This window comes from Uloborus diversus, chromosome 8 (genome assembly GCF_026930045.1).
Source record: "Uloborus diversus isolate 005 chromosome 8, Udiv.v.3.1, whole genome shotgun sequence".
Lineage (NCBI taxonomy): Eukaryota > Metazoa > Arthropoda > Arachnida > Araneae > Uloboridae > Uloborus > Uloborus diversus.
In genome coordinates, this window is record NC_072738.1 from 127,024,658 (window position 1) to 127,096,746 (window position 72,089).

The following is a 72,089-nucleotide window of genomic DNA, read 5'->3' on the forward strand; positions in this document are numbered from 1 at the left end:
CCTAGACACCATCTCCATTCTTACGCTACTGATAAAATGAAATAAGAGCAGTTTCAATTTTACCGAATGATCTCAAAAATTAATAATATTTAATAATTGATTTTTAGTTTGTTGATATATCAACACTCAATTAGTAAAAAAACAAAAATAAAGAAATAATGAAAATATCCCAAACGGTACTAATATTTATAGTCAAATATTAATTAATATCCGAAATATGAAACGTAACTAAGAGAGCGCTTACTTTACTTCAATGTGCAATTTTAAACTGCAATGGACTCGCGCTCCGACTTACGCGAAATAGCTAAATAGAGCTTTTCTCGAGTAACGAATTTTGGAGCTTACGCGAATTTCTCATCCCGCAACACGAAAGTTTTCGGAAGGGAATCACAAGACTTAGGTATCACCTTTTTTATTGGGTACTAAATATTAGTTTCGTAAATTCCCTTTCCCTTTACCATCACCGAAAGTAAAAGTCCCGGCACTGTACTAGTCGAAACACCCTTTTGTTAATTTGCAAATCGCCACTCCGCATCTTTTTCATTTTAAATGTGAAGTTGATGAAGCATAATTTCACATAAGCGGGCTGTTAATCTAAATTTTTAAAATGGAAGTAAAAATAGAAAGTTTCAGACAACAAAATGAATTTAGAAAGATTTTCGATATGCTTGAGCAACTAAAAAGTGCGTCGAATATAATTACTGTATCTACTGTACAGTATTATTGTAGCACTGCATTTTATTATTGCTACATAATATGTCTACCGTCTGTTTAATTTTATGCCATGCTCTTCCATTGATTTTGTGCACTCTAACCATATTACACTGGTGTGCAAAAATTAAGGACGTAGTCGAAAAATTAGCATATCAGCTTAACGAAGAGGCAGAGCGGACAGAAAGACCAATCAGGAGATTAAGTAAGGTGATGTACGGTAGCACATGCGCAGATATGCAGGCAGACGTAATGGGGGAGTGCCTGAGTAGTATAAAGCATGTTGTCGGTGTAAGATCAGTATTTCTGGCAAAGAGATTGCACGCCGTATAGCAGTTAAAATCACACCGAGTTGCTGCCTCAGCGAGAAATGGCGAATAATCAATCTGTTAGACGACATCTGGTTACCCGAGGTCGAATCATTGGGAAGTTGGAGGAAGGCCGCAGTGTGACAAGTGTGGCTGCAGAGTTCGGAATTGTGCTCACAGCATCGTTTCACGACTTTAGAGATAATTTCAAACTACAGGAACAGCTATCCGGGGGTTCAGTAGTGATCGTCCACGAGGAACCACACCCGCAGATGACCGGTATATTGTCTTACAGGCCAGAAGAAACAGGCGGTAGAAATCGCTAGACACAGGCGACTGGACGACCGATATCGCGTTTTACCGTGGCCAGAAGACTGCACGGTGGTGGTCTGTTTGCACGACGTCCTATACGGTGTGTACCTCTAACGCCTGCCCATCGGAGAAGGCGTTCTCTGTGGTGCCGGGAGCACCGGAATTGGAGAGACAATGAATGGGGACGATTACTCTTTACAGATGAGAGCAGATTCAGTCTGAGTAGCGATTCTTATCGCATACTCATCTGGAGAGAGCGGAGAAGCCGCAATCATCCCTCGAACATCATTGAAAGGGACGGGTATGGAGGTCGCGGTGTTCTCGATTGGGGAGGCATCATGCTTGGTAGTCGTACAGACCTTCACATCTTCGACGCAGGTTCAGTCAACGGGACCCGTTATTGTAACGAGATTCTTCTTCCATATGTGCGTCTTTTTAGAGGTGCTATGGGTCTGCAGTTCCTTTTCATGGACGACAATGCACCATGTCATCGCATAGTAGCTGCCGAAAAGCTCTTAGAGAGTGAGGATGTTGATGTATGGATTGGCCGGCACGATCTTCGGATCTCAAACTCATCGAGCATGTATGGGATTTTCTAGGCAGACGCTTGGCAGCTCGTACCTAACCACCAGTAACGATTCGGGAGCTTCGATTGGCGCTGCAAGACGAATGGGCAGCAATGCCTCAACAACTCATTGACACCCTCATTCTCAGCATGGGCAGACGCTGTGAAACCTGCCTAGCAGTCGGGGGAGATCATATCCCCTACTAAAGACCGGATGTTTCTTGCTGGACACCCATCACAGGGATGTTTCGGCCTTCAGTCGCATTGCGCTGCATGCTACTTTTTCAATAAAAGCTTCTTCTTATCCCTCTGATTTCTCTTTTAGTAAAAGTTGCTTACATTACACATGTCCTTACGTATTGGGGATCTTACGGTATTAAATGTGTTGATTTGGAAAGCTTTTGTACAAAGTTATACTGGAAAAACCGTCTCGTCCTTAATTTTCTCACACCAGTGTATTTATTCAATAACGGAGCTTTTATTTAAATACAGTAAAATTCCAGTTCTTTATGTTTAAATTCGGTAATAGGAAATGGGTTAAAACATTTTGAAGGATGTCTTCAAATGTCTAAAATAATTGGTATGGTGAAAAAAATCTAGATACCCTTTTCCACAAAGCGAAATTTCAACCTGCGCGAGAAGTTTTGGAACTCATCCCTAACGTTAGCTGAGATTGTAAGACGGCCAAAGCAGTTCAATAACATCCTCCTACATAACATTTACAGTAGTTCCATATTAGGAGGATATTGGTACAATAATCTCATTGACGTCTAAAATGTTCATCCACGCGACAATCTCTGCTGACAGAAAACACAAACGTGGCACCACTTAGCAGTTATCGCTTATTCTTTTTTTTTTTTTTTCTAAGCCATGCTCTACTCAAGGCAAATATTGGGGAAATGTGAACATTTCGATGCCAAACAAACTAATGGTGTTAAACAGATAGAACGTATGGCGTCAAAATATGTCTGATGTCAACTTCGTACTTTTCAGTCTTACGAGTCTGATTGATGCAAATTTTACTCGCGTAAGATTTAAACTAGTTAAATTGTTTGAAACCAAGTCTTTTTTTTTTTGAAACTTTATTTAAAAGTAGTTTCCAGAAATCGCTACAAACTACTTTTTTTAACTACTCGCTACACTACAAACTATTAAAAAATGTAGCTACTACAGTAGCGTCGCTGCTTGTAGCGCGCTACTTCCAACCACTGATTCAAGCAAGTCTTTTAAAAAAAACTTTCAATTTTCGCTCTTTGCTTTGATTTTGCGATAATTCAGACATTGAGATGTTCGTCCAGTTTTTGCATGTGTAATTTTGTTTTTGTTGGAAATATTGCTTCCTCGTCAAGCATGGGGAGGGATCAGAATTATAAGAAAGATATAGAAGAAAGTTTCGTGATGGCCACAACATACTAGTTAGACTTGAGGATAGTAATATACTTAGGGAATGTAATATCGGTATACCGAACACCGGTATTTCGAGCAAATTTGCAATTTCGAAATACAGGTATTTGCTGAAGTAAAATACCGGTATTTTCGGTATTAGCTAAAAATAATAAATAGTTTCAATTAAAGATTTTTCAATTTGACTTATTTCATTTCTTCTTATATTTTAAATGCATCTCTTTTTTCATGATTCAGAACCAAAATTTATCTATTGCTGTGAAAATTTAGCTTCAAAAGCACGAACTAATAGAATATCATTAAACAAAGGTAGCGGAAAGATTGCAAAATGATATTGTCATTACTAGATGGTAAAATGAATCTTATTTTCGTGCGCTTTTGTGCACCATGCTTTTATTTTTTCTATTTCCCTGATCGCTCAATTAGAGTGTGATTTTTACTATCTTCTATAGGGTCTGGTGAGGTAAAGTGGTCATAAAATCGTAGGTTTTCAACTTTGGTGGATAATAAATACAACAAATTATTTAAACACTTCAACTTTTTTTGTTGTTATTTTACATTGCATTATTAAAGAACACAGTACATTGAAGTTTAGAAAAAAATATTGATTTAATTAGTTTTATAACACTTTCTTTTCCCTTTGTATTTATGACCACTTTACCCCATGGGATGGGGGAAAGTGGTCATAGCATGGGGTAAAGTGGTCATAGTTAAAAATAAATGCAAAACCATATTAAATAACCCTAATATTTGTACATTTCAGTTATTTTTATGGTTACAGGTATATGCACTAATATATGTGTGTATTCACGAGTATATACGTGTCGTGTAAACATGAGTAATCACGTTCATATATGAGTAGATACCGTGCATACCTGAGTATATGCGTGTATAGTAGACGTATATACACATATATGTAAAAGTGTACATGTGGATACATACATAAGTGTACATAAATGTATATACGGGTATACACGAGTTAATTCGTGGATGCATCCAGTGCGTGTTTCTACGTGTCTACTCACGTATATACATGTATATATGGAAGCACGAGTATATACGTATGTATACGTGGAAACACAATTATATTCCTGAAATAACGTATATACGTACATTTATGTGTATACGCCAGTACATATATGTATTCACGAGTATGTACGCTTATATAAATGTATGCCTACAGAGTGAATCCAAGCTCTTGCGCAAAAATCTAAGGGGTGTGAGAGGTGAGGATAAAAAGGAAAGAATAATAAGGATCTTATGGTCGCTGACGAGCTACATGCACACAAAGCCAGAAACTGATGGAATCAAAACAGGTCACACTTTTTTTACACGAAGATGATTTTACTCAAAACTTTAGTTTTTAAGAAATATTTAGAGCACTTGTTAAAAATTACGGCCCGTAGTAGTTCTAATACACGCATCGGAACCAAGGCGCAGCGACGGATGAAAGTTTTTCAAAAGTCGCGTTATTAAAACAGAGAGTGCTTTGTGATTGCGACGCATGTATTACAGCTGCAGGCCGCAAATTTCTTCAATCACTTTAAAACTTTCTTACGACCTAAAATGTTGTGCAAAATTGTCTTAGTGTAACAAATTTGTGACATGTTTTGCATCCATCAGTCTTTGGCTTTGCGTGCCAATGTAGCGCGTCAGCATTGTATTTGTGACCATATGTTCCTTATGATTCTTGCTTCTTATACTAACCTCTTACACCTTTTAAAAATTTTCCCAAGAGTTTAAACTCACCCTGTATACTTGTATGTCATATGCTTGTATGTAAGTGTCTACTCGAGTACGTACGTGTATATACGTGTCTACTTGAGTATATAAGTGTTCGTATACATACGAGTAAAAGCAAGTATATACGTGTATAATCGAATGTATATCTGCATAGATAACAAATACCCATATCGCATATACATATTTATTGGTGCATTTATGTGAATACGTTTATATACTCGCCTATACGAGTATATGCGTATGCATAAGTATATACTCGTATATTTAACCCCATTTACTGTAAAAACAATACATATTAAGTGAAATTAATATTTAATTTATATCTGCCTTAGACATAACTATTAAGTGACATTAGAAGAACAATATTCGTTAAGCCTAATATTATGACCACTTTACCCCATCGTATTGAAATTGTTCTAAAAAATGATCTAAAATATATTTAGCTAACTGCTAATGAGTAAGCGATCTTAAGACATGTAGGAAGCTTCCTGTGCCCTCAATCTGTTCATAATTCTAACAAACAAAATTTCCCAAAAAAGTTAAGAGGTGTTTAGATTTTTAAAATTTTCATATTTACACAAAATATTTTTTTTACCAAATAAAATTTTTCCAGCTTTGAAATTTTGTGTTCAAAATGTAATTTCTAACTTAACGAACCAAAAATAAAATTTTTACATTCATTCGACTATTTATTTCCAATATATAGTCACTTATTTGACGTATGACCACTTTACCCCATTCACCACTTTCCCCCCACCAGACCCTATCTAATATACAGAAAAAAGTATTGGATACGTGCAAATTTTCGAATTTCGACGGATTCGAACGTTTTGAGGTGTGCTGAATCCATTTCGACCATTTTTGGAAAAGGTCTGCCTGTCTGTGTGTCAGTCACACCAGTTTTTTGGGTCTGCTCTACAGCAAAAACTACCGCATGAAATCGAACGAAATTTGGTACACATATGTGCCCCTATGTGACTTTGTGCCCATTGGTTTTTGGCCCTAATTCCTCCAAGGAGGGTGGAGCAATGGGACGTTTTTCGAGTTAAAGCGTGCTTGCTATTCCAAAAAAGTAATTGGTGGAATCAAACAAAATTTGGTCCATAAGTTACCCATAACAGGTACAGGTGCTGATTCAATTTCAGTGTCAATAGCTCAAACGGGGGTTGAGCTATAGAACGTTTTTTTTTTTTTTTGTCGTCAATTGTGATTGCTGTACCTCAAGAAATAATGAACGGAATCAAACAAAAATTTATCGACAAGTAGCCCTTAGAGGGTATAAGAGCCGATTCTATTTTGGTGTCAACAGCTGAAAAGGGGGGGGGTGCAATCGAACGTTCTTTTTTTCCATTGTGAGTGCCATATATCAAGAAGTAATGCTACGTTCTAGATGAATTTTGGAATAAATGTGAATCAATATGTAAACAGGCGTTGGTTCAATTTTGGCGCCAATCGGTCCAAGAGGTGCTGACTTTTTTTTTCTTTTTTGCGAATAAAAATAGATTTATTAATGCAACAATAAGATAGATAAATTGTATTAGACTGTCGTCTGCGTATTTCTCGTGATTTTAATTGTAAGGAAATGATCGGAAATATTATCTCAATGATTTAAAATTTTTAACAGTTACCATCTTATGTTTGTTAACAAATAAAATATTTGTAATTAATTCAAACAAGGTTTTTAAAATTACTTTCAATATTCGCTCTTTGCTTCGTTTTTGCAACAAATCAGACATCGGGATGGTCGTCAAGTTTTTGCAAGTGTAATTTTGTTTTGTTGGGAATATTGCTTCCTCGTCAAGCATGGGGTGGGATCAGAATTATAAAAAACATATAGAAGAAAGTTTTGTGATGGCCACAACATACTAGTTAAAATTGTTCGAAGTTTAACTTTTGTACTTCTTGACTCATTTTTATTTTTACTTCAAACTTTCAAAATCTTAAATCAGCATCTGGTTTTGAAAATTTTTGTAGTTGAAAGTATGCATCTAGGACTAATGGCTGAAAAAATAGAGGTCTTTGCACACACACATACAGGTTCAACTGGAACACCCTACATAGTGCCTAGAAAATTCGCATAGAAGTAAAGCATACTGAATTGAAACATTTTCAGATATGTTCATTATTATAATCGTAAAGAATTTTGAAAAGAAAGCGAAAATGAATAAGATAAACTTACAAGTTCAAATTTAGTCAAAATTATCGTAAATGTGAAACCAAAGGGCTAATCAAAAGCAAACACAAACCTCTCCTGATAAAGAGAAAATGATGTTAACATGAAAAAGTATCATCTCGAAGAGAAATTACAACTAGCTATAAATTTAAAAAATGAATAAATAAAATAACATTGTATGCAATACACAAGAAACACGCACACTCAAAAGGATTTATCCAAAAAATTTTGCAAGAGATTGAATCATTTGAAGGACTTCCTGACAATTGGAAGTGTATCGCTCATTAACAGTACCACAAACCTCCACGAATTCAGAGTATTTTCAACTGTAGGAAAGTTAAGCACTAAAATGAATTCCAGGCATAGGGACATTTCAATAGATGCACTGTTTTTTACTATTATTGATTTTTTTATTATGACATTTGTTCCTTCATTTCATATTTGTCCACAATACGTTTTCATAAATTGTACAATTTTTGTTCAAAATTATGAAATATGACAACAAAACAAGATGTTTTCAAGCATTTTTGGAGAAATTTTTGAAAAAAAAAAAAAAAAAAAACGGTGTTCTGGTATTAAGTTTTAAAAATACCAAATACGGGTATTGAATTTTTGGTCCAGTATTGCAATCCCTAAATAATATACTTAACTGAAAGAATTTAAGCTTCCTATTTCAACTGGAAGAGGGTGCTCATCCCCCTTCCCTTCAATGTATGAGACTGAAAAAACAATACTACATATTATAATTTACACTAGTAACACGTATATATATTACAATAAAATTATTTACAAAAAAAAAAAAAAAAAAACAGCTGGGGAAATTAAATGACTTAAAACTATGGCATTTACTATACTATGGAATATGGATAATGATAAATTAAGGGGTAATTGAGCAATCCCAAATTCAATTTTCCTTTCATACTCACCCTCTTAAAATATGATTAAGAAATGGAAGCTTTTACAGCATTATGCTATTAGTAAGTCTTTGTGCGAGCATTTTTTCATCCTAATAACAGGATTTATGTGAAAATACTGATTAAAATTTGAATCGACTAATAATTTGTTTGTAGACTATTGCTTTGTCATCCGGTCTGAGGTAGCATACCAAATTTCAAAGGACACCACAAGAAGTGAGTAAAATTGAGTAGCAAGATGCCTTTATATCGATATGTACAGGTGAAGCTAATAAAGGCAGATCAATATTATGTTGCTTGAAGTGTACATAAGTAATGAAATAAATAAAAGTTCTGGATGTTTCAATTATTTTATCTAAATGAATTATTATACACTGAATAATGAGGCTTTCTTGCATCATATATATGTACATATATTTATAAACTTGTTTGTACAAATATTCTACAAATGAAGAATGAACAAAATAATAAAATCTACAACTGTGGGCTATTGGGCTGCAGTCCCGAAGATGGAACCGGTATTCAACTGATTGGGATCCTCCATTTGTGGATTTACTGCAAAATAAAAGTTAAAATAAATAACCTATTAATTGGTTAAAGCAAACTTTATATTATGTTAAGCACAATTATTTACAATATGGGTCATTCTTCAAAAAGTGAAACTTTTCTGTCACACACCTTTTACAATAAAAACTTAAAGGAACAATTCATTTAACAATGCTTTTTAATTTCAGCAAAAATATATCTATGTAAACCTGCCAACAATTTTTTAATAATAATTTTTCTTTTCATATATTTTTAATTCACAACATGTGAATACTCACCTCTGTGGCATGTCACACCTTATGTGACAGTTTATGTTGCTTAATAACTTGTTTAATTAAATTATGTACTTATTTATTATTCCTTTCACAAGTGCCTCAAATACTAATTGTATAAGTATATTTAATTTTTTGTGTTTTAGTTCGTTTTAGTGGGCTAAGGAGTCATGTCACACAAATTCTCACCTCTCTTACCAAAACAAAAAATGCCATTCCTCATGGAAAATGTGGCAGAAATGACATTTATTTTCCATGATACTAGGGAGCCCCTTGTTATTTTCAGGCATAAAGAAGTTGTGAGATTTTTGTCAAAAAGCAAGAAGATAGACTTCAAGGGCGGATACAAGGGAGGGGCGATGGGGGCGATCGCCCCCTCCTTGAGCCGAAAAACTAGTACTTTCTTCAAGTATATTTTCGACATTAAAATTTCAAAAACGCATTTTTACATAATCTTCGATGGTGTTAGAAGAAAGGGAGCTATTCCCCGGAATTCTTCCGGAATCGAAGTTTTGAAAACGCAATCGTAGCCCATCTCTTATTACTCTGGGGATAGGGACTAGAACTTTCAATAGGATTTTTTTTGAAATTGAAGTTATAAAATCTCAATTTTAGACGATCTTAGATGGTAATTAGGGATAGGTTCAAAGGCTCACCCTGGATATGTTTTGAAAGAAACACAACTATAATACGCCTTTGTTTACATAAGGGTAAGCGATGGGGTTCAGTACACTCTTTTGAAAGTTTAAAGAGATTAAAGTTCCAAAAAAAAAAAACAGTAAAAAAAATCGCCCCCTCCTTGAACATTTTCTGGATCCGCCCTTGATAGACTTTCTTATAAAAACCATGTGTGGTTATTGTAACTTCCCACCTCCATGAGCTTGAATTTCAATGATGTAAATAAATGTAAAAAAAAAAGAAGTGAACATGTTTTCATATGCTAAACATATGCAGATTGTAGTAACTAAGAAAAAAAAAAATCCTTGCAAAATGTATCCACCAGGCCGTATTAACGGAAAATTCCTCACCTCCATGACAGACCTTATCAATGTCATTATTTTTGAGGTGAAAATAAATGATGGATAGGGAAATACGTCAATCTTAGGCATTCTACCAAAATTATAAATTGCCAGTAAGTTCTCAAATTTACTATATACTGTTTTCAACACACATTTGAACTGAAAGGATAACTAACAAAAAAGCCGTACTTTAATCAAGAGAGCCGAAAATTAGATTGCCACTAATCATGAAAATAGCTCGTTGTTTGCACAATTAACAAAATTACGACTTAGATAGTAAGGTGGCCTCTATTTTTAAGCATTAAAAGTTTTTTTTCTTCTTTTTTTATTTGATTTCCATGAACAAGGATTTTTTTTATTGATGAGTAAAATAGTTGGAACTTAGCAGGGCAATTGCTTATGGTTACTTCTAGTAGGAAACATTTTCATGTAAGAATGAAAAAAAAAAGAAAACAAGAGGTTTCGAAATTCAAAAGAATTTGCGTTCAAAAGTTATGTTTTCTGAAGAATGACCCATACACATTCTGTCCCCATGATGACCTAAATGCCAACAGAGTAAGTTAGTTTTGTTCACTGTTCCTCACATACCTAGCATCTCATAGGCAAGATTCATACTTGCTAACTTTTGGAAATGGGCATCAGTTTAACTTTATCGCACACACAACTATCTCAGCCCAGGGCCGTAACCAGAAAATAATTTTGGGGATGGTTTAAAAACTTGCATATGGAGCTTATGAGAAGTTATGCTAATGTTCATGACGTTGGGTTGTCTTTTAAGAAAGCGTTTTATGCAATTAATATACATATGAAAGAAATTTTGAGTTCTGGAACAATATTTTTTGGAAATTTTTTAATATAAACTAATATTTAAATGTTAAACCGAACTTTTTTTTGGGGGGGGGGGGTGAACCCCCTGTTTATGACCATGTCTCATTCTATTAAAAATTTGCTCAAATTTAACTAACGCACAAAATTAAAAATATGAGTGCAAATGAGTACTAGCTAATATGTGTCACTAAAATATTAAGAAATAATGAAACCTGAATAAAGTAACTCAACATTTCCAAACATCTCAGTTCCCCAATTTTGATACTCCATCGCCATCCACAAGATCTTTAATCAATATTTTGAAAAAATGAAGTTTAGCTTGATTCAACTTCATGCAATTGGATTGAAATTTCCGAGAGGGTGCAGCAAAATGGCAGTCGTGCAAATCCTCTACTATGGAATGTGAGAGGTAAGAAAAGGTTAAAATATTGGTAAGCACAAAATTGGAGATATTCATGCAGTAGAATCTAACAGCAAACCAAAATAAGAAAATTTTGCAGAGGCAAAAGCAATCGTATTTCAAAATGCGTAAAAAATGAGACTATTGCATAAAAAACAACTAAAATGTGCACATTTTACACCTTATCTGTATAACTTGACAAGTAGAAAGATTTACTCCATTGTGATATTACAAGCCAGAATCATTTATTAAAAAACAGAAAGAATAAAACGGATACCAATGCCTTTAAAGTGGTAGAAGACAAGTGCTAACATGCATTTGTCATAAATCATGTTACATGATACTCAAGAAAATTTCTTACCAAATAATGATTAGCTATTTTGACTCTAATCTTGATATTTAGCATTTATCTAATATCCCTTTATTTCTTGCTATTGCAGAAGCTTGCACAGCTTTCAATGCGCCCGAACTTTCCAAAGATATATGCTAAGATTTTCAACAATTTCTGGTATTATTAAACATAAGACTGTCTTCTTGTATTAATATGAACTTAATTTTTGCTAGCTTGGAAACGGTTCATTTATAAATTAACATGCTTTGTAGAGACAAGGCTGTCCTAAGAGATGACAATACCTGAATTGAAATTAGAAATAACAATCTTTATTAATCATGATAAATTGCATCCTTTCTAGGCAGAAAACATTAAAAAGTGTCTCCATTCTTTTCTGTTCAGGATACTTTCTGCCCTCTTCTAACTTAACCGAGTAGAACTTTGCAAAAGTTCTTAAGACAGAAATTTTTCAAATAACAAGAAGTTCCGTCTAGAACTAGACGAGCCTACTTTCCCGTATACCCATACTACTTTCTAGTACCTGATCAATATTCTCAAAAATAGCTAAAATCGCAAATTTTTTCAAACATATTTTTTTAAATATTTTAAGCTGATTTCTAGGAATAAAATATTCCTTACTTTTCTTCAAAAAAACGAACAAATAAAATAGCAGCACCTTTTAAACAAAGCAGCTAATACACTTCTTTCCATTAAAAAATTTTTTTAACAGCTTTCAAAACAAAAAAATAATAAGTTCATTAAAATAAATACATCATATAAAAAAAATCGTTTCTTTTTCCCCTGTTGCCGAAAATAATTTTTTAAACGAATTAATGCACTTACCAAAATAAAAAAAAAACAATAAAATGTCAACTTAAAGAAATAATTTTCATTGTCAAAAAAAAAAAAAAAAATCGTCTGCGGATATTTTTCGAGTTTATTCACCGAAAACTAAATACCTAAATTAAAACTTTAGCGCGAAAATAAAAACAAATCATATCAACAATAATTATTTCACAGTTAAAACCACAGCAGCGGAGTCGGAGTCATTCTCATTTTGGGATAAAAGAGTCGGAGTCGAATATCCAAGAATCGGAGACAGTCATTTTTCCTCCGTGTATAAATGTTTGCCAAAGCTACGAAGTCAGAGTCGAAGAGTCGGAGTCCGATTAATTGTCGGGAACAGGAGTCAGAGTCGGTGTCAGGTCCCCCTAAATTCTCGGAGTCGGGAGTAGGTCGTCAAGAGCTATTTCCAACAAAGTTTGTTTGAAGTAAATCCGCCTTCAAGTACGGAATCTACATTGACTTTCAGTTTCCCCGTAGGCGCTAATGTTAAGGGATTTAAACTGTTCAAAATTGAACGGAAAATTGTTCAAATCAAAAAGATATCTTATATACAAGTTTTTTATCAAAAGCTTTTTCCTACAAAGTTTGTTTGAAGCAAATTCGCCTTACAGTTCGGAATTGCTTTGAATTTCCCCGTAGGCACTAATGTTAAGTTTTTTTGAACTGTTCAAAATTGAACAAAAAATAGTTCAAATCAAAAAGTGAAATATGGGAATGAGGTGTCCTCGCCGAGATCTTTCGAACAAAAAAAAAGTTTGTTCGAATCGGACTATTCATTCAAAAGTTATTAGGGGGGGACAGACAGACAGACCGACATTTTTCCCCATCTCAATACCCTACTTTCCAATTTTTAATTTTTCAATATTTATTTAATTATTTTATTTATTTTTGACTTTTTTTTGTTTTTCACGATATTTTTAAGATGCATTAAGCCTTCTTTCATGCTTTTTTCTTCTTTTTCTGACTTTTACTGGGAAAGTAGGCTAAAAATGGGGTGTGTACCACATTTAGTTTTAAATTATCATAGGGTTTAAAAAATGAAAATAACAAAAAATAATTCAAAAAAAAATTGATAAGTTCTCTTTTTCTCATTTTAAGAATGACTCCTATTTCACCACTAGGGAATAAATAATAGTTCCCTCTTTAATGTTATTAGGATATAAATTAAATAAAAAGGCAATGATATCTTAACTTTTCCAAAATTTAACTCATTCACTAATTATTTATTACTTTTAAACTTTTATCATGATGTTTTACTCCGTGTCCACTTTCAAATGAAGGAAAATTTTTCTACATCTGGCACACAAAAAAGGAAACATTTTACTTGGTAGAAAAATGAATAATACGCTTCTTAGCACACAAAACAGTATGCAGCACACATATATACATCCAATTAAGTTATTATTGCTTTCTCAAAAGACAACAAAATATAGCATTGAAGGGAAAGGCATTTTTACACGTGACAGTATGAGAGGGGAAAGCATGTCAATTTAGACATGGATCCTTGAAAAAAAGGGTATCCCTTCTCGACAAGATGCATTAAGTGCCAGATTGCTTTCTATACAGGCGATTCACACTCACAGTGCAGCAGATGACAAAAAGGAATACTATATTTCTTAGCATGAAAAAAGGTAAACAACTCACATAATAGATTGCTTTCTTACTGGCATTTAAAAAACGAGAAATTTTTATACAAATCGATATAAGAGCGAGCGGGAGGGATAAAGCACCAATTTATTTTTTGATCCTAAAATAAATGTGTCCCTTCTCCACACAATGCGCGAGAAATTGTCAACATCATTTTCTAATCAAAACACTTTTTGTAATCATTTAAAATCTGGTACTCAAAAGTGAACATTACACTTCTAGTGTGGCAGAAGACAAAAATCAATAATACATTTCTTAGAAGGAGAAAAAAAAAAGAATAAACTCAGGTTATACATCCAATACATAGCTTTAGCTTTCTTACAAAAAAAAAGGAACAACATATGTTATTTAAAAGAAGGGGTTTTTCATACAAGTACACAGTATGGAGAGGGAGAGAGGGTAAGGGATCGATTTAGAAATTAATCCCTAGAATAAATGTGTCCCTTCTCGGCACAAAGCACAACAAATTGTCTGCATTGTTTTCTATTCAGGACATTTATTGTAGTCTTCTAAAATCTGGCACTCAAAAGTGAACATTACACTTCTAGTGTGGCAGAAGACAAAAATTAATAATACATTTCTTAGCAGGAGAAAAAAAAGTAATCAACTCATGTTATACGTCCAACACGTCTATAGCTTTCTTACAAGAAAACATATGGTATTTCAGAGAAAGGCTTTTTCTTACATTACAGTACAGTGAGGTAAGGGGGCGAAGGTTAATGGATCAATTTCAAGATTCATCCCAAGAATAAATGTGTCCCTTCTCGGCACAAAGCACGACAAATTGTCTGCATTGTTTTCTATTCAGGACATTTACTGTAGTCTTCTAAAATCTGGCACTCAAAAGTGAACATTACACTTCTAGTGTGGCAGAAGACAAAAATTGATAATACAGCTCTTACGATGAGAAAAAAAGGAATAAGCTCATGTTATACATCCAAAAAATAGCTTTAGCTTTCTTACAGAAAAAAACAACAACATATGTTATTTAAAAGAAGGGGTTTTTCATACAAGTACACAGCATGGAGAGAAGAGAGGGTAAGGGATCGATTTAGAGATTAATCCCTAGAATAAATGTGTCCCTTCTCGGCACAAAGCACGACAAATTGTCTGCATTGTTTTCTATTCAGGACATTTATTGTAGTCTTCTAAAATCTGGCACTCAAAAGTGAACATTACACTTCTAGTGTGGCAGAAGACAAAAATTGATAATACAGCTCTTACGATGAGAAAAAAAGGAATAAGCTCATGTTATACATCCAAAAAATAGCTTTAGCTTTCTTACAGAAAAAAACAACAACATATGTTATTTAAAAGAAGGGGTTTTTCATACAAGTACACAGCATGGAGAGAAGAGAGGGTAAGGGATCGATTTAGAGATTAATCCCTAGAATAAATGTGTCCCTTCTCGGCACAAAGCACAACAAATTGTCTGCATTGTTTTCTATTCAGGACATTTATTGTAGTCTTCTAAAATCTGGCACTCAAAAGTGAACATTACACTTCTAGTGTGGCAGAAGACAAAAATTGATAATACAGCTCTTACGATGAGAAAAAAAGGAATAAGCTCATGTTATACATCCAAAAAATAGCTTTAGCTTTCTTACAGAAAAAAACAACAACATATGTTATTTAAAAGAAGGGGTTTTTCATACAAGTACACAGCATGGAGAGAAGAGAGGGTAAGGGATCGATTTAGAGATTAATCCCTAGAATAAATGTGTCCCTTCTCGGCACAAAGCACAACAAATTGTCTGCATTGTTTTCTATTCAGGACATTTATTGTAGTCTTCTAAAATCTGGCACTCAAAAGTGAACATTACACTTCTAGTGTGGCAGAAGACAAAAATTAATAATACATTTCTTAGCAGAAGAAAAAAAAGTAATCAACTCATGTTATACGTCCAACATGTCTATAGCTTTCTTACAAGAAAACATATGGTATTTAAGAGAAAGGCTTTTTTTTACATTACAGTATAGTGAGGTAAGGGGATGAAGGTTAATGGATCAATTTAGAGATTGATCCCAAGAATAAATGTGTCCCTTCTCGGCACAAAGCACGACAAATTGTCTGCATTGTTTTCTATTCAGGACATTTACTGTAGTCTTCTAAAATCTGGCACTCAAAAGTGAACATTACACTTCTAGTGTGGCAGAAGACAAAAATTAATAATACATTTCTTAGCAGAAGAAAAAAAAGTAATCAACTCATGTTATACGTCCAACATGTCTATAGCTTTCTTACAAGAAAACATATGGTATTTAAGAGAAAGGCTTTTTTTTACATTACAGTATAGTGAGGTAAGGGGATGAAGGTTAATGGATCAATTTCAAGATTCATCCCAAGAATAAATGTGTCCCTTCTCGGCACAAAGCACGACAAATTGTCTGCATTGTTTTCTATTCAGGACATTTACTGTAGTCTTCTAAAATCTGGCACTCAAAAGTGAACATTACACTTCTAGTGTGGCAGAAGACAAAAATTAATAATACATTTCTTAGCAGAAGAAAAAAAAGTAATCAACTCATGTTATACGTCCAACATGTCTATAGCTTTCTTACAAGAAAACATATGGTATTTAAGAGAAAGGCTTTTTTTTACATTACAGTATAGTGAGGTAAGGGGATGAAGGTTAATGGATCAATTTAGAGATTGATCCCAAGAATAAATGTGTCCCTTCTCGGCACAAAGCACGACAAATTGTCTGCATTGTTTTCTATTCAGGACATTTACTGTAGTCTTCTAAAATCTGGCACTCAAAAGTGAACATTACACTTCTAGTGTGGCAGAAGACAAAAATTAATAATACATTTCTTAGCAGAAGAAAAAAAAGTAATCAACTCATGTTATACGTCCAACATGTCTATAGCTTTCTTACAAGGAAACATATGGTATTTAAGAGAAAGGCTTTTTTTTACATTACAGTATAGTGAGGTAAGGGGATGAAGGTTAATGGATCAATTTAGAGATTGATCCCAAGAATAAATGTGTCCCTTCTCGGCACAAAGCACGACAAATTGTCTGCATTGTTTTCTATTCAGGACATTTACTGTAGTCTTCTAAAATCTGGCACTCAAAAGTGAACATTACACTTCTAGTGTGGCAGAAGACAAAAATTAATAATACATTTCTTAGCAGAAGAAAAAAAAGTAATCAACTCATGTTATACGTCCAACATGTCTATAGCTTTCTTACAAGAAAACATATGGTATTTAAGAGAAAGGCTTTTTTTTACATTACAGTATAGTGAGGTAAGGGGATGAAGGTTAATGGATCAATTTCAAGATTCATCCCAAGAATAAATGTGTCCCTTCTCGGCACAAAGCACGACAAATTGTCTGCATTGTTTTCTATTCAGGACATTTACTGTAGTCTTCTAAAATCTGGCACTCAAAAGTGAACATTACACTTCTAGTGTGGCAGAAGACAAAAATTAATAATACATTTCTTAGCAGAAGAAAAAAAAGTAATCAACTCATGTTATACGTCCAACATGTCTATAGCTTTCTTACAAGGAAACATATGGTATTTAAGAGAAAGGCTTTTTTTTTACATTACAGTATAGTGAGGTAAGGGGATGAAGGTTAATGGATCAATTTCAAGATTCATCCCAAGAATAAATGTGTCCCTTCTCGGCACAAAGCACGACAAATTGTCTGCATTGTTTTCTATTCAGGACATTTACTGTAGTCTTCTAAAATCTGGCACTCAAAAGTGAACATTACACTTCTAGTGTGGCAGAAGACAAAAATTAATAATACATTTCTTAGCAGAAGAAAAAAAAGTAATCAACTCATGTTATACATCCAACATGTTGCTACAGCTTTCTTACAGGAAAACATATGGTCATACTTGCCAACTCTGTTTTTGACGGGAGACTACTGTTTTTTGCGCCCATCTCCCGGTTTCCCGTTTTTTATATTTTTCTCCCGTTTTTCTAAGTTTTTCGCAAAATTTTTGAAAAAAAAGCTTAATTTTCAAAAGTCATCAGAAAGTTTAACTTTTTCCTCAATAGGTGGCGCGCAGGATTAACGCAAGTCTCCAGCGGGAGTGTGAAAACTCCCTGGAGCAGTGAAGAACCAATTTTTCTCCTTTTCGCTTACTTCTGATGGTAAAACAGCGACAGCCAAACTTACTTGTATTATTTTCCCCACTCGTTTCTGAATCTGGCAACCAGTTGGATAGCGTTGCTCGCAGAATGATTTGCACGTGATTCGCGGTTGTTAACAAATTAGCAGTAGCTGTGTGCTGGCATTAATTATGACGCCAATTAAAAAGCAAAAATATCTACAGAAATATAAACCAGAATATTCAACTGAATTTCCCTTTTTGAAAAAGTCGACGAAAAGTGACTATTTTGTGTTTTGCTTGGAATGTGCGAAGGATATTAGCATATCACATGGAGGAAGAAGCGATATTATTCAACACATCGGAAGAAAGGTGCACATTGACAACGTCGCTGCAAAAGAGCAAAGTGATAAAATCAACAGTTTTTTTGCGAGAAATAATGAAGATATGTCGGTTATTCGCGCCGAGTGTCTTTTCACGGCGTTTATTATTGAGCATAACTTGCCGTTGAATTGTTCCAATCACGCTGGAAATCTCTTCAGGAAAATGTTTCCGGACAGTGCTGTTGCCAAAAAATACGGTTCGGCGAGGACGAAAACAAGTGCCATTGCCTCGGAGTTCGCGGTCCAGAGTTGAAGTGCTTTGATCACAACTTTGAAAGAGCGGGCGTTTTGTGTATCGACTGACGGTACCAACGACTCCGATTCCAAGATTTTCCCCATGGTGATAACGTATTTCGACAAGGACAAAAAAAAGAGTGGAAAATTCGTTGCTTGCATTGCCCATTCTTAAAGGAGATTGCACAGGACAGAACATCGCCATTCTGCTTTTGAAGAAATTTGAAGAGTATGACATACCTGCTTCAAACTGTATTGCATTTTCAGCAGATAATGCTAATGTTATGCTCGGAAAGAATATTGGTGTTGCCGCTTTCTTGAAAAAAGAACATGAAAGCATGATCGTTGTTGGATGTGTATGCCACCTATTGAACTTGGCTGCTGAGAAAGGAGCTGCTTGTTTGCCGTTGAAAGTTGATGAACTCTTAGTTGATGTTTTTTACTATTTGGATAAATCTTCTAAAAGGAAAGAAAAGCTGCAATCCTTTCAAGAATTTTACAATGGTGAAACTAAAAAAATTCTGAAACATGTGGCAACCCGGTGGTTGTCAACAACCAAGTGCTTGCAGAGACTTGTGTCTCAATGGGAGCCACTTGTGGCTTTTTTTAAGTCACAAATTGCCTCTGAAAAGAAGCCATCAAGCTTGGAATTTTACACAATTCCTAAAAAAAATGAGTTGGAAAAATCTTCAGTGGCAACCAATGTCAAGAATAAAAATTCTAAACGACCACTTAGTGTCAACTGTGCTCCAAGCAGTTCAAACAAAAAATTTAAGGCTGTTGACTTAAAAAAATCTGTTTTATCTCGCGAAGAACGAATATTTTATGTACTTTCATCAGATGTAAATAAGGCATATTGTTTATTTATATTATATATTAATCCCATTTTTGATAAGTTTAATTTGTTATTTCAATCCCAAGCTCCTCAAATTTATAAAGTAAGAGTTCTGCTCATTGAACTATTTAGGCAAATTGTATCAAAATTTGTTAAAGTCAGTGTTATTAAACAAAGTGCTGATATTTTAATTATAGATTATCACACTCCTGGTAATCAACTTAAAGATGCTGATATACATATTGGTGAGAGTACAGATAATATTGTTCAAAAGTTGGTTTGTGAAGAACAAAAGCAATTTTTTTCTTCAGTTAGAGAATTTTATATAAAAGTATGTGATTATATGGTGCTTAAATTCCCACTTAGGAATGAGGATTTAATTCATGCTGAAGTATGTAATGTTAATAATATTGAAAATTCTCATTTTTCTAGTATTAAGTATTTTATAGATAAATTCCCTATATTTTGTAAGGGTGAAAATAGCAGCTGTAGCATCGAAGCTCTTCAGACTGCTTTTACAAATCTTCAAATTGAGGATCTCCCGGAGGATATTAAAACAGAAGAAAGAATTGATACCAAGTGGGTTCGAATTAGTGAAATCAAAAATCCTTTAGGGGAGTATCCGTTTAAAGAACTTGCTCATGTAATATTAAATATTTTGTCTATTCCTCACAGCAATGCAGAGTGTGAAAGAATTTTCAGCATAGTCAAAAAGAATAGAACTCAATTTCGATCAATGTTGTCAAATGAAAGTCTGGAAAATTTACTTTTGGCTAAGTGCAACTTTTCCGGAAACTGCTTCGAGCATTCATTTGATGATAAATTTCTGAAAAAAGCCAAATCGGCTACTACTTCTATGGTAAATAAATGATAATATGTAAAAAGGATGAGTAATAAATGTTATTTAGTTTTTTTCTCGAACTTTTTTGTTTTCTTTTTTCTCCCTTTTTCCCGGGTAGAATCTCCTGTTTTTTTTTTCTAAAGGTTGGCAAGTATGTATGGTATTTAAGAGAAAGGCTTTTTCTTACATTACAGTATAGTGAGGTAAGGGGGCGAAGGTTAATGGATCAATTTCAAGATTCATCCCAAGAATAAATGTGTCCCTTCTCGGCACAAAGCACGACAAATTGTCTGCATTGTTTTCTATTCAGGACATTTATTGTAGTCTTCTAAAATCTGGCACTCAAAAGTGAACATTACACTTCTAGTGTGGCAGAAGACAAAAATTAATAATACATTTCTTAGCAGGAGAAAAAAAAGTAATCAACTCATGTTATACGTCCAACATGTCTATAGCTTTCTTACAAGAAAACATATGGTATTTAAGAGAAAGGCTTTTTCTTACATTACAGTACAGTGAGGTAAGGGGGCAAAGGTTAATGGATCAATTTCAAGATTCATCCCAAGAATAAATGTGTCCCTTCAGGCACGTAGCTAGAACTTTGTTAAGGGGGGGGTCCAAGGTTTCACGAACTTCAAAAGAGGAGGCATGCTAAAGCAAAATTAGTAGCTCATATTTACGTTAAAAAATAAATCCAATTAAAACTAATTATTAAAATATGATAATTAACTAAAATTAATTAAATAATTGAAATTGATAGATCATTTATTAAAAAAATATTTAACAAAAATTTTACATTAAGTGGCAAAAAAATTATTGTCAGTTTATAAAATTAACATTAAACTAAAAGTTTTCCCATACTAAGTTTTCATACATGGATAGAAAAATTCCATCACATAAGCTTCCTCTGTTCTGATGCTTTGAAAATGAGTGATATAATTCCTATTAATAAAAAGTTCACAATAAAAGAAAATCAGAAAACGAAAACTGTTCTTTTGATTACTTGGAAAACGCAGGTAATAGTTTAATAAAATATTAAAGCTTTGTAATATATTTAAACAAAATATGTACAAGTCATTTTATTTGAAAAAAATAAAGAAATCTATATCTATCGAGTCGAATGTATAACTATGAATGCAATATAACGTAATTCCGCCACCCTGTCCGATTTGAACAAGATTTCTGGCAAAATTCAACCACCCTCTCGACGAAAATATTAGCAAGGTTTCATTTAAAAAGCTTGAACTAGTTCTTTATTTATCTACTTTATAACATTCTTTTGATTATACGAAATTGAATGAAGTTTCTAATTTTATCCGTTTTCTAATTATCATTTCTAACCATCATTTAAAAACTTGAACAAACTATTAACTCTTTGATGGATGGAGACTTCCTTTGATGCAATCATTTAAAAAAAAAAATGCGTATTGCCGTTTTTTTTAAATCGTTATTATTATTTTTTTGCAAAACGAATTGGTAAAATAAGCTATCTTAGGATCCGTTACGGTATTTTTTTTTCTTTCTAATGGGGCTTCGTTAGAGGCTTTAGCCTTTTCGGATCTAGTGCGAACCACCGATATGGCATCTAGTCTTTCAAATGCTACCATTAAGGCGCGGATGTGACTGCACAGGAAATTTCGATGCCGAGTTTCCACCAGATGGAGACACTTGAGCTCTCTTTGGTGCGAAACTGCACTAGGGGTTTAATTTTGTCAAGCCAAACGAATACCTGAGAGATCTTTTACCTGTCGAGTAATGGAATGTATGGTGAATGAAATTAAGCATCTATGTATTTTTATTTTAACAACATTTTGGAAAAAATGCAAATGATTGCTTTTTATAAATGTTTTTTATAAGGTCATGAATGATTTAAACATTATTGGCGATTTTCCTCTGATGTTTTCAATTTGATGTTTCATTTAAAAGATCAAGAGGAGGCATCGCACCCACCTATCTCACCACCAAACACGAGTTAAGTTTATTCTGCCAATACAAAAAAACTTCTGTACAAATCAGTCTTTTTCAAATTAAAAATATAATTGTAAACAATTACAGGGTAAATGGCAATATACTCTATTACGAATTATCGTGTCAATATTTGATTATAACCTGGTTACTTTACTGTCTTTATTAGCAGTAAGCAAGTGTTCGACTCGAAAATTTCATGATTTGGAGTCAAACGTCAAATTTTGATCATTAAGGTAATCTTCGTCCCGTTTGCGATTGCGATAATACAGTAGCATTAAATTAGATACATTTTCAACAATATGTAATATGCATAAAGCTAGCCAATTTTTGAAATCAAAACTTATAGGTTTCTTATAGCCTCAGTTTATAAATTTTTTACTCAACAGTCATCTGATGTTCAAAAGCCTAAAGACAATCTTTTGTAAAAAAATCTTAGAATGATTGTGGTTAAAAATCCAGTAATGATTTAAATCTACCTTCTAAAATTCATCTAACAATAATAACACTTCTGATTCTTTCATTTTCAAATTGGTATAACTTCCATTCTAGGAGCGATTTTGTAATCATCATGTATTCTCGAAAGCATATCATATTTTATAACTTAGGTATTGACTTTTTTTTCTTTCTTTTATGTGATGTTAGTAAAAGATATTCTATTGCAAGAAATAGCAAATAATTTTAACTTCAAGAAATTAAGAGTTAAAAAAAAATCTAATATAGACGTGAAAAACACAAGAAAATGTACCTCGCATTGACCTTTTTTTAATTATATGCGCAGTAAATAGCAGAAACTTTCATCTAGTAATTTTATAGTTAAATGCACATGTCCGTTTTTTGTTACGTTTAATACTACCTTCGCAATTTACTAATGATGGATGCATAGACGCTTATTAAATAATTCCTCAGTAAAACGGCGGTAAATACTAATCAGAAAATTTATTCCAATGAAACAAATACAAATATGCTTTTCTTGAAAAACGGAACAACATCGAAGAAAGATTTTTTTCTTCAGTTAAAAATGACTAGCTGCTCTTCTCTTGGGACCATAGACTCACATTTCAGTAAGATTTAAAAGTACGAATTTCTAATAATTACTTTTAAATTACATGTGTTAATATGGCCGAACTTGCAATTTAATAAACTGATTACAGTAAAATATTCAAGTAATTTTCAATTTCATTCTTCGCTTCATAAAATTTTGATACAGCGAAAAGTAATTTCGTTGCATCAACTTCAAATTTATTTATTCACTTATGTTCAAAAAAAAAAAACGAACTTTTCAGGATTACAGTTTAAAAGTTGTAATCTTCCGGGGAGATAAGTAATCTATTATTGTTAAAAATAAACTAAAAGTTTAAATAAGATTATTAATCAAAATATAAAATGAATCTGAAATAAATCATACCAAAAATATAAAGTTCAAAAATAAATTAGTAATTAATATTTATTTTTTCTCAACCTCAATCACACGAAATGTGCAGAATTTTTTTTTTCGTTGCTGTCGGAACTTAGTTTTTAAATGGGAAAACATTAACACATAAATTGCTCGTATTGTTAAGAAAACTTTAAAAGGAAACACTACAACTTACCTAGTTTATGTACACTTAATTTTCTTCTGATTACAATTTTGTTCAAGATATGTTTCCTATAAGCGCGTGGTAGAAAAAAACTGTGTGTTAAAATAGAAAATAATAGGAATTTCAATTACTAATTCACCAGGGATGCACCTCACTCTGACTGTCCTTCAAGCAGCATGTGTCTAAGAAATCAAGTCCAAACGGGAAAAGAGTCAAAACGAAAAGAAAGAAAGAAAACCACCCCAAGGAGACTGGGGAATGTTTGTTTTCAATTACTTTGCCGATGGCAATGTGGTGGGCTGAGGGAGAGGGGCCGAACTTCAAGGTCACAACCCAGTTGGGTTGAATTGGAAATTCGTCGTTTTCCGACGGATTCTTCGCGACACAGGAAGAGACCGGCGGCAACTGGGAACCCGCAGTTATTTCACAAGGTTCTCGTGTTCTGAATTGACTCGGACGCGGGAAAATTGTCGATAAATGGGAATATTTAAGGGGAAAATACCGGGTTTCATAAAATTTCTCTTTGGAAAATTTTTGTTGTCGTGAGGTGCAACAACCGAGAAAAAGCAGACAGTGGTCTTTCGGGAAGAAGGGGGGGGGGGGGGTCCGGACCCCATGGACCTCCCCTGGCTACGTCCTTGGTCCCTTCTCGGCACAAAGCACGACAAATTGTCAGCATTGTTTTCTATTCAGGACATTTACTGTAGTCTTCTAAAATCTGGCACTCAAAAGTGAACATTACACTTCTAGTGTGGCAGAAGACAAAAATTAATAATACATTTCTTAGCAGGAGAAAAAAAAGTAATCAACTCATGTTATACGTCCAACACGTCTATAGCTTTCTTACAAGAAAACATATGGTATTTCAGAGAAAGGCTTTTTCTTACATTACAGTACAGTGAGGTAAGGGGGCGAAGGTTAATGGATCAATTTCAAGATTCATCCCAAGAATAAATGTGTCCCTTCTCGGCACAAAGCACGACAAATTGTCTGCATTGTTTTCTATTCAGGACATTTATTGTAGTCTTCTAAAATCTGGCACTCAAAAGTGAACATTACACTTCTAGTGTGGCAGAAGACAAAAATTGATAATACATTTCTTAGCAGGAGAAAAAAAAGTAATCAACTCATGTTATACGTCCAACATGTCTATAGCTTTCTTACAAGAAAACATATGGTATTTAAGAGAAAGGCTTTTTCTTACATTACAGTACAGTGAGGTAAGGGGGCAAAGGTTAATGGATCAATTTCAAGATTCATCCCAAGAATAAATGTGTCCCTTCTCGGCACAAAGCACGACAAATTGTCTGCATTGTTTTCTATTCAGGACATTTATTTTAGTCTTCTAAAATCTGGCACTCAAAAGTGAACATTACACTTCTAGTGTGGCAGAAGACAAAAATTGATAATACATTTCTTAGCAGGAGAAAAAAAAAGTAATCAACTCATGTTATACAGTCGACGCTCATTATAACGACCATACATTATAAAGACCGTCCCATTATAACGAGCAGTGGTAGAAGTCCCAACTTTGTTCCTATAAACTCTGTTAATTTGCTTTCGTTATAACGACCGTTCTGAATCGTCTAATCCAATACAGCGACCGAATCAGCGGATGCTATTTCTTGTGTTCTTTCCAAAAAAACAAATTTGTAGCTGAAAATGACATTGATTATTGTTTACGGACATCTGCCTAAAGTTTTCAATGTTAAATCCAACTTAAAGAGGGGGTGGGGGGGGGAGATTACCATTCACCACAGCTAGCACAGAAAAAATAATGGGAGGAAAAATCGAGAAAATTCCAGATTAAGAAAAGGGAGTTGACAGATGCATTGGTAGTTTGGTGTTTGCATCTAGTATTTTTAAAGATTTGGGGTTCTCGAGGGACTTATAAACGTTTCTTTGGAAAGCAAGAGAAACACAATTTATCACCTATATCTGAAACAGAAAATAAGGTTTTGCAAAAATCACGTCTGCTAAAAAGGCAGACCTCTGTTTCTGGTTTTTATCTTCAGAAATTGTTGTGGTAGTAGTAGTAGTAGCAGATCTGAAAGTGTGTAACATTTTCGTCCCTATATTTTCTACTTTAAAACTTGTTTAATATTCTGTCATAATGCTGTGCACACTACTTTTCTAAAAATTCCTATGATAAAAACATTTGGGCATTTACTTGGGCATGCATGATGACGGTGTACATTTTTTAAATTTATACCTCTTATAACGACCACCCGTTATAAAGACCTTTTTCTCTGGGACGGAGATGGTCGTTATATCGAGCGTCGACTGTACGTCCAACATGTCTATAGCTTTCTTACAAGAAAACATATGGTATTTAAGAGAAAGGCTTTTTCTTACATTACAGTATAGTGAGGTAAGGGGGCGAAGGTTAATGGATCAATTTCAAGATTCATCCCAAAAATAAATGTGTCCCTTCTCGGCACCAAGCACGACAAATTGTCTGCATTGTTTTCTATTCAGGACATTTATTGTAGTCTTCTAAAATCTGGCACTCAAAAGTGAACATTACACTTCTAGTGTGGCAGAAGACAAAAATTAATAATACATTTCTTAGCAGGAGAAAAAAAAAGTAATCAACTCATGTTATACGTCCAACACGTCTATAGCTTTCTTACAAGAAAACATATGGTATTTAAGAGAAAGGCTTTTTCTTACATTACAGTACAGTGAGGTAAGGGGGCAAAGGTTAATGGATCAATTTCAAGATTCATCCCAAGAATAAATGTGTCCCTTCTCGGCACAAAGCACGACAAATTGTCTGCATTGTTTTCTATTCAGGACATTTATTGTAGTCTTCTTAAATCTGGCACTCAAAAGTGAACATCACACTTCTAGTGTGGCAGAAGACAAAAATTAATAATACATTTCTTAGCAGGAGAAAAAAAGTAATCAACTCATGTTATACGTCCAACACGTCTATAGCTTTCTTACAAGAAAACATATGGTATTTAAGAGAAAGGCTTTTTCTTACATTACAGTATAGTGAGGTATGGGGGCTAAGGTTAACGGATCAATTTCAAGATTCATCCCAAGAATAAATGTGTCCCTTCTCGGCACAAAGCACGACAAATTGTCTGCATTGTTTTCTATTCAGGACATTTATTGTAGTCTTCTAAAATCTGGCACTCAAAAGTGAACATTACACTTCTAGTGTGGCAGAAGACAAAAATTAATAATACATTTCTTAGCAGGAGAAAAAAAAGTAATCAACTCATGTTATACGTCCAACACGTCTATAGCTTTCTTACAAGAAAACATATGGTATTTCAGAGAAAGGCTTTTTCTTACATTACAGTACAGTGAGGTAAGGGGGCGAAGGTTAATGGATCAATTTCAAGATTCATCCCAAGAATAAATGTGTCCCTTCTCGGCACAAAGCACGACAAATTGTCTGCATTGTTTTCTATTCAGGACATTTATTGTAGTCTTCTAAAATCTGGCACTCAAAAGTGAACATTACACTTCTAGTGTGGCAGAAGACAAAAATTAATAATACATTTCTTAGCAGGAGAAAAAAAAGTAATCAACTCATGTTATACGTCCAACACGTCTATAGCTTTCTTACAAGAAAACATATGGTATTTAAGAGAAAGGCTTCTTACATTACAGTATAGTGAGGTATGGGGACGAAGGTTAACGGATCAATTTCAAGATTCATCCCAAGAATAAATGTGTCCCTTCTTGGCACAAAGCACGACAAATTGTCTGCATTGTTTTCTATTCAGGACATTTATTGTAGTCTTCTAAAATCTGGCACTCAAAAGATAACATTACACTTCTAGTGTGGCAAAAGACAAAAATCAATAACACATAGGACTCACTTGGTTTGAATTGTTCAGCTGAGTATCTTGTAAAGAGGATTCCAACACCTTCAATTAATGACAAAAGAACGCCACCTAAAATGAATATTGCATCAAGTTTTTCATTAAGTCTACATCATTAAGTTTACATATGAGTGCACGCTGTAAGAAATAGAGTGCCCAGAGTAGATTTTCTTTTGCTTTTCTATTTACAGTTCTGATCTGAGATAGTAAGTTACAACTCCAGCTGCAAATATGCTCCAGCAGTCGGCAATTTTGCTGCATATAAGCAGGGTGTCTCGGAACTCTTAAGAGGGGTAGGGTGCAGCCTGATTCCTACAAAACATACAGTAATGCAGGGTCAGAAATGCTTCCTTGACATGGTGCACATTAGGGTGGGTCATTGTCCTATGGTTAAAAAAAGTTTCAATTTCCATCGGGCAGGGCAAGAAAAAGGTGCCAAATGATGTTTTAAGGTTATATATAAAATTTCATTCAATTAGGATTCATTTTTTGCCTCCGGATTAAGTATGAAAAACCCGTAGATAAGAAAAAAGGGGGTGCAGCGCATGTTTTGTGATATTAAATTCACATTTTTGATGCTGTTTGGAGCAAAAATCGCAAATTTGGCAGTTTTGTATCAGAACTTGAAAATTGACGCACATTTTTCACCCCTGCATCTACTACGTAAAAAAATTTAAAAACATACTAATAGATTTTGTTTTAGTCTATCTCTTACACACATCAAAACAGGTTATTAAAGCATTCTAACATCATCAGGAGCTTTATTCAAGTGAATTTGTCACTTTTGGCGCATTAGAAGAATGTAACCATTAGGAGAAAATGACTGTTTTCATCGGAAGAAGGTAGTTTTAGTTAATTAGTGGGTGGTTTCTTCAAAATGGTTGGACTAAATTACAAAATGAGTACAAATGATGCAAAATGTAAGTACATTAAATAGCTAGTTTGTTATTAGCAAGTTATGGTATTTCATTGCTTGAAGGATAAAAAGCCTTACCAATAACAGCAGAGCCAATCATTGCTGCAGGTCCATCTGCAAAAAAGTAATTTTTTTTCAAACATGTTTCAAAAGCACAAGCAAAGAAAAAGACAACTTTTAAACTAAATTAAAGAATATTCTTTGAATGCATTCAATGGAATATTAACATTTTGAAAATCTCGTAAACTATTCAACATATTCTGAAACAGCATGCTTATATACTTCACTAATAATGATAGTAAAATAAATGGGAAATTCAGTACATTACAACACTTGCACTAAGACACAACATAAATTAGCTAGGATTCCTCAAAGGAATGATTACAACTTCCCATGGAAATATCAAAAGAATTGCTTTTGAAAGGTCATCTTTGAATTTGCCCAATGGATGACTTTAGTACAGAAGTACACAATACAAATATTAACTGTAAGGCTATTTCTAATTTAAACTAATCACCTTTTTAAAACATTGTTACATTTTAATTTGTGAATGAGTACAAATTCATAGACCATTATGGAAAAAGAAACTATTACAAATTTATTTGGAGCATAATCCCTAAGCAAAACCTGCAGTGTTCTAAATAAATATCTTCCCCTTCTTTCTAATGGTTACTGCATTGCTATGGATATCCATCAATCATTATATTTTTTATTTAAACCAATCACCTTTTTGAAAATATTGTTACATTTTAATTTGAATAAGTACAAATTTGTGGAGCATTAGGGGAAAAGAAACTTAAGAAGTCATTTGGCACATAATCCTTAAGCAAAATCTGCAGTGTTCTAAAGAAATATCTTCCCCTTCTTTCTAATGGCTCCTGAGTAGCTGCATCGCTATCGATATCCATCCGAGGAATAATTTCATGACAAAAAATAATAATAAGAAATAAATAAATAATAATAATGTGAACATCACAACCAAGGACATTTTTCAACAGCAAGATTACAACTGAAATAAGTTTCATTGATTGCAATGACAGCAAAATCTTAAGAAACAAGAATTCTTCAGGCAGTGATCAGACACAATTTGTCACCGATTGGTTTTTCTATCCATAAAAGGATAATAAAGAAAAGGAAAACACTCACTTCGAACGGCTAAAATTCCACCAGTTAATGTTCCACTGATAATTGAATTCCATGGATCTTCTTTCTTACGATAACTAACTAATGCACAATCAATGGTAGAAAAAAGGCATCCCCAAACTGCAAAATTTCCTAGTAACAAACAATATTTCAATTACAAATTATTTAATTTAAATACACAGTTGCTCTCTGTTTAACTCGTTCGGGACGAACGACGCACGTTTGCGTCAGCGGCGGCTGTTCGTTCCATTCAAATCACGCTTATTTGCATTCCAGCGTATGCTACTCAAGAATCCGAGCGACTCTAATGTGCGGCTCGATTTCGGAACGAAATGTTTACTATCAGATGGCGTTACTTATCCATGTTCCGTCCAGATGATTGGTCTAGAACATTAGTATTTCTCTCTCTGACGTCAGAATGGGGTCTGTCAAGTGTGATTTATTGGATTTCGTGAAAGAAAATACAAACATGTGCTTGCAGGGGTGATTGTGAGTTCATCAAAAAATACCTGAAAGTTTCAAAGCGAGCAAGGGGGGAGGGGGGTAATCTTTGGCCCCTATTAATTAAGTGCACCTTTGCCATAGCATTAAATATTTCTGAGTCAAAATATTGTGTGTACATTTGAATAAATTTTTAATGGGTTACAAAGTTACTTTTCAGCTGGTGTTATACAAATTATCTTGACATTTGTACATCTTAAGGGATAGGTGTCCATCTTAAGGCTCTTGCAGGTATATTTGATGAGTAACATAATTCCGGTATTTTCGGACATAAAAATACCGAAAATACGTCCGAAAATATTGGAAATTCGGTAAAATACCAGAACACAATCACCCCTGAAGTGAGAAGGGAAACGTATACTCATTTTGAAATGGATGTTTCTAGTTTTGATTCCATTTATAATGGGATTTCATGAGAGATATTCTAGAAAGGGGTTTTACTTTTAGATTCATTTGTGTAGCCATGGTGAACACGTCATCTTTACGAGGAGGAAATATCCAAATTTATGACTGGATCCATCTATGGATCTTTCGGACGACATTGAAATAACTATAAATTATTTTTATTTTAGTTCTTCATACAGTAGATACTCTCTAAAATTATACACTGAAAAAGAAGGCAAAGAATTTAGACAGAGATGTGTTGTTTGCTCGAAGCAGAATAAAAGACGTAACACTACCTATGAGTATAAAATGCGCAATGCACATTGCTCAGTGCTGTAAAATTTTTCAAGAGGTTTTAAAATATGAATTGTTACAATATTCTTCAAGTATTTCACAAAAATTAAGCGCAAATATTTTTCCCGTTTTGTGCAAAATGTGTCTAATTTTAATAATCTTAGTTACAGTAAAAAAACAATATATTTTTATTTTTTTATAGTTCATTAAATTTTTTTGTTATGATTGAAATTACGACATACGTATTTTATCATATATTAAAAAAAAGGTTTTGTTTCTACGCGAAGTGTACATTTTATTCATTGTTATGTAATGCGTACTTTCTGAAACTGCAAATTAGGCTTAGCGGGAGAAATTGCCCTGGCCTGTACGCACAGTCCGCGTGTAACAGCTGCCGTCCTCAGAGAGCGCTGGCTTCGGCGAGCTGCCATCCCGAACGGGTTAACGACGCTCTATTTAACGACGACTTTTCGTGGTACCAGATGGTCCACTATAGTTTTAAAAGCTTTCTATTTAAGGACGTTTTCAAATTAAGGACGATTTTTTGTGGTCCCTTGAAAGTCATTAAACAAAGAGCGAACTGTATTTTTTTCTGTAACACATTGTGATGAAAAAAAAAATTACAAAATGATAGTCAAAGTAATTGACCACAAAATTACATGTATGCATTAATAAGTAGTGCATCATTTTGTCTAGCAAGTCAACAAATATTGGGACCAAAATTTTGATAAAACCAGAGCATAACATAGCTCATGTTAAAAAGGGCAAATGTTTGGTAATGCTTGAAGTTAATATTATATAAGTAAAACATTAACTTTGATTCAACAACATGGTTTCTATCGCACAGCTTTCTGACTCAATTTGCACAAAGCAAAATAAGTAAAAGGTTGTGTGCAAAAGGCTTTAAAAATCATTCCTAGATTACAAGGTAAATAGAACTTTCCCTCTACGTTAGAAATATAAATGATTGAACTTTAGCTTTTAGCTACTACTATAACTGACAGTATGACAATAACACAGCTAAACGCAAAATTTCGAACAAACATGTTCATAATATGAGTGATGTTATGTCACTAAAATATTAACTTAATTTAAATATATGATTCCAATTGCACAAAAAATACAAAGAGCATAATCTCATTATAAAATTAATATTTAAATATTAACTATAAAAGTACAGCAAACAAAAGTCAATTTTTTAATATAAATAAATTTGGTCCAGAAAAACAATAAATGCAAGTCGCATTAATAATTTCACAGCAATAAAATCATAGCATAACAAAGCTTAAACTAATGTTTCTTTGGAAAATGTATGTAAATACTTGAAGTTAATATTACATAAATTAAATATGAACTTTGATTTCAATACATGATTTCTATTGCACAGTTTTCTGACTCAATTTGCAGAGAGCAAAAAAGTAAAAGGTTGTGTGCAAGATGCTTCAAAAGTCTTGTCAAGAAAACAAGAACATCCCTTACAAGTGAGAAGTATAAGCAATAGAAGTAGCTTTTAGATCACTATAATTTATAGTACTATAACAGTAACATAGCAAAAAAAGTTCAGCAAATCAATAAATGCAAGATGTATTTATAATTTCATAACAATAAAATCATAGCATAATATAGCTTAAACTAACATTTCTTTTGAAAATGTATGTAAATACTTGAAGTTAATATTACATAAATGAAACATTAACTTTGATTTTAATACATGATTTCTATTGCACAGCTTTCTGACTCAATTTACACAGAGCAAAAAAAGTAAAAGGTTGTGTGCAAAATGCTTTAAAAATCTTGCCAAGATTACAAGAACTTCTCTTACAAGTGAGAAGTATAAGAGATAAACAGCTTTTAGGTCTTTATAATTTATAGTACAACGATGACATAGCTAAAAAACGACAATTTTCAATAATAGAACAGGCATAAGAGTCCAATACATACAAAAAGTTTGAGAAGTGATTTTGCAAAGAAAAAAAGTCCGTAAAACCATATTCTGCACTATAATACTGCTTGACATAAGCATACTCTTCACCGTAAAATAAATGCTGTAAAATACTTCTCAAAGTATACCATAAAATTTGTTAAAATAATTTTATAACAGTTACTTCTTTACATGAAATTACAAACATTGCTTAACTAAAATGATAGCTAAGAAATGATTGCAAAAAAAATTCAGTAAAAAATAATTCCAGTGATTATTCTTTGTTTAGCTTCAGTCAACTAAGAAATTTTTTTTTAATGATATATTTGTGGGAAAAAAGACGCTCAAAGTTTGGCTCAAACATCTGATAGTTTCAATCTTACATTCAATTCAACGTTAAATATGCTTCAGTATAACTCTGTTTATTGTGAAAACCTTTCTTCATAGAAACGTAGCCCAAAAGGTAATAAAATTTAAAGTGTCTTTTTCTGACACAAGGGTACATTTTCTCTATCATTAAAACATAAGTCGATAATTAAATAATGATCCTTAAAAATAACTTTCAGAACACTGACTCAGACTAATTAAACAATCTTTTTTCTTCTGGTAAACCACAAAGATCTCTATGTCTTATTGAAAAGAACTATGAGTTCTGCTGTTGGATAAGAATATACTAAGTACATAAACCGTTTGATTGCTGATTTTTTTTTTTTTTTGTCCTTAAGATGTAATAAAATGTAATGTAAAATGTAGCAAGATAATTATAGCAACAAACAGCACAATCGTAGTTCTACAATGTATTTTCGACACACCACAAGAGAAGTGCGATAGCCCTTAGTAGAACTCAAACGGTAAATAAACTATGCATCAAAAATTATGTAAAGATATTTAAGACGCTTTCATATGCTCTATTAATGTTCTCATCAAGTTTAAACGATTTTTCTGGTAAAAAGCTATTGGGAAAACTAACGCTTTTATATTCTTTTATGAGAGGACATAGTATTCAAAAATGAAGCTTTTTCGACGTGGCTTCAGTGAAATATTCTCAACAAAAGCAGTAACGCTGGGTCTTTGAAACAACAGTTAATTCTTGAACTGCAAAGTATGTCAGCAAGCATACTAACATTATCATGCTGAGCATCGAATGTGCGAGAGACAAATAAATTGAGGATAAACAAAAAATTTGCTTGAAACCGCTTGAACTTCAGATTTTATCCCTAAGCATATAAAAATTCTGCCATTACAATATTATTTTCCTGAAACCCCATGGGCTCGCGAACCTCCGGTCAGGAAAACTCTGGACTAAAGCAAGTACAAAAATTATCAAGTTATAACAGCATTATAAGTCGAAATCTTATTTTGCACAGAGCCATAACAACAAAATTCGATATTTTACAAAATTCCTTTATAATTATTTATCAGTGTTATGAAAGTGCAAGTCCCAACATTAGTACATAGACCAACGTCTTTATGTTCTCCTGCAAGGTAGTGATAATGAGAATTTTGTCAGCCAGGCTTAGAAGCACAGAACTAAAAATTGGCGAGATGTTGTTGGGGGGTAAAATATGCATTTACAAAAAGGGAAAAAATGGACAGAAGTTCAAAGTTTTGAAAGTGGTTAAAAACTGAAACTTTCTCAAAAAACTTGAAAAAAGCCTGAAATTCAGATAAAAGCTAAAATTATATCAATACAATGCACTTTTCCGTTAAAGGTACATTATTTGGCTTGGCTACTTGTTTATTTTTTACCTTGGCAACAACAGAGAAATTGCTTAAGGTGATTGGAGATTATATAGCAACCCTAAAATTTAGAAATTGAAGTTGTTCAATGTTGCCAACTACAAAAGTTTTAGTTTGCAATATGGATAAATAAATTTAAATTGGCAAAAATAAAAGATGTGCAAAAACCTATAACACAGAAGTATTAACTAGACTTACAACTATTTTGCTACATGCAACTATACTTAACCAGGGGTCTGTCCAGGCTTTTTCACAGGGTCCGTTTTTTGTGAAAAATCAAATAATTTTGTGAAAAATGAATTAATTTTGTAAAAAATCAAAAAATTTCGAAAAAAAAAAGAAAAAAAATTTTTTTTTGTTAAAACGAAATTTTAGAATTTAGAGATGGCACAAACTACATCAATTCAACTTAAAGTTGAGCGTTTTCCTCTTTTACGTCGAGAAAATCATTCTGGATTTTTTTTCTGATATTTGGCGGGGGGGGGGGGGGCATCGCTCTTTCAAGTATCAATATTTATCTACCATTCTACATTATGTTAAATTATTCTAGATATATTTCTGTACAGTACTTAAAATAATTGTAACAAAAATATAAATAAATAAAATTCAGAATAGGGTTCAGCATTCAACTTTTTGACCCAAGACACTCTTAAAAGGCACAGAATTTCGTTTAAAACTTATAAATTCCGAGATTTTAACAAAAATAAAAAGATATTTCAATTGTTTACCTCTTGACAAAGCGTAATAATCATCAAAAATTCGAAAAATCGGATTCCCATAGCGGATGCAAAGAGATCGCAATTCTCAAAGTGAAGGCATCAAAAGTATAAAAACGGCTTGTAAAAGAAATATTTTTCATAAAACTATTTTAAAATTGCATTTTAGAGTCCTATGATAAACATATCATTAATATCTGTGGACACAGTTGACCCAAAAAATAAAATAAACCATCTATTCAGCATTTTAATTTTTGACTCATAACAGAAAATGGAATTTTGCTTTAAAAACTTGAAATGAGAGTTCTAACAGAAATAAAGAGACTTTTCATTTATTTGAATCCTAATAAAGCGAAGTTAGCTTGAAAAAAGAACAAAATATGATTCTCATATCGGATGTTAAAAGATTGCATTTTTCAAAATGTAGACATCTAAAGAAAAAAAAACGGTAATTAAAAGAGTTTATTTAAAGTTAATCATCCTTGTGTTAGCATCGAAAAATCAAAACCCATATAATTTTCTCCCAAAATAACAATTAAACATCACACCACAACACCAGACACTAAGTGGTGATAATTTTGAAGTTGGTAACCCTATCTGAAGGGATCATATTTTTTCCTCACCCTTACTATCCCTTTGCAGTTCTAAGTTCATTTCGCAGACATATATTATTATTGTTTATTAAATCATGAGCAGAGAAAAGTGCTTACCAATGCCTTTTCAGAAAAGTTTACAACAACACCGCTGCTAATTAGCTGTGATAAAAGAAACAACCATTATATTTATTTGTCAGTAGCAATTATTTATCGCTTGCAGGAGCATCCCAAGAGTGCCGTTTTTTTTTTTTTTCAAGATTAGCCGATTTTGTATAAGCTGTTCTTTCTAATTTAACTTAAAAAAAGGTTCCAAAAATTATCCGTTTATACACAGAAATATGCAAACACAGAAATATGCGGTTTATACACAGAAATATGCGTTCTTTTGCTTTCAGATTTGCTCTTTCAATAAACAATTTGTGACAGATACGATCTTGTTTATCAGAATTTTGTGAAGGGTCCGTTTTGTTTGATCGGGATTTTGTGAAGGGTCCGTTAACGAACCCAAATATCCTATGGCCAGACCCCTGTTAACTATTTTGCAAAAGATACAAAAAGCATAATATTGTAGAATGTGTCATAGTTCAATATTAAATATATAAGCTAACAAAAGCTTAATTAATAATTCATTACTGGACAAAATGGGCTAAGTAACTCACTTAATATAAGTACTAATATTTTTTTTTTAAATCCTCAACTAATATAGCTCGGCATAACTTATTGGAAAATGTTAGTAAATACTTGAAGTCAATATTATATAAATGAAACATTAACTTTGATTTAATTACAAGATTTCTATTGCACAGCTTTCTGACTTAACTTGCACAAAGCAAAAAAGTAAAAGGTTCTGTGCAAAATTTAAAAACAGGCAAAATGTCATCATGAAAGAATGGTTAATCATAGCTAGATTTTACTAACTTTAAAAAATCAAAAAATAATAAAGCATGATTTTCAAAAAGTAATCAACAGCATGCAATTTGGAAAGTAAAATCAAGGATTGAAAATGGATTCAGTTTGCATGAATAATTATATTTAATACAAAAATATTTATCAGCAAATCATACTCCTTACCTCCAACAACTGGAGCTCTTTGTTTAATAGCATTTAAACTTCCTTGCAACCGCCTAGCAGTGCCCTGAAAAATTTATACCTAAAATTAGAACTTGATTAAAATATTCAATTTTTCTTTAATTTACAACCTTATATAAAATCTAAATAACATACACTAACTATATTTCAACACTTGATTCCCATTTTACAACAGATACAAAAAGCACAATATCATTGTAGAATGAGTCATATTTTAATATTAAATATATAAGCTAATAAAAGCTTAATTCATTACTGGACATTACAACACGCCCAAGTATATGGATAGGCTCCAAACATGTAAATCCACCATCCACAAATGTACAGTTACTAATAAACTGAGCAAATCAATGACAAACTGGACTGAAATAACATCAAGCATTGTTCCACATAGCTTGCATTCGAGAAATCTCACTGGTCGACCGGTGAGCAACCGGTTGCTAACCGCAGTTCTTGAGAGCTACCGGTTAACTGGTTGCTTTCCGATGTCATTTTATGAACCTCACCGGTTGATCTACCGGTCGACCGCAACTCTAGCTGGTTGATTGGTTGATGGAACCATGTGATATTTTTGACCAATTACATGTATACCTGCGTGTTATTTGTTTGCGTCATGTCTGCGCAAGTAACTGGTGATCAACCAAAAGCGTTCGATGAAGCATTGGTTCGTGAACAACCGGTTAGTAACCGCTGATGTCACGTGATTAACCAACCTGTCGCGCTCGTCGAACGTAAGCATAGAGTCTTATCATAATCTTTTAAACAAAAATATAGATACAAAATGACAATAATTATGGCCTGAATTTGATTGAAACTCCTACTAGCAGTAAGCTAGTGCACATTTCCAAAGAACATGAAGAGCTTGGAAGGCAAAAGTTGTGCATTATGCCAATCATCACTTCATTTGCCACCAATTTCATGATGCGATCAGGTTAACCTAACTATGCCCCTTTTTTGACACTGTACGCCATAGTTGCGGCTATCTTTTAAGTTTCATTGCTCTATGTTCCACTATGACCAACGAAGACCTGCGTTAAGTACACCATATTACTTGTTCCCCTTCCATTACTTTAGTTAAAAATTTATCTTGTGACTTGGGATCCTTGCTTCAATGGAAGGCTTCACTCTCTCAGTAGGAAAAATTCGTGAGGTAATTTAAGACAGAGAGCAGTATTTCTGATGGTAATAATTGATAAATGTTTGTACACGCTTGAAGTTTGTTTTCTCTAAAAACAAACTTTGATATTGTACTTTTTTTTTTTTTTTTTTTGTAGCACAACTTTCTGACTCAACTTGTACTGACAAAAAGAGTAAAAGGTTGTGTGCAAAAGGGTTTTAACTCCTTTTTCCTAAACATCAGAAATCTCCTACAACAATTGAAATGTTTAATACTTTTGCAAAAAACAGAGAAATACATAATGTTTCATACTTTGCATTCAAAAGCAAAATCAAGCACTTATGAGAAAATTAAGTACAGTTAAATCCTGTTAAAACAAATTTTAAGAGATAGCGAGTTTTGCTTCTTGTAACAGGAATTGTTGCAATTGATTTCAAACAATATAATGGCAATTTAAACAGGGCTAAATATTTATTTTGCTGAAACTGTTACTTTGTTATATTGCTATTCGCTGCAATGAAATTTTACTGTATTTTCTAAAAATGAACACCAAGTTAAATTGACAGAAATTACAAATTTTTATACAAGACTCTAAATTAATGTTAAGGCATTTGAATGTTGTTCAAAACATATAACAATTTATTAATAGGTGTAAGTAGATTATAATCAGATTTTTTTTAAAGTAGAAAATAAAATATATTTAGCAGTACAGCAAAGTTCAGGGTGGAGCCCTAGAAAAGGATACCCCTAAAAATCAGTCCAATTTTCTGAGTCAGCATGTTTTTGCTAAAGATTCAGCAAATTTGGAGACAATATATTGCAACATTTCGACTCCTTTTTAAAAATTGTCTGGAAATATTGAGGTGACAGAGAAAAAACAGTCTTATTATTTCCCTTTTTACTCCTGAAAAAAAATGGATGATTTTTTACAACAAATTTTTTTTTTATAGTTATACTTTATTAGAAAGCATAAAGTGTTAACTATTTAAAAAAATGTGCAATCCTGACTTTTTTTTTTCCTCACCCTCTCTTTCTTCTTAAAATAAATATACATTCAGCATTTGGTGTTAAAACAATTATCCTTTGTTTCACAACTAATACTTGATGCACAGAACATTAAAATTTTACAGCTTCCTGCATTTATCAAAGTTAGTGATTGGGGGGGGGGGGGGTATTGAACAAAAGATAAAAATATAAATTAAAGAAAAAACCTCATAATGTAAATACTTTTTTCTGTTTACAATATTTTATGAAAAAAGTTCCTGATTTTTCCAATTTTTCAGGGAAGAAGTAGTTTTTTTTTCAAAAAAAAAAAAAACTGGTTTTCTTCTCAAAATTTCTGGGGTTTTTTCCAACCATATATCTCTAATGGTGCCTAATGTTCCTTCTCATCATATGTTATATGCATGTATGATATGTGTGCATGCTTGTATTTTGTCCATCAAAATTAGAGTTTGATTCTGCAGATTGACAATTTTCCCCTTCCGAAAATGTTTGCTCTGGGCGCTCCTGAATCTATGACAATAGAAAATTTAAAAACTAAAAGATGAGAATAAAAATTCATACTACATACTTACAGACGGTGCATTTCGAAAACCCTTAATACTCTGGAATACACTGCCTCCAATGACACCCATTGAAAAGGCTCCTCCACAATCATCTATTATCCTCCATGGACTGAAAGTATACATACATTCAGAAACAATTAAACCCGTATAATGAATACAACAGGTAAAAGTAGACAACATACATGCATACTCAACATAAAATATTTTGTTCACAGTAAAGTAAGTTTTGAAACTAACATTGGCTTTAGGTAGGGTGTGGAAAGACTCCTGCCTCAATTTGAATGCACAATAATATATTTTTTTAATTTATTAAGCAAACACAAGCAAATTAGCACTATGACGCCCTTACATTATTCAGTTGCACCCAATCCTAATGAATTCACAATTTAACAGCCTTAATGATCTACCCTATTTAATCTTTTATGATGAAATTGAGGCTGTAATAAAATTTTATTTGGTCTCTTGAACAGGCCCTATAAATAAACGCAAACTGTAAAAATATTTCGTCATTCATAGCTAAGATGAAATGTCACGCATGGAACTCAAGTAAATAGCAGTGTTATAAATGAACAGTTGTTAGGTATTTATTTTAATTTTAAATTTAATTAAGGGTTTGGCAAAAGACCTGTTTTTTGATTTTTTAAGTAAACCTAAACTGAATATCAATCAGCAAGGATCAGTATCAGTACGCAACATCAGGGCTGGCCGAAGAAGGGGGAGGGGGGGGGCGATCACCCCAGACGCCAAACACAGATTGTTTGCTGTATATATTATAATTTATTATTATCATTTTATTTTATTCCGCCATAAAAAAAAGCTTTTAAAATGCTAACTCGTTAAATTTAATTTCTGGTTTTATATGGAACAAAGATTTCAGATTACATATTCAATTATTAAAAAAAGAAACGGTAGTGGGAGGTGGGTACATTGGACCGGTCTCAATTATTTAAATACTATTGATATTTTTTATTTTATTTTGTGACTAACAAATAGCACCTATGGTCCAAAAAATCTTATAATGAAATCACATGGTACTTATATTGAACGAATTTTATTTTTAGAAAGTGTTATTTCAGTAGTCCTGAGTAATTTTCAGAAAACTGACTTTTTTTTTAATGGTTTTCATCAAAATTGAGGGGAAAAAATTGAACTCTTTTCTTAAAGTAAGTTCCTTTAGTTCATAATGATTGGCAATGTTTTCATTTTTTGTCAAAGATAAAAAAAATATGACAGCACTTTTTCAGACCAAGAAGGTGGGGTAGGTTGGGCCACTCTTTGTGGGGGCACTCGGACTGGGTCAACCTACCCCACATAATTTTAAAACTTTTTTTTCTCGTAAATCTCAATAATTATAACAATATTCTCACTATTTGTATATTATACATTCATTTCATGTTACACATGTTTCGAAATAATAACAAAAACTTAGTCCAAAAAAAGCAAAGATATATTTTATAATTATTTAACAAAAATCATACTAAATTAATTTAACCAAAAATTTATTTCATATCTGCACTTTTTTACTATTTATATTTTCAAATATACTTATAAATCTTTCAGACATTTGTTTTCCCAAGAGTAAAATATACAATACATGCTATAATAAAGTTCCTGTATCAAACAAATTTTTTTTTGCTCCACAAGCAAAAAAAAAAAAATTAGAAACATATTTACATAGAAACAAAATAAAACAAATAACTAATAAAAGGAACATAAAAATATAGTTAGTTTTGCTTAAGATCATCTAACTTTGATTTTAGAGCACAAAGATATGCTAACTGCTGTTGAATTTATTGTACTTTCTTTTCACACAGTTGGCCGAGTTGATTGGAATGGTTGAAAAACAATTAAAACAACAAAGTAATGCTCTCTTTTAAATTTCTCTCTTTAAAATAACCCACACAACTTTAAAATTTGTGTTAGAATTATTTATGTAAATTAGATCTGCACACGTGAACTAGTTTATATACTGTAACCGCACCTAATGCGAATCTTGATCATTCATTGAATTTCTGAAATTTGCCAGTTATATAGATAAGTTGTAGTAGTGCATGAAGCTACAAAAATGTCGTGTCAACTAATAAAGAATTAACTTGAATGCATTTGTGAATTACTCAATAGTTATCATGAAACTTGACTACTTGAATTTAAATTATATTATTTTTGGCGCCCAAATAGTGCGGCACGAATGCGAATGGAATAAATGAAGTTCAGAACAGTAGAAGTTGTAATTTGGAAGCAGGCGTATTGTTGAAAAACGCTGTCTTGAAGTATCGAATGAAGATTGAAATATCGCATTAAGTTGAATTTGACAACGGAATGAATAGCTTTGTACATCATGGCAGTTTTCGTCCGTTTCGATAAAATTACACCTACAGAATTTTATATCGTCTGGATAGTACTGGTGTGTGCGAGTTTTTCATAAAGGTAAGCGATTAAAAATGTCAGTAGAAGGTAATATAGTAAAGACAGCTGCTGAACTTAATAAATTTAAAGCGGCTAGAAAAACAATTCGGATTGCAGTAACTAAACTTGTAAATTGTATAGAATCAGGTCTGCAAAGTGAAACTTTTGATAGAATTGCAATTGAGGAAAATTTATTTTTGCTTAATGCTAAAGAATCAGAGTTAAAAATTCTTAATGAGCAAATATTTGATTGTTTTGTCGGGGAGGAAGCTGAAATAGAAAAGGAATATAGTTCCGTGTTAGAGTATGAGGAAAAAATTAGTTTATGTCAATTTAGAACTAAAAAGAAATTAGATTCTATTTCAAATGCTGTACAAAATCAAAATCAATCCACTGGTGACCACATTGTTTCATGCAAAAATGAGGTAAAAAATAACATTCGTTTGCCTAAGATTTCAATTTCTAAATATTACGGAGATCCAAGCCATTTTTTGGAATTTTTTAATTCGTTTGAAAATGCTATCGAGAATAATTCTGAATTATCAAAGATTGAAAAATTTACTTATTTGAAATCGTTATTAGGAGGAGCTGCGTTAAATGCAGTATCTGGGTTCTCACTTTCAGATGCGAATTATGACGCTTGTTTAGGTTTGATTAAAGAAAGGTTTGGACGCGTAGATTTAGTTATTTCTTCCCACATGAACAATCTTCTTAATTTGGATCCTGTAAAGTATTCGTCTAATGTAAAGGCTTTAAGAACACTTTACGATTCTTGTGAAATAAACATAAGAAGTCTGAACTCATTGGGGATTGTTTCAGAATCGTATGGGAGTCTATTAGGACGAATTATTTTAAAATTGTTGCCTGATGATATGAATTTAGAATTTAATAGAAAACGTAATTCGAAAAAACAGTATAACGTCACGGAGCTTTTGGATTTCATTAGATTAGAAGTAGAAAGTTTGGAAGCCTCGAATGTAATTATAAATTCAAAGAAAAGGAAATCAAATAGTGAGTTTGCGCAGAATAAAAATAATTACTCTAGAAGTGTTCCCACAACTTCGGCGCTAACCACAATGACTAATTCATACTGCTATTATTGTAATGAAAGTACTCATGTTGTTAGAAAATGTGAGAAAACAAATGAACAAAAAAGGATGATTCTAAAGAATCAAGGGCGTTGTTATAAATGTTTTAGAAAAGGGCACGTTTCGTTTAAATGTAGGGTAAAAATTCCACCTTGCAAAATTTGTAACAGTGTAAATCACAATAAATTGTTCTGTAGGAAAATTGTTTCAGATTCTGAAGATAAAGAAAATGCGATTGCATCTTTGTCGCTGAATTCAAAGACAATTTCTGAAACTGCTGATAAAGGTATATATCTGCAAACTTGTACTGTTCATGTTTCAGATAAAAATAGCTTGTTAAGTCGAATCATGCGCATTTTGCTTGATTCAGGATCACAAAAAACGTTCATTAAATCAGAATTAGCAAAGGAATTAAAATTAAAATGTATAAGAAGGGAAAAACTGTACATATATTCTTTTGGATACATTAAGGGTAAATTGAAAGAATATGATGTTGTCGAAGTTAAACTAAAAAGTATGCATGAACCTAATAGTTGTATAACAATTGAAGCCCTTGTAACAGATACAATTTCTGGAGCGCTTATAAAAGTACCCTCGAGAAGTATTTTAGAAATGTTGAAAACGGAAAATTTACAATTAGCCGATAATGGCGAGTCCTCTGAAATAGAATTATTGCTGGGTTCTGATTCGTGTTGGGAAGTACAAATAGGGCAAAAGAAACGAATTAGTAAAAGGTTATTTGCAGTTTCTTCATTGTTCGGGTGGTCGTTAGTTGGAGCTTTCGGGGAAAATCAATCTAGTGCTTCTATGTTTACAATTGGTGCTACGCAATGTGAAAGCGAGGATCATAGCTCAATTGATGATAGTTTGGAAAAATTTTGGGCTTTAGATCATATGGGTTTGGAGGAAAACGATGATAAAAACGATGAATTGGTCATAAAAAAGTTTGAAAGTGAATTGAATTTCAAAAATGGGAGATATGAAGCTGGTTTGTTATGGAAGTCAAATCATGAACATTTGGCTAGTAACTTTGAAAATGCTAAACTGCGTCTTATGCATTTATCTAACAAATTAATTAATGATGAGTGGCTTAGGGAAAATTATTATAGTATCATAAATGATCAGTTAAGGAACAAAATAATTGAAGAATGTGGCGTTGAAAGTCACGATGGTAATACAATGTACTACATGCCGCATTCTCCGGTTGTAAGAAAAAATGCGTCAAAAACTAAAGTCCGTATAGTGTATGATGCCTCATCAAAAGTTAATGATGAGGTATCTTTAAACCAATGTTTGATACCTGGCCCAAATTTAAACCCTTCAATTTTAGATTTGATATTGTGTTTCAGGCAGTTTAAATATGCATTTTCGGCAGATATCGAAAAAGCCTTTCATCAAATTGGGATTGTAGAAACTGATAGGGACGCATTGCGATTTTTGTATTTTTACAATGAATTAAATATAAAACATTATCGTATGACTCGTGCTCCGTTTGGAGTTGCTTGTAGCAGTTTTATTCTCGCATGTACTATAAAACATCACATAAAGAAATTGTCAGTGGAAAATCCAGAGATTTTTAAGATGTTAAATAATTTTATTTATGTAGATGACATTTTTTACGGTTCAGATTCCGTAGAACATGCCTTCAAGTTAAGCACTGAAGCTTATAACGTACTTAAAGAAGCGGGAATGAATTTGCATCAATTTAGTACAAATTCAGTAGAGCTTGAAAAAATCTGGGATAACAATGGAATTGTTGAGGTACAAAAAGAGCACAATGATACTTTAAAGTTACTAGGACTTAACTGGTGTAATAGTAAAGATGTATTATTTTTAAATATAGATAAGTTGTCTGAAACACTAAATAAATGTAGAATAATCACTAAAAGAAACATATTAAAAGTAACCGCTACTATTTTTGATCCGGTAGGATTTATTTCACCTTTTGTATTGAGAGCGAAATTAATAATGCAAAATCTTTGGCAGTTGGGTTTAGAACTTGACGATGAAGTTCCAATTGAATGCAAGCAAATGTGGTCAGAGTGGTGCGATGAAATAGAAACTCTAAAGAAATTCGAAATTTGCAGCGAATATTTTCCTTGCGAACTAAATCATAATAAGAATAAAGAATTGCATATATTTGGTGATGCATCAATAAAAGCTTACGGTTCAGTAGCGTATTTAAGATCGGTTGAGGACTGTACTGTAGCATTTGTTATGGCAAAATCTAAAATTGCGCCGATTAAACAAAAACTCACACTACCAAGACTAGAATTGTTAGCTGCATTAACGACATCAAAACTCGCAAAGTATCTAAAAGATTTGTTTTCCCATTCAAGAAGAAAACATTTACTTGTGGACTGATAGTCAGATCGTAATACATTGGATTCGAAGTGCCCCTGAGCGATGGAAGTTATTTGTCAAGAATAGAGTATCCGAAATACAATCTTTAACAAAATTTAATGCATGGGGACATTGCAGTGGATCCGACAATCCGAGTGATATATTGTCACGTGGGTGTTCTGCTGAACATTTATTGTCATCAAAATTATGGAAATCCGGACCAGATTGGTTGTCCGAATCAAAAAACAATTGGCCTAAGAAAATGCCATTGACATCTGGGCTTTCTGATGTAGAGCTAGAAAAGAAGAAATGTGTTGCTGAAAATACAGTTCTACCTTCTGTTGCGGTGAATTCTGACAGTCTTCTGAATCTTGAAAAGTATAGTAAACTAAGTCGAGCTGTTAGGGTGACCGCATGGATACAAAGATTTATTTATAATGTAAGGTGTAAAGCTGACAAGAAAAAAGGTCCCTTAAGAGCTGAAGAACTTTTCGCTGCAGAGTTAAGTTTGATAAAGGAAATTCAACATGAGCATTTTAGTGACGAAATTACTTGTTTAAAACAAGAACATCAAATTAGTAGAAATTCTAAAATTCGTGAATTGAATCCATTCCTCAGTGAAGACGGGATATTGTTAGTAGGAGGCCGACTACAAAAATCGACTTTGAGTTTTTACGAAAAACATCCAATTATTATTCCATCAAAAACTCATTTTACTGAAATCTTGGTGCAAGATGCACATGAAAAAGTTTTCCATTCGGGAATTGCAGGTACTTTTGGGTACCTTCGGGAAAAATATGGAAGAATATTTCGGGAAGAAAATGTATCATCTGCCAGCGGTTTGATTCCAGACCAATGCAGCAAGACATAACCCCTTTGCCATCTGCCAGAATCGAAAAATCAAATCCGTTCGATGTAATCGGCGTGGACTATGCTGGACCTCTGTTTGTTAAAAACGAAGATACGAAGTATTATATTCTTCTGATTGCCTGTGCGGTGACTAGAGGTATTCATCTGGAATTAACTAAAAACTTGACTACGGAATCTTTCTTGCAAGCTTTCCGTAGATTCGTGTCAAGAAAAGGATTATGCTCTGTTATCTATTCCGATAATGCAAGAACATTCAAGGCAGCTAATGCAGAACTTAAAAAGATGTGGCAAGTATTAAGTCATCCTGACGTAAAGAACTTTTATGCCGCAAAAGGTATACAGTGGAGATACATCGTAGAAAAAGGAGCATGGTGGGGTGGCTTCTATGAGAGACTTGTACGATTAGTCAAGACTATGCTAAGAAAAACACTTGGTCGCTCCTCACTGCATGCCGACGAGTTGGAAACTGTTTTGATTGAAATAGAATCGGTGATAAACCACAGACCTCTGACGTACATTGAGGATGATCAACATGAATACCAGGTATTATCACCTGCTCATTTTCTTTTAGGAAATAAACCATTAAATTTGCCTCCAGTGAAATATACAGACTTTGTGTCTACTAGTAATAGGAAAATTATGTGTAAAAAGTATCAATATCGTGAAAGACTTTTAAATAGATTTTGGAAAGGTTGTTACGACTTTTACTGGAAGAGATGGATTAATTCCAGTTTCGAAATTAAAACGGAAAGAGGCATATTAAAAAGGCCAGTTCAGTTGCTGGTTAAGTTAGAATGTGAATGAGTTGTTACATGTATTTAAAATTGTAAATTATTGTGAACATTTGTTTTTAATTGTTGTATAAAGTTTACTAATATTTGATATTCTTACTAACAAGTTTATGCTATAAAAAAAAGTTTACTAATATTGTTGTTTAAACTAAATTTTGAACTTTTTTTCAATTTCGTTAATTTGAATTGTTTGATAAATTCTGATAAAATTTGAAAAAAAAAAATGTAAAAATTTCTTCATTTAAAGTTATTTTTTGAAGGTATTTTGAGATATTTCTGAGAAGTTTGGTAAGTAATTCTTTGAAAAAAAAAAAAGACAATTGAAATTGTTTAAAATAATATTTGAATTTGATTTTGAGCATCTTGAAGCTCTAATATGAAAGTTATTGGGTTCTTGGTGTTCTGAACATTCTGTTCAGCCGGGCCCAGTGTGTTAGAATTATTTATGTAAATTAGATCTGCACACGTGAACTAGTTTATATACTGTAACCGCACCTAATGCGAATCTTGATCATTCATTGAATTTCTGAAATTTGCCAGTTATATAGATAAGTTGTAGTAGTGCATGAAGCTACAAAAATGTCGTGTCAACTAATAAAGAATTAACTTGAATGCATTTGTGAATTACTCAATAGTTATCATGAAACTTGACTACTTGAATTTAAATTATATTAATTTGTGCTAGTCTTCGTTTTTCATCATTGATCGGTTGACTGGCGCAAAACAATACTTTTTGCTTCTTACAATAAATTTTACTTGTACAGGAAATATTTATATCTCTTGCTCAATAACCCATCCCTATAATATCGAACTTAAGACTAACAACACAGATAAGTATTTATCAACATCATCAAATCTTGTGTTAATTTCATTAGAAACTGAATGAATCCATTATTATATGCAAAATATTAATTCAATCTTATTACTTCTTCATCATCGTGTGGGTTTTTGTCACTTTAAAAAAAAAATAATTTTTTCAAATGGATCCGTTGTTAGGTCTGAAAAGCTCAGAAATGATTCATTAATTTCTAAGTTATTATCCAAACAACAAAAAATACTTATTTGTGTCTGGAAACATTTCCAGTTTCATCAACTTTTACTGAGAAACAGCTTTCTTTAAAATTTCTTTTTACATATGATCGATTTGTGCATTATGTAAATTTTCCCAATTTTTTTATCTATATCCGCAAAATATTTGAGGGGTGCGACTGCCCCCCCCCCAGATATCATTTAACGCATCTTTGTTAACTTTAACCTGCATTAGTTCTCATAAATATTTAATAATTGATTTTTTTTTTTTTTTTGAATTTTCACTCTTTTCACTAAAATTATAAAAAATGTTTAAGTTATATGAGGCTCCTAGTTTCAAAACCGGATACATGTAGGAGCGGACAAACGCTCAACTTGTAAAAAGTCCGGTTTTGAAACCGAGGCAGACCTTCCCGCCCCATTTCAAGGGGGAAAGAAGGGGTTTTTGAACCTAATATTGAGCAGGCAAAAAGGCCTTATGATTATCTACCAGATTAACAAAAAAAAAAGAAAATCATATTTTTTGCAAGTATCCGGTTTTGAAACTAGGGGCCTCATATGTGGTTCAACGTACCCCACCTGTGGGGCACGCTGGTCCACTTTACGAGGTTTCGTTAAAAAATTAATATAAAAAAAGTATCAATTCAACACTTCCAATCTGTGTTATTGAGAAGTGTTAAGTGAAACTTAGTGTAGAAAATCGAACTGCTCATTAAATTTTTTGAAGAGATAAAAAATGATAAGTAAAAAAGCGAACCAACGTGCCCCACCTCCCCTTACTTTTTCAGCATAAACTCAATATTTGCTGTGTGTGTGGCTAAGGGGAGGTTCAGAAAATTTTCGCCCCGGGCGCCGTCATCTCTTAAGATGCCCTTAGTCAATATCGCTCTAATTCAAGGTGGAATGGCAGAAACCCTACGACTTCCCAAAAATGCCCTTAACTGGCACATTTTGTCGGACAATTCTGGCAAATTTGGAGACATAAGTGAAATATTTCAGGTCCAAATGACTCTTCTCATTATATGCACGTGTTGGTCTCTACCTGTACTTTATAATTTGGCTTCTGAAACATTCTTGTCCAGAAAAGACTAGCCACCATGGTATTGGCAGCCAGTATTGTAGAAGAAAGACTGTGATTGTAGAAGAAAGATTGTGGTCTAAGCGCCAATCAAAAGATTTGATTTTAAGGTAAAAATACAAATATGTATAAACACATTGCTTTAAAAAACAACCTTTTCTATTTGTGACAGGGGTACAGGTGGACTCGAGTAAAATTTTCTGAAGACAGTTTGAAATTTTAGAAAAATATGCCCCGACTAAGAAAAATCGTAGAACTGCAGTACACCTTCATTCTCATAACTCATAAAGAGCGTGGTCAATACATTTCTCGTGATTTTTTTTTTTTTTTTTTTTAAGCTAAAGAAACACCGCAATAAATTTGCTTAGATAATACGGTTCTTGAATTTACATCTATTTTCTCTTAATTACAAAACATTGAAAAAACAGTAAATTTTTCTGTCCGCTATCATTACAATTCACGGTTCAATACTCAAAAGCTTTTGAGCCTAATTACTTGACCTTTCAGAGATGATGCAATGACTATAGCCGGTACATTTTTTTTTTTTTTTTTTTTACAAATTCGTAGGAGCTAGAAGCGAAATACAATGTTAAAATAACAATTTTATAGATAGTTCTAACAAAATTATTCTGCTTGCAGAGAAAAAATATAACAAGTAGGTATAAAATTCTTAACAAATTTTACCATGGCTCACGTGCGTATTCCTCCATTTTTGTAAAGAAAGACGAAAGAAAGATAAGTTTAGTTGCTACATGCTGTCAAGGATAATCTGAAATAGCAAAATCTTTGCAGTGATTCAATTTATAACAAAGCACAATTGAAAATTCAAAGAATACAAGCCAAAAGTAAATAATTTGAGCAAAAGATTTTTGCAAATTTTTAATCAATGCTAAACATTGAAAATTTTTCCTATAGTCACGTGCTAAAGTTTTGTGAGGCTTCCTGGAGTGCAGTTATTTAGCTAACGAAAGTTGATAGTGTTCTGATTTTCAGATGTTCCAGAACGATGGTTGTTTTTAATATTTGTTTAGAGAATGAAATTTACGTTTTCATAGTTACAAATCGTCTGTAGTCTTTTTTTTCGGGGCTGAACTCAAACAGATTTCATATTTAAAAAAAAAGGTTTTTTTTTTTTTTTTTTTTTTGTGTGTGTGTGTGTGTGTGTGTGAGTGTAATTTTACGTTTTTTCAGGAAAAAACACCTATAGTGGAAAGGAGGACACATGTGAAAAAATTCATTTCTTAATGTCTGAAAAACTATTGTCCATTTCTCAAGGCAATAGTAACCCCACGATTGAATAAACTTTTCTTAGCGCCCTCTGTCCAGGAATTTTTTAAAAATTATTTCTTTATCGACAGACGTTGCTCCAGGGGAGGGGCAGGAGGGCAATTGCCCCCCCCCCGTCGGAAACATCTTGCCACCCCCGTCAGGAAAAATTTATTATTTCGTCGCTCGTCGGGGAATCTGTTTATTTTGGTGTTTATCGTAAATGATAAAAATTTTCTCGGATGTGAACTCGAGAAAAAATTACTAGAAGAAGTAGAAGTATCTTCTACAAAAAAAAAATAGAAAACAAGAAATCAATCCTTTTTGAGGCCACCCACCTTGCCACCCGCAATTTAGACAGAGTCTGTACAAGTGCCCTTTAACGTCGTCCAGATGGGATAAAATAAGAGATAGAAGCTACGGGCGAAATGGTGTGTTTTCATCTTTGAAATTTCTGTTTGTCGATGAGCTGGTGGTTTTTTTTTGTATAGAGATGGCTTCTAAGAACCAGAGGGGGGGGGGGGGTCCATCGGAGAGAAAACATGAGTCGGAGATTTTCAGCATGTCAAGTCAAAGTGTGCAGGCACACTTTGCGTTCTAAAGTACTTCTCTGGGTAAGTATAGCTGCAATATTATCTTTTATTTTCACCCAGAAGTTACAAGTAAGTTATTACTATTGTTATTTACAATTTATCTGATTATTGTTGGATAATTCTGCTACAAGACAACATATAGACGAGTAAACGATCCTTTTACCTCATACAAGGAAATGTACTAAAGTTTCTTTAATGTTTTTTTTTTTTTTGTGTGTGTGTGTGTGTGTGTGTGTAATGATGTCTTGTCGGCATGTGTTAAACGCAGGAAAAAAAATCTTTGGACTAATATAATAAATGCGAATAGATGTTTAACACTTTTCTCAAAAACTCATATTGATCTTGTTTGTAGGCTGCATAATAGTTTTGCTGGGAATGAAGCAGAATTGAGAATTTTTTACTAAACGGGTTTGGCACAACTAAGCAATCATTGCATCATTAAACGTCGGGTTTGGATTCTTTCTGAAAAAAATGTTTGGGGCAGGTGGGGACGAAACGTTTGGAAAAAGCAAAATCAAATAAATAAATAAATTATGCGTTAAATGCAATTGAAAAAATACATTTTGCTTCCAAATTTCATTTTTTCAGATGTTATCATGTAGTTGAAACTCATGTTTCCGACTTAAAGTAAACCCTGCAAATAGCTGCACTTAGCCCAGGCCTACTACTACCAAGGCCAAATACTAGTAATTGGTTTTAGCAAGAAAGGTTTTTCAAAAGATTTTCAATTTTTTTCTCTTGATTCTGCTTTTGCACTAGCAAAACTTAGTAGTTGTGATTGTCTTCCCTTTTCGTGTTTTCCCAAGTTATCTCGGAAAAATAAAATAATGAAAGAAAATATAAATAACTTTAATTTTACACGTATTCTGACCCGCGAGATTCATTTTAATATAAAGCTAGGCATCGGGATCAAGTTTCTTTTGTATTATTATTTACTTAATATTGGTTAGGGTCTGGTGGGGTGGAACGGGCATAATATACAGGTATTTTTGTAATGATTATCAAAATATTCGAATCTGATATAAAACAATTAAAAAATCATAACTAAGTTTTTACATTTGGACAATATACTTCAAATATCCATATTTATTATTATTGAAATAATATTATTGTTTAGTGAAAAAGCTATTATTTCAAAGTCTGTTTTTATACCCATTCCACCCCATGGGGTGGGGTGAAATAGGTAGTAATATCTTAAATTACATTTCAGAATAAAAACATGAATTTATTTATTATTTTTTCACAAAAAGATATTAATATAAAGGTTAAAATCTATTGAACTATATAGTCTGTAATTTCACTGCAATTAAAGGTATTTTGTCCGTAATTTATGAGGATTGGCTGACTTAGTTTTTTGATGATCTGTCCTTCTTTAATCTCCATTTTCGCATTATTGGGGAAGGTGAAAAAATTTCCCATCAAAGACTTCCTAAGAATTTTTACAACATAAGCACAAGTATCTAGAGATTTTAGAACTTGAGCAATAAAATACTTTTTAAATTTCTTAGAAGTGTAACCAACTAGCACCCAATCTCTTGCAGATATTGTACTTGGACATAAGCTTAGTGGAATGGAAGTTTGATCAGACTGGTTTTCAATTTATTTAGTTAACTCAGACTTTGTCTAGTGGTTGCAGGGCATGACTCGTTTTTGACAGTAGGCAAATGATAATTTCATTATCAGTAGAATGCTTTAGTGTCATTTGTCAGATTTAGTGTCTGATGGCATGCATGTCTTTCCAGATGCCTTGAGAAATGTTTGAACCATTCTTCAAAGATTGTCTTCTTCTATCCAACCAGGTTATCTAACCATAAGCAACTCCATAACATAAGGATTTCAGAATATAAAACTTTCGATAAAATGAAGAACTTACTTCAAAGAAAAACATTTAATTAGAAAAAATATTAATTCAACAGCCTATGTCGTTAAGCCTAATATTAGACCTTCTCCACCCCACTTAAAAATTTTAAACATATTTCTTACAATGTATGGAATTTTTCTTTTCTGTTTTTTTTTTTTTTTTTTTTTTTTTTCAGTTGACAAAGGAGACTTCCTTAAATGTAAATAACAGTAATAGAATGCTGTCTAAATTCAAGCAAAATCCTGGAAACAAAGTTTCAAAGATATCAGTTAATTTTGATTTTTACAATGTAACTTAAAGAAGGCTGCTACTAAACTGACTGTTTCCATTCAGTTTTTTCTTGAACCAAAAAATAAAGTTAAACTATTGTAATTAACATGAGTGTTTTCATTTTTCAAAAAAAAATTGTTTTTTTTTTTCCGTACCTCAAAGATTAATTAACTACCCATTCTACCCCACATACCCATTCCACCACACCTGACCCTATTCTTCTTCTGCTTACTTAAGGTGTGGGTTTCTCTGCTCCCAAATAAATATTTTGAGCTAGTGGATGAGCACTGCTATACGCTTGAGTCCTGTAGTTGCCACCCCGTAAATTAGTGTGTTTTTAAAGTTTGATTACGGAAGGGTGGGGGGAGGAGCCCTCAATATCTTAATCGGTCACTAACTCCATCACCCTAACGTTTCCAAACATGACCTACAATTGCGTTTTTAATACTTTAATTTTAAAAAAATTTCGGGGGTGTACCTCGACTCTCACTCCCTATAAAATACCATTACAGATCGACTAAAATCTCGTTTATTGAACTTCAATTTCTTAAAATTCTTTGGGAGTGAACACCCAAATCCTTCTCTCCATGAAATCACCGAAGATCATTTAAAATTGCATTTTTAGAGCTACAATTTCGAAAAAAAATTCGGGGGGGGGGGGGGGGGGGAGGAACCCTAATTTATGTAAGTGCAGCATTACACTCACAACTAAACTCCTGTTGTTAAGTTTCTTTCTCTGCAAAAACTCTGTAGAGCACACATTTACAATGATTTTACATCATATTCAGATTTTTCGTCAAATTCTAATTCTCAGACAGTTTTAGTTTATTGATCTCGTGATTACCCTGCTCTTTCAAAAAAGCCTAGTTTCATGTGTTTCATTTTAAATTTGATATTTTTTCCTACATATTTCATTTTATATCTATTTTAGAATTTATATTTTTTGCTTCTAATTTTTATGGGGAATTCGTGTTGTTAGACGCTTGAATGATTAGTTTCTTGATCACTTAAATTGGGGGGGGGGGCTCGCAAACTTAAATTTGACTATGCCCCCTGTCGGGCAAGCTTGCCTCCCCCCCCTCCGTTGGTGATTTCCTAGCGCCACCACTTTTATCGAAATTTTAAAAAAATGTCTTCCATTGTCAAGACTGGGGCACATCTTAACACGATTGAAAAATGCAGGACACAAGCATCATATTATTCATATTTCAACAAAAAAAAAAACTCTTTAATATAAAACATGCAAAGACATCAAAGACTGAATCGACAAGAAAAAAAATTTACAAGACTAAATACAATGAATATTTTATAATGAAATGTTTATACTTGTTATAGTACATTTAAGCTTTATACAGAATCTTATGAGGAATTTAAAAATTATTTTGAATTTCAGTTTTTAGTTAAAGAAAAATATTTTGTCCTTCTTTTCTTGTAAAATCAGGTAACACCAAATCGTTGGCCAACTATTTATTAATTTTATATTTAATATTTATGTAAGCAGAATTTAAGAAATTAGAAATAATAAAGTAAATAAATAAATATTTAATAACAATGTAATAAAAACTTACAATAAATTTACAAACTGATTTTTTTTTAAAAATAAATTATAAAACTTTATGTTTTTTTTTAAACTACTAATAATAACTCTACACTAATATTAATATTACGGAAAGGGTATGGAAAATGTTCACATGTGCCCTACATGTTGTTTTCACTAGTAGTGTTCACAAGTACCCCGTAATGCCGTAATCTACCTCAGAACAAATTTTCAAAAATAAAGAATTCTTAACTAAATTTTAAAATTTAAATCGTGTCATAAATTTACTTGAATTTTCACAAAATGGTTTGAAATAATTAAGTTTAACTTATTAGTTAGTTTAGAATGGGTATGTTTTTACGTGAATATGACAGCGATAAAATTACAAAAAAATACCTACGAAAACAAAGAAGTTTTCTTGTCACCGCAGACACATAAAAATTGGCTCATTGCTCTAAAAGTTTGACCAAGTAGTAGGACTGGTACCAGGGGCGGCATTTCAGCATTTCATTTGGGGGGTCGAGTTTTTTAAATATGTATTACCACAGTGCGGTCCCAAACACACATTAGCTAACAGGAAGTGATCCTAAAACCTGTGTTTATAATATATAATATTATAAAATTAGTGTTTAGTAACAATTAAAATTTTGATTCACTTTCTAATAAGTTATCATACAAAACAATTCGATACTAAAGTTTTTATACCTTTCGGAAAAGTTTCAATGGGTGATTTTTGGAATTCGGGAGAGCAGGAAATCGTGTTACTAATTTATCAGTGCCCAGTGTCCTGCTGTTTTGCCAGTACAGCAAAATAAAAAAGGTTTTTTTTTTGCCCATTGTGCTTACAAAATAATTCCCTAACCTCCTAAAACATAAAAAAAAAACTTTATCTAATAGCTGAGCTGATTGGAATAGTTAAAATATAATTGAAGTAAAAAAGTTATGTATGAAAACACTTTTTATATCTTGCTCTTCAAAGGTACACAGGGAACTTAAAAAATTGTGAGGGGCTTAATTTTTCATCATTGAGTAATGTAGTCTCGTCGGCGCTCTCAGTGTCAATGGGATGTCATCTACCTCCTGCTCTGTTTTTCACTATTCCAGACTGATGAGTCCATAACAAGGATGAAGCTGCAATCTCTGGATGTGATAGCCGGTCTGTCGGTATATTGCTTGTAATTTTCCTTGCCTCATGGTAAAAATTTTACTCATAATTGAAACGTTTTATTTTTTGTTTTCAAAATCCAATCCAGATAATATAGAGCCAATTATACAGAAAAATAATTATCATCAAATCTTGTGTTAATTTCATTCGAAACTAAACTAATATTTCATACAAAATATTAAAAAATCAATGTTTGACTTCACATCATTATGTGGATTTTAAGGTTTTTTTTTTTTTTTTTTTTGTCTTTTTAAAATTGGCTCGAAGGAAGATTTTTTTTTTTTTTTGAAGTTTCACGCTTGATCGAAATACACATCTACGCAAAATGTATTTTCAGTTTCAATTGTAGATTGAACTGTGGTAGTATGGTGCACAGATCAATTGTAGATTGAACTGTGGTAGTATGGTGCACAGATCAATTGTAGATTGAACTGTGGCTTGAATAGTCCGAAAATTAAGGGTAGCGGATTGAAGATGTTTTGATAGAGTAAAGCATTTTTCAAAAACTTTCCTCAATGTAAACAAATTGAATAAAAAATCAAACGAAGTCATGCATGCTAAAATGCATGAGCTTTTTCACCATTGAAAGAATCGTTTTGCAATCATTCTTCTAGTCGGCAAATCACTGCTTTGAAGTTATAGAGAAACGTTTTTATGGTTAACTCTTGAAGATCATCTTGTGTCACTCCGAGATTGCATAACTATAAAGCCCCATAAAAGGTATTTGTTGATATGTTTTTTTATTCAATAATCACATGCATTTTTAAGAAGTTTCTATGAAAGCATATAATGCATTGAGCAGCTCAAACGTGCTTCTAGCAGAAGAAAGCGATGAACGCTCATTAAACAAATATTCAATTAAAAATGAGCGTAAAAGTTAATGTAAAATATCAAGGATATTTCTTGTGAAAATCATGCAGCCACTCCACTTTGCACGCGCCTCTCATATTGGACATACCATCGTTACACTGGACACACAAGTATGAAATATTTAGCCTGTATGAAGAAATGTCTTCTTTAGTCAAAATTAATATCAGTTTTCTATGTTTAGAAAAGGCCGGAAAATACTTCATGAATTTCTAAGTCATTATCCAAATAACGAAAAACACTAGTCTGGGAACGTGTCGAGTTTCATCAAATAGTTACTGAGAACCAGCGAGATTTTTTAAAAATGAACATTGATTTCCGACTAACATTAATTGAATTCACCCATTTTCTATCATTCTGCGCAAAACTTTTGGGGGTGCGACCGCCCCCTCTTGACCCCCCTATTTGCCGCCCCTGACTGGTACTACCATTACTTTAGAATTTTTCAAGGTTTTTTGCTTGACGTTATCCTAGCAAAACATACCATGTTCACAAGTTCATATGTCCCCCCTTTCCTCTATATACAGTTTACACTATAACACCAAAAGTATCTTTCAAAATTCACATTTTTATGGATTTCTCGAGAAATAAACAGAGACCAGTTGTTCTGTAACTTTTATCAGATAAAAAGTATACTCAGCTGTAATTTTCCAATAAAAATCAAATCACCCAACCCATGCATTTACAAGACCAGCAATAAATTGAAAAAAAAAAAAAAAAGAATAGGTTTTTGATCATCCTTCATCGTAAATGGCTGGGAATAAGCTATAAACTAAACAAATTAGTTTAAGAACTATGTAGAATTCATTTTTATACTTTTGTAAAAGTATCATTTACATTCACGAAAATATAAGCATTTCTTTTTAAAAATACCAGTTTCGCAAGTAGGTTTTTGTCTAATAACACGCCGAGTTTTCCATCAAACTTGAAAAAATATTGAGAGACAGCATATAAAAAAAAATGTAATTCTTAAATTAAAATTAAAATATTAAAAATTTGATGATATATGAACGTTTAAAACAATTAATTTTTCACTACGCATGCGCGAAAGATAACTGTTTATAACCTTCATAGTTAAAAACCCAAAGTATACCCCCCAACTCATAATAAAGTTCCAGTTCAATGTCCTAAAAATTGAAAAAGATGTCAGCGATCTAATGAGCCAATCTTCAATAATTCTTGGATAGGTGAAGAATCGTTAAAGGTTGTTCGCAAGTTTGAAATGCACTGTCTGCCTGCAATCGTTCAGTGTGGTTTATGAAAAAAGCAGATTATTTGCGAACGATCCCTCATGATTAATAAGTGTTAAAGAGGAGGGGATCCCACTTGTACCATAAATTTTCGCTATAAGGGGTAAGTGGGTCTTCCCATAATAGTGACGATTTCAAAATCAAAAGCAACTCTGTTGTTAATATTCTATTAATGAAATACAAAATTTAAGATAAGATATGAATACCTAGTAGGAATTGATAGTTCAGTTACAAAAGCTCCTAAAGCTGGTGATTATGGATTTGTGAAACTTCCATCAAAGAAAAAAATAAAGTATTATATAGCTCTAATTAATGATACAAAAATGAAAAAAAGACTGCTATAAATTTGCAAGAAATAGCATCACTTTTTAATGGCGTGATGTAGATGATGTTGGAAGGAATCACTACTGCATATAATGTGATAATGATTCGCCCTCAGGGCCTGATTACTAAATAGGTCAACTAGGCCATGGCCTAGGGCCCCTGATATTTAGAGGCCCCCAAATAGTTGAAATTACCTTGGTCTGTGACCTAAAATTGATTCAGCCAATGACTAAAGTCATTAAGCTTGAATGCAGGAGGCCCCAAAAAAGTATTTGGCCTAGGTCACCTCGGTATCTTTATCGGGCCCTGTTCGCCCTCAGCTAACTTTAAATAGACACTACCATTTTGTGCTTCCAATTTCTTTTCAAACTTATATAATATTTGCTAATTTACCAAAATTGATCTTTTACTGAATATAACTGTAATATGTTTATTCAACACAGCTTGATGTGAAGTGAAAGTAAAATATATACCTACCCTACACGCGTTTTCAATAAATTTCACAGATGAAATTGCTTCGTTTTTAGTTTATAAATTGTTATATTCTGCCTTCTGCCATACAGATTTAACCAGTGGCGCTCTTATGAGTGGTCACGGGAGGTCACTGTGACCTCCCAAAAATTTCCTTATTCCGCAATTTTTGGCTGACGATTCGACAAATTTGAGACGAAATTGCAATTTTTAAGCTCCTGGAGGTCATTTTTCACCAGATAGACTAATGTGTACAATACGTAAATTATCATTCGGCAAAATTTGGAGATCCTCCCGGCAAATTGAGATTTTCCGCCCTCCCAAAAGTTTTAATTCGGGGCGCCCCATGGGCTGGATTCAAAAGTCAGTATATGTCTAAGAAATGGATAAATTTACAAAAAAAAAAAAAAAAAAACACACAGTAAAGAAAAAAAAAAATTTAAACACTTGATCAAGTAAGACTCACTCATTCCTTTGTTTAGGTAAGCCTACTTTAAATTTAAATACAGTAGAGCTTCGTTACTCAATTATCTGTTAAGAAATGTTATGAAAATTTATTTTTATATTTTTTAATGTCTCGTAAACATTTCAAAGAAATTTTGTAACAAAAAATAAACCTTTTTGTCGCAGTGAACGATAAGCCTACTTATTCAAGGATTTGCTTTGTACATTACCCATTCTATCTGGATTTTTGAATATCCGGATTGCCCAGTTGGGATAAACGAGGTTATACTTTAAAGGTCATGTCGGTGTGGTCTTGTGTGGAGTAAGTGAGACACCCATCTGATTAAAAAAGGAATAAATAATCCTAATATTCGTTAAGAATATTTAAATCGTTATTCTAGGAAATAACGATGAGCTTTTGTTGAAAATAAAGAGTAAGATAAAATAAGTCAATATAAGTTTAAATTTTTTGTTTCAAAACTTTTCTATAAGGTTTCAAAATCGAACTGGTTGAAAAAAAAAGTTGCAACTTCCACTTTTCCCAATCAACCATATGTTTATTCATTTTAATACAGGAATAATAATTCCCTTTTGGAGTAATACACTTCATAACGAATAAATACCTTTGTGCCGAAAATTAAAATAATCCAACGTATTGAAGCACAAAACACGCAAATTATTGCATGTTTAATGTTTTGTGCTTCAATACGTTGGATAATTGATTATTTTAATACACTTTATATTATTGGAGTTGATTTGGGTCTAAGTTCTTTTCTCTCTCTCTCTCTTTTTTTTCAAAGAGATATATGAAAGAAGTATAAGTCGCTCACGTGAAGTATTGAGGCACTGTAAGAAAAAAAAAAGACAGTTAAGCATACCATGTGCAATAAAGATGAAGCTATTTGTTCACACAAGAAAAATGGTTTTGAAATGCATAAATGGGCATCCATATTTTTAACACCAAATTCAATGACCGATTTTAAAATATAATAGCCGTTTCAATTTTTCGCCATTTGTCTTGCTTTAGTGAAAAATTGCTTTCTGTATAGTTTGTGCTAAACCTTCCATCCACGGATATGAACTTTCACCCCCCATTCATTATCCAAACACAGAAAACACGTCCTCCGCTTCATATTTTTCATTTGAGATACACCAATTTCCTCTCTCCAGCCATAATTCACCTCCACCGGGTCACGCATTTGGCCCGGTGTGGCACAGAGTACCGTCTCCGTGGCCCAGAATAGTTAAAAATTGTTTATTTCATTGTATTCCAGGCACAATGCTTTATTAATGGAAACTATTCATCTAAAAAGGTTTTATTCCGTAGCTGGCACGGATAGGATAAAGTGAAATAGAGTAATTGGATTTTTTTTTTTTTTTTAAAGCTTTTTGGTGTGGTAATGTTTAAAAAGAAATGGAAAAAAGATACGTGAGTTTTCTTCTAACTGATTCGAAACATTAACAATAACTGTTCAGACATTTTAGCCATTACTTTGGTAAAACTGAATTTAAGAAAACTGCTAGGGAAGAGCATGATTTTACAAATTTAGGGATTATGGAATTTATCTTTTATTAATGTTTATTTAATTACTTTTAAAGAACAATTCCCACAAATGGGTAAGGAGCAGTGTTGTGTTTGGGAAAAAATATTTGGAAATACATATGCACCTTGTTTTAGGGTAGATGTTAGGGTTGACGGAAGTTAGTTGGGCAAAAAAATGTCAGTTTAGATTATTTATGCCAGTTTAAATTTTAGACATTTATTTTTTCAAGAGATGTAGATTGAAACCAATATTCTTTAGTTTTGTAATAACAAACTAAATATTTCGGGAATCCCCCCCCCCTCCTTATAGCACTGGGTAAGATAATCCAAATGCATTCTCAGTATGAAAGAGATAATCATATATCCAATGCCTTTGATGGGAACTTCAGTAAACATATGAAAAATTGAGACAGTGAGAAGCAAAGCGGTATAAGTGGCAAAATTAAAAATTTGAAGATAACCAGTACAAATGGTAGGTGAACCTCTCCTCTGTCTTGGGGCAAGAGATGGTACTAGCAAAGATATTTCACACCATTATCTATAGTCTTTTGTACTAGTAGCCCTGGTAGTTGCTGCTGTACAGCATGATTTAGAAAAAAAAAATTCAATGAAAGCCTACCTAGGACGTTTTCTTTATTCGCGTTTTACTCAAAACTTGAAAATGTCCACTTACATCCCTTTGCTTCTCACTGCCTCAATTACTCTTCTAACACATATTAGGTAAAAATGTGCGAGAGTTTAAAAAAAAGTTACCATTTAGTTACTAAAGTAGTATTTTTAATTTATAGTTAAGAATATGTTTGAAACTTTTCATTTCAAAAGATACCGTAAATGATTAAAGTTGCAAAAATTCTGTTTTTCACGTTAATGTTTCTTGATTATTAATTAGAAAATGGTATACTTTAAAGCATCTATTCTGAAATTTCTGTTAGAAATTAATATAATGTAATAGAATAATATTCTTGGGCTACTTAGATTTTATTATTATTAAACATACTCCACAAAGACAATACTGACATAAGCAAATATATGCCACAAAATATGCTTCCTTCCCACCCAGCTTAGCGTGATGGGCATTGTGGAAATGTATGCAATGTGGGGAATAAATTGGGCAGTTAATGAATAGATTTCGAATGATTTTTTCCCATTTATTAACAATGAAAATTTAGGGAAAAAAAAAACATAATTAACCCCGAAATTCTGAACACAGTTTGATAGTCCTCGCAAATACATAAATGTGCATTATGTGTATGAACAATTCTGTCCGGTCCATGAATGTTCGGAATAGAGAGAATCGACTGTAAATTGTATTGGTGCCTACAAAAAGAAAAAAAAAATATTCGCACCATATTGAAATATTTTGCCTCTTTGACTAATTTCTTAAATCACCGCATGAGGGCGTATTCAAGCTGCGAATATGGTGGGGGGGGGGAAACACAGCTTTTAACTGATTTTAAAAACGCTTTTAAACTGGACATGGAGTCTAAGTGGTTTTGAGGTAGAAGCGTCGCTTTGAATGCCGGAGGTCGTGGGTTCTACTCTCACCGGAGCCACGGGTTCCTCCCTTTGAGTTGTAAATCTTTTTTGTGTTGTCTATTATGTTATAATAAAGAAGTTCAACCTCACAAGGCAATGGCAACCCTTATCTTCATAGTGATTATCCATGACATAAAAGCAACAACAACTATGTCTTAAACTAATTTGAAAAGTTTCAAAAGTCAAAAATCCCTATGCTTGTTTACATTCAGTCTCGGAAGGAATTTGTTGCTTTATTAGCCACGAGAAATGGATACAAATAATATTGCTCAGCTTTTCTTGAACATAAAATACATATCATGCAGAAGATGGAGGAATTAAAATCGATCGGAAATAAATTTATTTTTACTTTAAACGCTTATAATTTTTTCTGTAATTATTTTTCACACTCCGAGGTTGAAATCCTTGCGGAAATTTTCGAAAGGGTTCTTTTTTATGAACTTTCCAACGGTACGAAAAACTAAGTTTTCAATTGATATCTCCTTAAATTAGCAATCGCTAATTTAAGGAGATATCAATTGAAAGCTTAGTTTTTCGTGGGACGTGGATGGGTTGGAAATATTCAGGATCCTTGCAAAATTTCGATTTTTTTTTTAAATACATGGTTCAACTCTGAACTCGAGCCCGTTCTCGAGAACTTTGTATATTAGTGAGTGAAGTTACCCATCTAATTTACCCCCCCTTAAATTGAAATTTCCAAAAATCCTTTCTTCGCACGAGCTTGTGCAGGGGCGGACTGGGTCCCCAAAGAGGGCGTCAACCTTGATTCTAAAAAGGCACACAGGTTCTAGGGCGCAAAAGAAAAAAGAAACGAAGTTGCACAGGTTCAAAGGCGCAAAAGAAAAAAAAATCGAAGGCGCATAGGTTTAAAAGCAAGAAAACAAAACCGATAGCGCACGTGTTCAAGGTCGAAAAAAAAACAAAAAAAAAAACGAAGGTGCACAGTAGGGTGGAACGAAAAAAAAAGTTTTTGATTTTCAATTTGCCGTAGTGCGGAAAAGTTGCCTTTTCATGCAAACAAGATGTAAAAAAAATATGAAAAATATTGAAACACGCCTTGAGGTGCCGCAAAGAGCATAAAGTTTTGCAAAATTGCAATTTTTGCTACATTTTAAATTTCTTTAAAAAAATTTCAAATTTATCTTTATGCTTCAAATGCTGTCGAAATGCAATTTTTATGCTCAACAGGTCGCACAATAACTTTTTTTTTTGTTGTTCGGATTATGTTTTGAGGTGCCGCAAGAGCAAAGTAAGTTTCGCTACAACGCACTTTTTTTGCCGAATGCACTGGCAACTGGGAGCTTGAGTCATTGCAACAGCGGATGTTTAAATGGGGCGGTTCTGGTCAGCAGTGATTTGTGTGAGTGGGGCCAAGCTCAGATCAGGTGTCAATTTCTTTGTCGAGTTGAGTTAGAGAGTAAAGTAAAATTTCGTTAGTTGGTAAGATACTTCATTGTTGTGAGTTGCAATGGCTCAGTCTAAACAAGTGCAGACGAGACAAACGTCAGAATGTCCTATTTTTGGAATCTTTAGCGATTTAAATGAAATTGTACTACCTACTTACGAATATGTAATGAAATGCTACTGTTTTATTAGACACTGCCTAAAAAGTGCGGCTGGAAAAGAGCTTTCTGTAAGTGAAATATATATGACTTTTTAGTTTCCAGAATAGATTACATTTGGTCAAGAACTTCTTTGAGACAACAGGAATAGAATCCTAATGGATGGTAAAACTAAAGAATTAAACGAATTTAAAGACAAAATTGGTCAATAGCTGGAAACCTGTTCTAATCTTCCAGTGGTTACTTCCTTACCTATTGAAAATAACCTTCTTTTTGAGAACATACAGGACATAAGTACCGATCTCAAATATGTATTGGATATGTGTGTCGCTATATCAAGTGGAACTTGCTCACTAGATTCATCTTCAAGAAACATGGGAAAACTTCCCCACTCCAGATGACTTACATTTGCAAACCGTATATTTCGATTGTACGAGGCAACTAAAAATCCGACTGAAAATCTCAAGACTCTGACTCAGTACATTGTTAAAGTGTAGTAAAGTATAGTTTCCTTTATATGGGCGTGGCATTTTGCTAAAATTGTTTGAAACAAATAATAATACTGAAATATATTAATAGTAGTCATTATTCAATTATACATTTTCAAGAAAGGATCCATTTCTTGTACTGACCAAGTGGGCAATGCGTATGCTCCTGTGTGGTTTAAGATCAAGTTAAAACCATCTCGTACTTACGGTTCTAAACATTTATTTGAACTTATCTTACATTCACGAAACCTCTCTCATAATTTTAAGAACATTATAGACCGGGTTATATAAAGAAATGGATATTTTGATGCAACAGAAAATCTCCATTTGGCTATGTTATGCAAAGAGCGTAGAAACGTAAGAGAACTTGGATTACGATGTGTGTTGAATGCAAGAACACAAAGTAGAGGCGGGGTTAAGAAGTTTAAAGTTCAACACATAATTTTTGCTGCCAAAGATTACATCGATTTGACCTCATGGGGTGAAAATGAAATAACCGAACCCCCTTTGGTAAAACATTTGTCTAGTGAATCCCTCAAAGTGAAACTTGTAACCCCTAAGCGGCTCTTAAAAAGTATGGTTCAGTCGCAGGAGACGAAAAATTGACTCAAGAGTTATTTGGAAGAAAGAGTTATTTGGTACAAAAAAAAACAAAAAAAAAAACACTTTAACGTGTCAAAGAAGTAGACACAAACATCATACAAGTTTAACCATTTATTTACAATCATCAAGAATACTTTAAATGGTAAAAATGGAATTGTTAATGGCTTTCATAGTATACTAGTGATACCCGCACGGCTTTGCCCGTTGTAGAAAAATTAAAAGGTCATTTGGTTTGCTTGTATATTTACGAATAATGTAAGAAGAATTTCTCGCCAATTGGCTTGCCCATGTTACGGTTCCACGTTACGACAACTTGGTAATTTACTCGCCTATCTTATAATTTTGCTCGGGTAAATATGATTAAAATTGGAATAAAAAAAGGACAAAATCGAATATTCGAAAAATCGCTTCGAGGTGCACACCCCCCATGCTACAAACTAACTTTGTGCCAAATTTCATGAAAATCGGCAGAACGGTCTAGGCGCTATGCGCGTCACTGAGATCCAGACAGAGGTCTAGATCTCCAGACAGGCTTTCAGCTTTATTATTAGTAAAGATTATGATTTTTTTAAAACTGTATTTTGTAATTGGCATTTTTTTCCTAATGTAATGCTTAAAAAATGTATTTACTGTCATATTTTGTGCCGTTATATACAGTAGGAAAGCATAAAAAGGAATTTTATTGTTAAATGGAAATTTCGGTTATTATCAAACTTTAAGCTCGTTGCGGCACCTAAAGATGTTGTAGTAAAGCAATGAAATTTCTTCTGCTTCTTTTTAAACTGAAATGACAACTTTTCCCCCCTACGGCAAACCAAAAAAATTGAAAAAAAATTTAAGGTCTTCGTTCCACCCTAGTGCACAGGTTTGAGTGCGCAAACACGTGCAGGCGGGAGGGTGCACTGGTTTGCGGGTTCGCCTCTGCGCTTATTTTATAAATTTCAGCTTTCTAGCCTTAGTAGTTTTGACCATGCTTTGATTATCTGTCAGAACAAGTTACTTTGAAAATATAAATATTATAATTATTATTATTTATTTTTGGCAACGATTGAAAAGTTTATTCCACCGACTCACCAACAACAGAATAAGTATAATTAAAGCTAACAAGTAATTGTTTTGTGAAAAATGAAATTCCTTTTAAATAAATTCGATTTCACAATTTCTATGATTTAAAAATTGTAATCCCGTTCAAAACAATGATCGTTAACTTGAGCAATGCTCAAGAACTATTTCACATCATTCTCAACTTTAACGAACTCCATCCTACAGCTATTCGGAACTCCAGCGCTCGAATACGCTACCTTGCGGTGATTTATAAAACTGCGTCTGCACCTAAAACATTGCCACGTTGCGCATCACGTGTGTCTGTTGACGTAAACACAGGCAGTTTGTTCTGAGTATTTATTAACGCAATCGATGTGTCTTAGTTTGCTTTCAGCTACAGAAATTAATTCGTCCCTTAGTAGTATTCTTGAGCTTCTCAAAATAATGTTAGTTTTTCTTATTTCTTTCAAAAAAGTATTAAATGGTGGAAGCGTAAACAAGAAAACTCTGGATTAACAAAATTGGATAACGTTATACCAGGTAAAAATTTTTATTGTTTTGTATGAATTTGTAAGAATATGAGTTTTTTTTAATCTTAAATTAATTTAACTAATCATATTTTACAGCAGCATTTAGTTGGAATGGACAGTATGCAAAATATTTTCTTGAATATATTATCGTAGAACAAAATGAATAACCGAGAAAGAATTTACTTTATTCCTTTTATTCTCAGCTGAAAGGTTTCGCCAAATTTGTTTAGGGTTATAGTAGTTTTAGTATTGTGCAAGCAAAGTAGCCTTGGCGAGTTTTCGCGTTTTTAGTTAAACCATTTTTAATTTTTATCATGAGTGGAATAAAATGATAGTAAGATTACAGAATTCGATAAGTAAAAAGAAATAATGGTCAATCAACTGAAAAGAAAACTACCACCATATATAAACTGTGAGTACACATTTTATTTATTTTGTTCTGAGTGAATTTGAATAAATATCAGTTTTTCAATTCGATGAAAAAAAAAACGAACTTAACAACATTGACTGGACACTTTTCTTTAACCTAATTCCACATAAATGATTTAAATAAAATTTGTTACTACAGTATCCTACTGAAATAGACAGTATGCAAATAAATTTTCTTGAAAATATTTATCGCAGAACAGATTGAAAAATCCAGAAAGAACGTTAAGAATTTGAACAATAAAAAATAAAAGTTCGCCAAAAATCTGTTTATAGTGTTATGGTTTTAAAATTATGTGAAAGAATAATGTATCTTGACAAGATTTCGCATATCAGGTAAATTATTTCCATGACGAATGAATTAAATGCATGATTTCTTTGGATATCCAATCATATAGTCATAGAAATAAATTATCTAGTGTTAAACGTTACTCTTGACAGTCTGCCACGTATGTGCACTATGTGACAAAAATGTCAACAAATGCCGGAAATGTCACGAAACTGAACTTAATATGTACTAATGTATAGAAAAAACGGTACAAAATGAAAATGTCGTTCGAAGCGAACCGAAAGTTTATGAATTCCGAATTCAACATCGTGAAAATGGCTGCTTCAGAACAACTTACTGTGTGTTCTACATTAATTGTTTACTTTCGTAATACTTTTTGGTTTCTAATCTCTTTCTATATGGGTCAGAATATTCACAAGACTTTGAAAAATCTTTTCAAACGAATAAAGCGAAAAAATCATACATACGAACAAAAATCACAACACTTTTAGCATTTTCTTCGCTACCACATGCGTTTGTTTTAGTTTTCAATTCCGCCATTAAACAGTGACTGCAGTGCCCCCTATAGTTCGTTGGAGTTGCGAATCTGACCAAACAGTTGGATGAACTCGTCTGCTGTTCTAACTTTAAAGGAAAAAAAAAAAAAAAAAACGCAACCTTAGCAAAAGATAACAACGCCCTATTTTGACAGAAATATCTTGAATGATTAATCACGTTTGCTGAAATTGATTCATCTTCGACGCCTTTTAAGTTCACGGAAGCTGAGAAATTTATCATTATTTTTCAGGAAATAGTTCAATGAAATCAGTACATTGCATTGAGAATGTTTTGAACCTTAATTTTCTTATCTGAAAACTGAAATCCCGCATTATTGAAAAACCAGGGGTGCTCACCTCCCCTAAGGGCAAGGGCTCGCCTCCCTCAATATCGTGGACACCCTCCCCCCCAAAAATAAAAGAAATACCCCTCAAAACCCCCCCTAAAAATTTCAATGGCGCCGTCTGCGCCATGACCCCCCCCCCCCCCCCAGATGGGCATCCCTGGCAAAACTGCTATTTTTGAATCAATTTTACAATGACGATCAATATCGCTTTTCACCAGAAAAAGATGGGCTCAATGCTTATATTTTATCGTTCGGTAAAATTCGGAGTTTCATTCGGCAAATTGATAAATTTTCCCTTCTCAAAAATTAAGTTCGAGGTGCTCATGTCCAGGGGTTTGCACAGGTAGGGGGGAGGGGCCCAAAAATTTCTGTGCGCGCCCCTGCTCCTGACAACAATTCTTGGTTTGTTATTCCATGTTTTCCCATGTTATTCGGAAAATTTTCAAATATTTTGAAATTTTATATGTATCCAGTCCACACGTGTATCATTCTGATATGAGGTGAGGTCCCGAGTAAAAAAAAAAGATTGGGCAGCGCTAGTTTACATGAGTATAAACAATAAATAAAATGCATGCTTGTCTTTATTGTTTAATACTGTAGTACAGTAAGTGTAATTAAAAATATATCAATATTAACTTATTTAGCAATTTTTTAATACCTAGTGAAGTTCCTCCCTTTTTTTCCTTCAAAACACACCAGCGAAGTGATTTTTTTTCAAAAATTTTACCGTTCCGAGGGCCAAAATAAATAAATAAATAAATAAATAAATAAATAAACAAAGTAAATAAATAAATAAAATAATAATTATTATTAAAAAATAAATAATAAACGCTGTTATATAAGCTATTTTTGACGAAGCACAAAACATACTCTGACATGAAATAAAAGATACATGCCACATTCTGTGTGCATCAATTGCAATTAAAATTTTTATTCCTTTTCGATTTAAAATGCAAAGCAAATTTGAAATTGGCATTTTATTCTGCACGCATATGAATTTTTTATGAAGAAAATAATATTTTTCTAATAAAATGCATTCTGCGAAATCAGAAGAAAAAGTTATACTAATTCAACGAGCATAAAATTACTTTCAGGAATTCATTATATGTAGGAGTTTTGTAGTTTGAGCCTTGAATTTGTGTAATAAACTTCATTTTGAATTAATGAATGCGTATATCCTAATACTTAGTTGTTTTCTAGTAACCCAAATGCAGTTTAAAAGACTCAGTGAAAAACAATTTCGATTATCTACGAATTAAGACCAACTCGGCATTTCAAAGTTTTCAGGGAATAAAGGAGGAGGGAGGGGAGGGAATAAATTCAATACATTTTAAAGGGAAAAACAACAAAAAACATACAGAAATGTATAAAACACCGTTTTCAAAATTCAGGAAAGAAAATTTGCTTTTTCTTCAAATGTGAGAAAACGTCTGAATGCAAAATTCAAAGTAATAAAAAATAATGCTAAAATATTTGCAGTGGGTAAAAATAGACTGCGTCGGCCGGGAGTCGAACCCGGGTCAACTGCTTGGAAGGCAGCTATGCTAACCGTTATACCACCGACGCTCGAGGACAAGAGATATAGAAAAAATATATAACCTAATTTTAATAGGTCATTCAATATTATTTCTTTTAGTTTAATCATAATGCTCAGAGAATATTCTTCCAAAATTTTCTATCTTTTCTAATAATTTCAAGTTTTAATTGAGAAGAAAAGTGAATGCTAAACATTGCAGCATAACTATTTTCCCATTCCAAAACTTCATTTCTCTGCTGCCATCTATTGATGGAAAACTGAGATTCTGGATGAAAATGAAAGAAAAGGTTAATAATAATAATAATAATAATAAAAAATTGGTAGAAATGCTGTTTATTTGTTTTTAAATTTAATTTTGGAACATTATAATTCAGGAAAAAAAAATCAGGACAGCAGGCCCCGTAGCTTGTAACGTTGTAACTAACTTCTCAAATTATAAAATATATAACAGATTAATGAAAATAATTTTAAGCTGTGTAGACATTTAAAAAATTGGTATTTTGAAAATAAAAAGTTTGAAACGGAAATTATTTGCATTCTCTATTTTTTATTTACAGGATTGTTCAATTTATCAATGAATTACATTTACAAAGTTTGTCGTTCTCAGTTCGAATACTGCAATGGGGTCGTTTCCAAAATTTTAAAAGTATTTTTTTCTGAAAGAGCGCGCTTAAAAACATAGGATGTGACCATTTTTTAAATAATTTATTTAAGTTTAATATTTTTAAAAAATTACTTAAATCGGTGCGCTTTCATTGTTTACACTTCTGTCGTGTGACATCACAAATGATGAAATGCCATTCAGTGTTGCTATTCACAGTGAGATAAAAAGTGAGAGTGAGATTTTTTTTCTTTTGTTGAGGAAAAAAAATATTGGAATAATTTCCTTTCTGGATACATCTGAGAGAGTATTCTATTCAAAAATACCTATTTGAACGATGACATTACTGACTTCAATGATGTGATAAGTGCAGAGAAATTGAATAAGGATTTTCATAGCAGTAGTTACTTTAATTTTTTTAACATTTATTTTTTTGGCTAAATTACATTATACAGTACAGAGTGTTTATTGTAAATTGGAGCCAGAGAAACATTATTATCATTTCAAAATGTCAAAAAAAAAAGTTATTTTTAGCTTAGAAAAAATATGCGCAATTATATGCGGTGAAACATTTCTATTTTCTTCGACTTGTTTTGAAACATTTAACAGATCAGCGACGGTTTTTTTTGGGGGGGGGGGACAAAAATCGGTACAATCTCTCCACGGTCAGGGGCGCACCGATGGGAGGTCACAGGAGGTAACTGTGAGCTCCCAAAAATTTCTTTATTCGGTAAATTTTGTCTGACGATTCCACAAAATTATCATCCTTCTGCAAAATTATCATTATTCGGAGGTATTTGGAGTTCCGTTCGGCAAACATCATCATTCGATGAAATTGCAGTTCCATTCGGTAAAATGATCATTATTTGGCAAAATTCGGAGTTCCATTCGGCAAATTGAGATTTTTTTTTTTCAATTTTGCTAGGGGATTCAAAACTGCCCACCACAAATGTTCTACGTGAATCTACGATAGATATGGGGCCCCTAAAATTATGCAACGGGCCCCCAAACCAGCAAATCCGCCACTGTTTCGAGTCCTTAGAAAATGGGGCGTGACTTAAGAGTGAGCGAATTCTGGATTTTTGAAACTCATTTGGTACTGATTTAATGAGAGAATGCTTGGTAAGCAAACGTTGACAGTTGATGAACCTTGAAATCTGTGAAAAATTTATAAATAAATACTTAAAATAATCAGTACCACCAATAATCAGTACAAAAGTATTGGAATGCAGCAATGAAGTTCGCCAAAAATTTACAACAGACAAATTTTAGAGATATTGTATGGTTTGTATTGCATTTTTCTGCTCAGTATAAATCTTCTACGCTGCCTTGAAGGCCTTTCCCAGGCATAAAGATGCGTTTTGGAAGTCAACCAAGGTCAAGTGTATATCCCGAATCGTTCCGCTCAACTCCACTCCAGTGAAACTGGAGCGAATCTCCAAGAGAAAGTGCGGCCTACCTTTTATCACGGTGACTTTTAATGACCATGCACAAAAATTTCGTCACTTTTTTTTCTCTGGTGAGTGAACAATATGCTTTCAGCTCTATTTACCGACATGGTCCTGCTTTTTTATTTTTTGGACCATTGTGCAAAACATGATTCATACGCTTCTTACTCAGGTTGGAGATTTGCGATGGAAG

At 32.9% G+C, this 72,089-nt stretch overlaps 1 protein-coding gene and 1 non-coding gene across 2 annotated transcripts; both read right to left on the minus strand.

Annotated features, from left to right (window-relative positions):
• Window positions 1-8,468: 8,468 nt before the first annotated feature.
• LOC129227378 (mitochondrial import inner membrane translocase subunit Tim17-B-like) lies at window positions 8,469-50,089 on the minus strand. The gene is made up of 7 exons (XM_054861927.1): window positions 50,043-50,089; window positions 39,763-39,862; window positions 37,051-37,114; window positions 29,831-29,959; window positions 28,763-28,798; window positions 27,766-27,840; window positions 8,469-8,685 (listed from the first exon to the last, which is right to left on the minus strand). Exons 1-7 carry the CDS (start codon window positions 50,066-50,068, stop codon window positions 8,618-8,620), a joined length of 498 nt encoding a protein of 165 aa, XP_054717902.1. The 5' UTR covers window positions 50,069-50,089; the 3' UTR covers window positions 8,469-8,617.
• A 19,715-nt stretch (window positions 50,090-69,804) lies between these two features.
• Window positions 69,805-69,876, minus strand: Trnag-ucc (transfer RNA glycine (anticodon UCC)). Its single transcript has one exon. It is a non-coding gene; the product is annotated as a tRNA-Gly (tRNA).
• Between the last annotated feature and the right edge of the window lie 2,213 nt (window positions 69,877-72,089).

What these genes read in the sequence shown, in the direction of transcription:
- LOC129227378 (XM_054861927.1), bottom strand. Translation starts at nt 50,068, where the DNA reads ATGGAGGAATACGCACGTGAGCCATG. An exon ending in GAATACGCACGTGAGCCATG is followed by an intron (nt 39,863 to 50,042) that starts GTAAAATTTGTT and finishes GTATACTTTCAG; the next exon opens with TCCATGGAGGATAATAGATG. An exon ending in TGGAATTTTAGCCGTTCGAA is followed by an intron (nt 28,799 to 29,830) that starts GTGAGTGTTTTC and finishes ACTTTTTTGCAG; the next exon opens with ATGGACCTGCAGCAATGATT.